The 72,089-nt window shown below is 34.8% G+C and overlaps 2 protein-coding genes and 1 long non-coding RNA gene across 14 annotated transcripts; all 3 read left to right on the forward strand.

Annotated features, from left to right (window-relative positions):
• Positions 1–3,942: 3,942 nt before the first annotated feature.
• LOC104649026 (uncharacterized) lies at positions 3,943–8,620 on the forward strand. Its single transcript, XR_742996.3, has 2 exons — positions 3,943–4,074; positions 8,381–8,620. It is a non-coding gene; the product is annotated as an uncharacterized lncRNA (long non-coding RNA).
• Positions 8,621–20,164: 11,544 nt separating this feature from the next.
• LOC101258092 (uncharacterized) lies at positions 20,165–38,515 on the forward strand. 4 transcript variants are annotated; one of them, XM_004246230.5, is made up of 16 exons: positions 20,165–20,416; positions 21,246–21,504; positions 25,879–25,923; positions 26,166–26,228; positions 26,358–26,420; positions 26,692–26,754; positions 26,895–26,957; positions 27,147–27,209; positions 27,403–27,465; positions 27,654–27,716; positions 27,916–27,978; positions 28,176–28,238; positions 34,779–34,838; positions 35,379–35,519; positions 37,415–37,510; positions 37,599–38,515. In XM_004246230.5, exons 2-16 carry the CDS (start codon positions 21,298–21,300, stop codon positions 38,133–38,135), a joined length of 1,653 nt encoding a protein of 550 aa, XP_004246278.1. In that variant the 5' UTR covers positions 20,165–20,416; positions 21,246–21,297; the 3' UTR covers positions 38,136–38,515. The 4 variants fall into 4 exon arrangements, with proteins under 4 accessions (XP_004246278.1, XP_010325757.1, XP_069144831.1 ...); XM_010327455.4 differs by having other exon boundaries at positions 20,181–20,387; positions 27,642–27,716; XM_069288730.1 differs by having other exon boundaries at positions 20,181–20,387.
• A 21,631-nt stretch (positions 38,516–60,146) lies between these two features.
• Positions 60,147–65,805, forward strand: LOC101257696 (uncharacterized). Of its 9 annotated transcripts, XR_742995.4 has the most exons (7): positions 60,168–60,318; positions 60,409–60,600; positions 62,761–62,826; positions 63,420–63,473; positions 64,489–64,599; positions 64,823–64,917; positions 65,577–65,805. XR_742995.4 is itself a non-coding variant. In XM_019215707.3 (6 exons), exons 1-5 carry the CDS (start codon positions 60,244–60,246, stop codon positions 64,833–64,835), a joined length of 324 nt encoding a protein of 107 aa, XP_019071252.1. In that variant the 5' UTR covers positions 60,147–60,243; the 3' UTR covers positions 64,836–64,917; positions 65,577–65,805. The 9 variants fall into 9 exon arrangements, 2 of the variants coding, with proteins under 2 accessions (XP_019071252.1, XP_019071253.1); XM_019215707.3 differs by lacking the exon at positions 60,409–60,600 and having other exon boundaries at positions 60,147–60,318; positions 64,484–64,599; XR_003248055.2 differs by lacking the exon at positions 60,409–60,600 and having other exon boundaries at positions 60,164–60,318.
• The last annotated feature ends 6,284 nt before the right edge of the window (positions 65,806–72,089 follow it).

Here is a 72,089-nt window from a genome sequence, read left to right on the forward strand (position 1 = left end):
ACATATGTTGTGGTTTTATATTTATGAATTGAAGAGGGAAATAACTAATTTTTGGTCATTGGTATGGAGAAGAAATTTCAAGCTCCATACCTAAATCTAGTTGACCTTGCAATTTTATATTTATTAGTGAGGAAAATAAATTTGAATCTTGAATCTAATAGCGAAAAAATAAGAAAAGATTAGAAATCCTAAAGGTTCAAGATTTGAAATTGAAGTTACCATTGAAGCGTTGAAATTGTTCCCAAGCTTCAAGCTTTTAAAATGGTAGAATAAAGGAAGAAAATGAAAGATTTGTGGGAGAAAAGGGGCTTAGAAATGCAAGTTGTAATTGGAAGACTTATTTTAGGCTGATTTGGACTTATACGTGGATTCAAAACACAGAAAATACATTTTAGATACATCTTCACGTGCCTAAAAGAGGTGTATTCACCTTCTTTGACATGTCAGCATTTAAGGGTTAAAAGATATTGAAAATAAAAAGATCGGGGGGGGGGGGGGGGGGGGGGATAATAGGACCCCCGTGAAGTATTGGTGTGTAGTTGAGAATTGACTAATATGTTAGGGGGGCATTTGACCATTTTCTCTTAATTAAACAAAAAGTAACAAAAAAAATATAACGAGTCACATTGAAGGGAAGACAAACCAACCTTAAAAAATGTCAAATAATTTTATTTTAAATTTTTTAAATGGAGTGATTGAAATGAAAAATGAAGGAGTCACATTGAAGGGCGGACAACCCAAACTTAAAAATGTCAGATAAAATCATTTATTTGTAATGAAACGTAAGATAAATAAAATCAAAGATATGCAATGAATATAAAATTAGTAAAAAAAATCATGTGAAGGTATAAGTAACTTGGAGTGATTCCCCATACATTTGGACTCTGAGTACAACCTTAGTGAAAGTTTTTAGGGCATTTCTTAAAGTTTTTCCATTGTTTTAACTTCAACAACCTTTGGTATTGATCTTGTACTAACTATCTCCTTCGTGAATTTTTGGATACCTCCTCAAAAAATTTGCTCCAATTTTCGTTTTGAAATAATAAAAAGCTTACGGAGAACATGATTGAGCCACAGTGGCGCCTACATATCCCCTTGAAGAAAGAATTAGGTCAAACGTAGTTCTAACAAATTGTGACTTAAATAATGAATATTGAACTCAACTAATAAATGTTCTATCGCTAGGTGTTAAGAGTGGGCATCATTTGAAAATGGGATGCTAAAGATATCGATCGTTGACCATCAGGTAGCTGACTACATTCGCCAGGGTGCCCTGATAAATAATTTGGATAACGAATGATTGTCGCCCACATAATCTTTATTTACGTAAGAAATAAAAAAATGTCAAATGACGAAAATTATGTCATGAATGCAATGACAATGTTCAACAAATAATGAATAAATAAATGAGTACAATATTCAAATAATCAACAAATTATACCAAACAAAAAGAATAACACAGAAAAAGAATAGTCTCCTCAATTTTTAAAAGTTAAACCATAATGCTTAGAACATCTATATCCCCAGCGAAATCGTCATTCTATTGACATTCCTTTGAGAGGGCGCAACGTCACGGTAACTCAAAAAAATAAACAATTTTTAAAAAAGAGTTTAAAAATTTTTAAAAGCAAAAAGTGGTAAAAGTGAGTCACCACCTAATTTTTAGGAAAACTAGGAAATCAATTAGCAAATTAACTTTTAAAAAAATGTCTATTAAACTAATAGAGTCGAGGTAAGTGGTTCAATTTATTTGAAGGGAATGCGTTAGGCATCCTTCGAAATTCACAATTGTGGATCCTGACTGAATTAATTTTTTCAAATTGAGTAGGAGATAAAAACAAATAAGTATAATAAATATGTAATATACACAAGTAATAAAATAAAACAATAATGTGAGAAACGACCTAGATTTTGTCTAACATCGATATATACAAGATTATGAATAATGAATATATTTCAAACTTCGTTCGAATAGCTTCAATAGGAAGCAACTCCGCACACCTATAAAGACATTTAGTAAAAATGTTAGTAATGAATAAATATGAATAAATAAACTAAATAGTTAGATAAAAATATGTCTAATTAATTTGGGAGACCTTGGAAATCGATAATAATTTCTTCATCGACCACTTTTAACAAGCAAAATATGAACATAAAATAAATTTTCGTCTTTTAAAATGGAGTTTCATCCAAAATCAACGAAGAAAATTTCTCATTGACCAATTTTAATATAACAGTTTTCGTTACGTTGAATAATATAATAAATAAACAAAAATAACAATCTAAAAAGCCAACATATATCAATATAAAATAGAAATTGTCTTAAATTATTTAATGAAATAAAAATATCAGTAGATCCATTTAAAAAACACAAAAATAGTTGCAACATTCAATAACAAACGACATAGAAAGCAAAACAATCAAATAGACAAGACATAAAAATTATTATAAAAATATAATTGAGCAACAGACAGTTAAAAATAATATTAATAATTAAATCAATAATAAAAAATAGGCTAACCAAGAAAATTAACTTAATTAAGTGACCATAAACTCAATCAAAATATAGAAAAATAATACCCAGATAAAACGAAAAACTACACCTGTATATTCATGAAAAATATTCAAAAAAAAAAGGCCATTAAAGTAATATAGCAATAAAGCATAAAAATAAACAGGAATAAATCAATTGAACAAAGCAACAAGACATAAGAAATAGCGAAACAATAATAACTAAAATAGAGGAAACCAAATAGCTTCAAATTCAAGTGTTAAATAAGAAAAAGATTTCACGGAAAATAACAATGGTGTGGGTCTGGTTCGTATGATGAACCACTGCAAATGAGGAGTTTGTCGGTGTTGGAACCACGACGGAGTCGTGTTTGGCTACTGTTGTTCGAGCCTTGTGCTCCTTCGCCGGAAATGGTGTTTTCTTATTGCTGGTTCGTCGGACATAAGGTGGTTTTGATTGGGATTCCAGGCTGGTTTTGGGTTAGTTTGTATTGTTTTTGGGCTGGTTGTTTTTTATTGAATTTTGTGGGGAGAAGGGGTCGTTAATGGTGGTTGTTTGGTCGAAACAAATGTAAAACGGAAGAGGGGTTTGTGGTGGTTATTTGGATTGTTGTGCGGTGCCGTAACCATTAATGGTGAAACTCGAGCCACGGAGGAATGAGGAAGGTTTTTGTTGGTCGTTTTGAAAGAGTTGCTGGCACCAGCAGTGAAGAAGAGAAGAGTTTAGTCTGGTGACTGCTGAAAAAAAGGAGAAAATGAATGGTGTTTTGGTGGTGGACTGGAATCTACCGGAGCTTCGATGAGTTTGTCACCGAAAAATAATGAACAATAAAAGAATTTTTTAAACATTAAGAAAATCTTAATATTACACCTAAATATTATTCACCACCCCTTAACTCAATAAGCAAGTTATTCTTTAAATAGAGAATTGAAAACCACCAATAATACATACCACTATCTTGAAAATGTGGGCCAAAATCACTAGTTAATAAAATATTTGTGTATGAAATCTTATCCATAGTAGAATAAATTTATGAATCGTGCAAAATATCAAAATGAATATTAACAAATGTTACAGATAAAAATGAATATAAAAAAAATGTAACGAACGTAACCACAGACATGTAAAAAATGTAATTTAATAGAAATAATGATTTTATAAAAAAGAACAAATATTTGAACGTATTTAACCGTCTATGACAAAATAACGTAAATAAAATTAATCGATAAAATTCTAATAATTTGAGAATAAGGATAATTATCAACAAATTTCATTGAAATGGCAAAATATGTATTTCGAACTATTTTTAAAAATAAAATACTTAAAAGTATTAACTTTAGAAATATCATATCAAAATTTTGTGTCAACATAGCACAAATATATAAGTATTTTAAACCCCAAAATTCCCCATTTTAAGTCATTCCCTCAAATCCCAAAATTAAACACCCAAAACTCCTCTAAAAATTTTCTCTAGAAGTAAAAAAAAGGAGAAAGAAGAGGAGGCTAGGTCAAGCACAAGTCTCCAATTTTCAACCTTTTATGGGCATTACGACTAAGCTAAGGTATGATTGTTTTTCGTCCATGGGATCCTTCTTCCCATGGTATCCCTTGAAATGCACAATTTGATGATGAATTTCCCCCATTCTAGTTAGGATTTTTTCTAATGTTGTGGGTTATGTTGAATGTTGATCCAATTGAGTGGATTATGATTATTTATGATTGAATTGACACGATCACATGTTTTTATTATGAAATTACATGTAGTCATGCCTGTTCCATGATTTTACCTAGAATTTATATAATTAGATTGATGCCTTGAAAGAAGACTTTATGGATTTTGATTTCTCCTTGTAAGATTGTTGAATCATGACTAGAATTGTTTAAGTTTGAAGTTTAGATGATGATCATGAGAATTAGAGATTTGAGAGTAAAGTGTACTTTATGATTGTTGGTAATTATTGTTGTAATGTGCAAGAGATACTTCCCTTAATGAATTGCAAAGCATGATTGAACCAATATGAAAGGTTTATCACATAAATGATTCCAGGTTGAAAGGATTGCTCACTAAAATGAATATAGATTAAAGTTCTAAAAGAATGATAAGGCTAGAGACAACTACCATTGACCTCTATATTGAAGGATATGTGGTGATTCTAATACTCCTTAGAATTGAAAATTGTATGTTCCCAAAATGATGAAGTCATATGGAGGCGAGTGCCTATGCTCCTTATGAAATGATGTGGAGGCGAGTATCTGTGTCATATGTGACTGTGGAGGTGAGTACCCATGATATTAAGGTAAATAAGGCAAGAGGATAATACCCATTAGCCTTTATAAGTTAAAAAATAAGGCTAATCCCCATGTCTTTAAAAGTAAGTATGAACTATATGATTATGCTATGTTATGAAGATGCTTGATGTCACATCCGAGTAGCACCCCCTAGAAGTGACCAATGTCGTCGTCCTCGAAGAGGACTAAGACTAACCTCTTAGCATTTGTCATTACATTTTATAGGTTAAATTGCAGAAAATTTAAAACTTTTCATCTATTTCTACATTAAGGTTTACATAGATCTGCCGCTTACACATAATATATAAATAGGGAGTTTATATAGACTCCTCTAATAGAAAGCACTACATAAATTTCTACTTTTATTTCACATACATAATATAGCAATATAATTTCATAAGAACTCTAGGATAAGTCTCACATATAACCATCTAAGTAGAGCATAACATTCGGGCATAACCCTTAATTCTTTACAATAAAAGCAACATATAGGCATATACAACAATTACCTTCAAATGAAAAGGAAAAGAACTAAATTGTCTTTAAGATTAAACAACATCAATAGCTAGATAGTGGCATCATCCTCGGAAGGTGAGGACCTACAAAACTTGGAGAATGAGAGTCGAAGTTATTTTTCAAATGGCCCTTCTAGAATATCAACGGCCGGAACCTATATAATTATAGAAATATAGAAATATGGTTAGTACAACACTTGTATTAAGTACGGAAACATACACATAATACATTTGAAATAATGCATGAGAAAGGGACATTTACGTTTTAGAAACCATGCTAAGTCATTTGGAAACCTTTAGTGCACATAAAAGAGAGCATGTACCACATAAGAAATCTCAATAGCATAAGTCATGTTCATAATCAATACAACTTAACATAAGAACCATGTATAACACAAGACCAACATCATTCATACATAACTAAGTCAATATGTATACTAGAATACTTGAGTACATAGTCAAACCAACTCTAACATCATGCTAGAACAACAAAACACATATAAGAGTTTACATCATTACAACATATACAAGACCCTTACTCATAACTCATCATCAAGCTTACAACTGCAATGACCAAGTAAAGACCATAACCTTAATCAACCAAGTAAAACCAACAAAGGACCATAAGCAATGTCTAAACTCACATAACATAGCATTAAGAGTAATCATCATCATGCATTGGAACATAGACCAATAGCATGCTAAAAAATAAAACTAGTATCATACAGGATCATTCAACATGTAAAGTCAACATATGCATACCATTTACTTATAAAACATAAGAACAACCTTTCAAGACTTCCCTCAAGGCCAACTAGTGCAATGCATAGGTAGAGTCTCATACCCCTACCTAGACTAAGTCAAAACCCTTAAGTCACCCTATTTATTGTTCACATTATTACTTCATTTTACTTTCAGGAACACTTGCCTTAACCGATATAGACCAGAAGAGCTAAATACAGAATCAGGTGTCATAAAACCTACACCGAGAGAAGGTGGAATACTTGTCAAGGTAGTACCAAAACATAAAAATAGCATTCTAGGTGGATCCACTAGCTAGTATTCCTATGGGGACAACATAGTTCAAGAACTAGGAGATATACTTGGACACTCTTTATGCACAATTCATTATAGTCTCCAATCTCATGAGTAAAATAGTGAACCTACCTTGCCTAATTGGGAAGGGACACTCCTCACCTAGTTCACCCGATGCTTAGCTAATGTCCCTTTTTGAAATGTCTTTAAACCTATATTAATCTTCATAACTTAGTTTAGGCGATAGGAGACTAATCCCTTGTATATTAAGAGTCATTAGCTTAGGAATTGCTTGAGAATATCATTTCAATACAACCCTCATATGTGAGATCAACACATTATCATCATCATCATGTATAATAAGGCACATAGGCAATTCATAACCAACCTTATATCATTACATCTTAAACGTAATCTCACACTTTCACATAATCAATACATTTCAATCGCATCATCATATCAACACCCACTTAGTAGAATCAGAATACATGCTTTAATTGAACTTCATCACCAAGTATAAGCCATCACAATTGAAGCAAAGGTTTAAGATCACAAGGTCTTTCCAATTCTCCTTAAAAAGCCATCATTATTGGTCTTACTCTCAATCAAAACAATTTCATCATCAATATCTGTAACAACATCATTCAATAGTAATAACACAATAACTAGTTCACTTGCATCAATACTACTGAATTTAACATGACTAGATAACCTAGGGTTAAGGAATTTGGGTCAATTCATGATCTATTCCACATACTAGATTAAATCATCAAGAACTACTATAATTGAACAATAATAGATCATAATCTAATTACAATAACCAAAAGAAACCACAAATAATACAATTTAGAAGATCAAATTCGGATTAGAAATAAACCCATATGAAATCATTTTTTTGAAAACCAATTTTTGAAGAACCCTTTGGAGAAAGAAATCCCAAAGGTGAAATTTCCCATACCTTGATATTATTTGAATATTGATGGTGAAAAGTGATCTTATTGCTTCACTAGAACTTTAAGACCTTGGTCTTCTATGGAGTCTTCTTTGAGAGAGAAACGAGAGAATAGGAAGAGCAATTTGGGTTTGGGAATTGTGGGGTGCTTAGTTGAGTTTAGGCTTAAGGTAGGTTATGTAGTTGCTAAATTAATCTAATTAACCAAACCTTCACCCTAATTAAACCCCTAACTAGCTAAATTAATTAAATGAACATTTAAAAAACTTAACAAAAAGTGCAGGCCTGACCTACGAGACCCCGACCAACGGGTCGTAGGTTAGTCGACGGCCTCACCCCTCAACCATCCTGCACAACTGTCATTTTTACTCAGAGAGTTGTATTTTTGGATAATTCCTGAAATTGTCTAAGTGCTATTCCACAGAGGAATCGATGCCTCGTCGCGTGCGACCCGTAGGTAGACACTGTTTCAAGGCAATTTCTTGACCAATCTAGAAGGGTCCTCCGCAAGGACCCTTTGGGTTGTCGTTAGGGATTTATAGCAAGATGTTTTGACCCTAAACAAATTTTAATACGTGATTAACATCTTTTCCATCAAATTTCATTAAATTTTGACTCCTAAAACCTTATGAAATAGGCTAAGGCACATTAGCACCTCTTCCACTAATCTCCGAATGTCATGAATGTTTCTTGACGTCTTGACTCTAAAACTTCCTAAATGACTTATAAACATTATTTTTGACCTTAAAACAGTGCTAAAAACTTTATACACTCATGTGAGGCTCTAGATTTAGGTCTTGGACTTTTGAAGTGTCACACCTGACTTTGAGTGTTGCTAGATATGCTTTTATGTTTTAAGCTTGACTAGGTGTGGATGACCAAAGTCTTGAATAAGGTTAAGTGAGGTTACTTAAGTAAGTATTTATCTCTCATTATTATGCTTATTATGTCTTCATTATGCTTACGCCTTATGTCATTTAAGGAATAATGATTATGTTTATGTTGTTTATGCTAGCCGTCATATTTAGTACATGATTGCACCAACGCATACTCTTATTATATTCTTATCAAATGTAGGGTTCGACAACAAGATTCTCACACTCGTGTCTAGCTTCCTTGTTGAGCAATAAAGTGAAGATTTGGTTAGTCTTCATTGTGTTTGAGGATGTGATCACCCTTTTATTTTATGCCTTTCTTTTATGTCTTGGACTATTGTATGGGCTACGTCCCAAGACTTTATCCATGACTATGCTATTAGAGTTGTGATTTATTGTAAAGGACTTTGATTATGTTGAAATATTTTTAATACTTGCACCATTTTCTATTACTTTATGTTATGATATGCTAAGTGGCTTGTTTGAGGACTCTCGGGGCCTTATACACCTTATGACATCTAGGAGTACCCCTGGAATGTGAAAAACTTGGTATCAAATCACAGTGTTTGGATGTTTCAAACCGCGTCTAGTAGAGTTTTATTCATGGATGTGAAGTGTGCCACATTTATGAACGAAAGGGTACTAAATGTTTAGGAAAATTTACTTCTTTACTTCTCTATGTCGTGTCATGGAGTTTAACTCAATAATTTTTTTCTCATAATACTTACCCAGTGGTTTTAGGGATATTACTACTAAAAGGGGTAATGTTAGAAGGATGGAGGGAAGCAATGTTGATCAAATGGTTCCTCCTCAAGTTTCTCCCAGGCTCCTCCTCAAGCTCCGATTGACCCATTGAATGAATTTGTACAAATGTGGAAATAAGGTCGACTTTCCAAGTGTTGACTCAAGTCGTAATGGCTCAATACTATAGAGAGGTTGTATCTCCATGAACATAAATGTGGGTATGACAGTGGCAAGAGTGAGAGATTTTAGAAGGATGAACCCTCCCAAATTTTATGGCTTCAAAGTTGAGGAAGTTCCTCAAGAGTCTACCGACAAGGTCTACAATATACTTGCTATTATGGAAATGACTCTGGTAGATAAGGCGGAGCAAGACTCTTTCTAACTCAAAGGGGTTTCTCAGATTGGGTTTGATCAATTGAAAGGTTCAAAAGTTTTTTTCTTGATCGATTTTTCCCTCTAGATATAAGAGAGACCAAGGTGCTTGAGTTTATTAACCTTAGGCAAAGAAATATGAGTTTAAAGGAATACGCTTTGAGGATCACTCAACTATCTAAGTATGTTCCTTCTATTGTGGAACATCATAGGACCAAGATGAGTAAGTTTGTGTTGAGGTCCGACTTGGTTGTCAAAGAAAGTTGCACTACTATGCTTGTCTATGACATGTACATTTATCGCCTTATGGTGTATGACCAAAAAATTGAGAAAGAAAATCTCAAGGAAAGATCTAGGAGGCAAAGAGAGCAAGAGTGGATGATGGTAACGATTCAGATTTTAGGTCCGGTGGATGGGATCATCCAAAGTTTTGACAAAATTTCTCCATACATGGTTCTTCAAATGCTCCTCCAAGGTTTAAAAATTAAAGGGTTTCTAACCCTAGGCTCAAGGAGATGGTGGTAAGTCCTCAATGCCTACTTGTACCAAATGTGGAAGAAATCATGAGGGTAAGTGTCTAATGAGCTCCAATACTTGATTTAGGTGTGGTTTGACGGATCACAAGATAAGAAATTCTCATTCGATTGCAAAGAATGATGGAGATACTCGTCATAGGGCTCAACCTTATCCTTTATCCGGTCCAAATGTTTCATGTTACACTGCTCCTAAGCGAAACCATTTTACACTCTCCTAACTAGAGGTGATCAAGGAAACTCCTCAGATGTGGTGACCAGTATGTTAAAAATTTTTCTTATAGATGTGTATGGTTTACTTCATCTAGGGGCTACTTTATACTTTGTGACTCATGAGGTTTGATGTGCTCCTCGGTGTGTTATTAGAACCTTTTTCTTGCTCTCCCCATGTTGGTATTTCTATGGTCGCTAAGAGGGTCTATAGAAACCTATCTCTTTATCCCATAGAGTTATTGTTGTTGATTTTGTAGAGATTTATATATTAGACTTTGATGTCATACTTAGGATGGATTGGTTGCGTTCGTGTTATGTTTCTATTGATTGTAGGACTCGAGTAGTCAAATTTCAATTCCCAAATGAGCCTATCCTGGAGTGGGAGGGGATAATTCTATGTCTAGAGGTCAATTTGTTTCTTACCTTAAAGCTAGGAAATGATTTTTAAGGGTTGATTTACCATCTAGTAAGGGTGACAGATGTAGATTCCAAAACCCCTTCTTGAGTCTGTCCCCGTTGTCAATGAGTTTTTGAAAGTGTTTCCCGATGATCTACTCGTTGTTCCTCCTGAAAGGAAGATAGACTTCGGTATTGACATTATTATGGATATAGAACCCATATTTATTCCTCCATATCAAATGGCTCTGGTGGAACTTAAGGAGTTGAAAGAGCAATTAAAGGATTTGTTAGATAAGGGTTTCATTCGACCAAGTATCTCTCCATGGGGTGCTCCAGTTTTGTTTGTTAAGAAGAAAGATGGGTCCCTTCATATATGTATTAATAATCTACAATTGAAAAGGTGAACATTTAGAATAGGTATCCTCTTCCAAGGATAGATAATTTATTTGATCAGCTTCAAGGGGCAATTTATTTCTCTAAAATTGATCTCTGTTCGGGCTATCACCAATTGAGAGTGAAAGAGGAAAACATTCCAAAAATTGCTTTTAGAACCCGATGTGGCCATTATGAGTTTGTGGTAATGTCATTTGGATTGACCATTTCTCCGACAAACTTTATGGATTTGATGAATAGGGTGTTTAGACAATACGTTGATATGTTTGTTATTGTGATCATAAATGATAATTTAATTTACTCAAGGAGTGAGAATGATCAAATTGATCATTTGAGGATCATATTGTGAATCCTTAACGACCAACAACTTTGTGCAAAGTTCAGTAAATGTGAATCTTGGTTAAGTTCTGTGGCTTTCTTAGGCCATATTATTTCAAGCAAGGGTATTGAGGTAGATTCGATCAACATAGATTCGGTCAAGAGTTGACCTAGACATATATCATCGATCGATATAAGAAGTTTCTTGAGTTTGGTTGGTTATTATATAATATTTGTAGATCGGGCCTCTCCATTGAGGGCTTTTACTCAAAAGAAGGCCAAGTCTATATGGTTGGATGCTTGTGAGAAAAGTTTCCAAGAGTTGAAAGATAGACTCACTTCCGCTTCGGTATTTACTTTACTGAAAGGTATAAATGACTTTCTGGTATATTGTGATGCCTCTAATGTTGGGTTGGAATGTGTGATTATGCAAAATAGTAAAGTGATAGCCTATGCTTCAAGACAACTAAAGGTTTATAAGAAGAACAATCCTACCCAGAACCTTGAATCAGCGATGGTGGTATTTACCTTAAAGGTTTGGAGGCATTATTTGTATTGGGTTCATGTTGATGTTTTCACAAACCATGAGAGTTTACAATAGGTTTTACCCAAAAATATCTAAATCTTCACCAAAGAAGGTGGTTGGAATTATTGAGAGACTATGATATGAGTGTTCTTATCACCCCATATGGGAAAACGTGGCAGCAGATGCTCTTAATCGACTATCAATGGGTAGTGTTGTGCATGTTGATGATGATATAAAATAGTTGACACAAGACATGCACAATTTTCTCGATTGGGTATTCATTTGGTTGATTCCGACAAGGGTGGTGTCATGGTCCATAATGGTTCCGAATCATCCTTTGTAAATGATGTTAAAGCTAAGTAATATCTTGATCCGACTTTGGTAGAATTGAAAGAAGTGGTACTCAAGGAGTTCATTGAGGCTTTATCCCAAGATGGAGATGAGGGGTACTTACAAACCAAAGTTGACTATGTGTTCCAAATATTGATGAGCTAAGGGAACAAATTTTGGTAAAAGCTAACAGTTTGTGGTATCCCATCCACCCAGGAGCCACCAAGATGTACCATGATTTATAGGAAGGATATGGTAGAATGGGATTAAGAAGGATATTGCGGTATTTGTGGCTAAATGTCTGAATTGCCAACAAGTAAAGATTGAGCATCGAAAACCGAGAGGTTTAGTTAAAGATATTAGCATTGTCACTCAGAAGTTGGAATATGTAAATATGGACTTTATAGTTGGTTTGCCTCACACCCAGCACCATTATTGATTCTATTCGGGTAGTTATTGATCAGATGATGAAATCAACACATTTCCTTCCCATCAAGGTTTCTTATTCGGCGGAAGATTATGTCAAGTTGTATTTGACAGAAATAGTAAGGATACATGGAGTGCCTTTGTCCATAATTTCTGATCGTGTACCCAATTTACTTCCTAGTTTTGGAAGTCATTTCAAAAGGGACTTGTCACTAATATTAAGCTTAGCACAACTTTTCACCCACAAACTAATCGGTAAGCAGAGCGAACGATCTAAACTTTACTGGATATGTTGAGAGCATGTTTCATCGACTTCATGGTAAGTTGGTATGATCACTTGCCACTGATAGAGTTCACTTATAATAATAGCCATCATTCTAGTATTGGTATGACCCCTTTGAAGCCTTCTATGGTAAAAGGTGTATATCTCATATAGCTACCGTTTAAAGTGGGTGAAGTTGCTTTGATATTAGTTTATGAGGCAATGGAGATCACTTGACATTGATAGAGTTCGCTTATAATTAAGTTGGGATGATCACTTGCCATTGATAGAGTTCGCTTATAATAATAGCCACCATTCTAGTATTGGTATGACCCCTTTGAAACCTTTTATGGTAAAAGGTGTACAACTCCCATAACTACCGTTTAAAGTGGGTGAAGTTGCTTTGATTGGGCCCGAATTAGTTCATGAGGCAATGGAGAAAGTTTGTCTCATTAGAAAGAGGTTGAGAATCGCCCAAAGCTGACAAAAGAACTACGCCGATGTTAGAAAAAGAGACCTAGAGTTTAAGGGTAGTGATTTGGTCTATTTGAAAATATCACCCATAAAGGGTGTGATGAGATTTGGCAAAATGGGAAGCTTAGTCCCTGATACGTGGTCTCGTATCACATTTTAAGATGTTTTAGTAAGGTTGCATATGAACTTGATTTACCAAATGAGTCAGTAGTGGTGAATCCCGTTTTCCATGTCTTCATGGTTAAGAAGTTAGCCGGATATCCAATATCTATAGTTCCCTTGAAGGGTTGGTAGTTGATGAAAATATCTCTAATGAATAAATTCTGGTTGAGATCCTAGACCGGCACGTTAAGATATTAAGGAACAAAAAAGTTGCTTCCGTAAAGGTTTTATAGAGAAACTACTTAGTTAAGGGTATTACTTCGGAGGTTGAGGCCGATATGAAGTCCCGCCATCCTCACTGTTTTCCTCCTATTCTAACTTGAGGCAATGAGTTCCTCTTGTTTGCTTAGGTTGGAAGTCATGTGTTTTATGTATTTCCATGATTTCCTTATTATTATGCACGTTCATGAATTGCTTAAGTTGTGAAAGAAATGGCTTATGTGCATTACTTTCCTCATTTTGTAGTGTATTGAGCATGAGTTGCCTATAATCTTCATGAGATGAGTTGTTGAACATGCCTAGACTTGGAGTGGAAATATCCTCTGAGAATCCGTACTTTTTAGATTGACTTGCATATGAGCTCCATGAGATTGTGTGAGCATGTTTTTAAGTTGAAGATGGTAAATCCCTCCTTAAATGTAAAAATCTGAAAATTTCATGCATATCGGGTTGGCAGATGTATCTCCCACTACCATAGAGTGCATTTAGTATGATTGGCTTGGAGTTAATATTTCCTCCTTAGTTGTATGCATTTAGATGAATTGTGTGTATGATGAGTTGCAAGTCTTAAGTCTTTTTGTTTAGAAACGTATTTAGCACCTCAATTGAGGACGAATGATCCCAAGGGGGAGATAATGTAATACCCCATACCCAAAAGAGGAAGGATTAGAAAATTTCAAGACTTTCAAGTGTCACCCATATGGAAAATCACGCCCCGTGGTTGGACCCATGCCAGTGGGTGAGCTTCATTGGTGGACACCTTGGAAAATGCCTGATGCAGTGAACCACGACCAGGACCCACGACATGTGGATGGGTCCAAAGTCCATGGGTAGGGAGTCCTGGGTCAAATTCCAAAAAAACAAACCAAACCACCAACTCATTGTTCACCAGGACTAATCGTAGGTCTATCTAAGGTCCATTGGCCGTGGTCTCATGGTTGGTGACTCGACAGTTATTGTACGAACTTAAGGGTCTTTTTTATTTTAATTAAATTGAGGTGGTGGTGTTTTACCTAAGTCTAGGACACCTATATATGTATTTTTAACCCCCCCCCCTCCCTCCAAATTCCCCAATTTAATTCATTCTCCCAAATCCCAAAATTAAAAATCCAAAACTCCTCTAAAAAAATTATCTTTATAAGGAAGAAGAGAAAACTAGGTCAAGTTCAAGTCTTCAATTCTCAATATATTGTTTGCATTGACTAAGGTATGATGTATTTTTATCCATGGGATCTGACCTCCCATGGAGTCACTAGGATTCCACGATTTGGAAGAATTCCTCCAATTCTTGTTAGGGTTTTTTCTAATGTTGTGAGTTATGTTGAATGTTGATCCAATTGAGTGGATTATGATTGTTTATGATTGAATTTATAGGATCACATCTTTTTAGTATGAAATTACATGTAGACAGGCCTATTGCATGATTTGATCTATAATTGATATAATTAGGTTGATGCCTTGAAGGGAAACTTTATGGATTTTGATATTTTCTTATAGGATTGATGAATTATGTCTAGAATTGTTTAAGATGAAGCTTAGATGATGATCATGAGAATTAGGGCTTTGAGATTTAAGTGTATTATATAAAATATTTGTAATTGATATTATGATATTTGGAAGAGATACTTCCCACCTTGAATTGCTAAGCATGATTGAATGAATGTGAAAGGTTTACTCACATAAATGATTCTAGGTTGAAATGATTGCTCACCTAAGATGAATATAGATTAAAATGCTAAAAGAATGATGAGGTTAGAGGTGAGTACCCTTGACCTCTATAATGAAGGATATGTGGTGATTCTCATACTCCTTAGAATTGAACAAGAGGTGATTCCCTATGTTCCTAATATGATGAATAGACATGGAGATGTGTACCCGTGTCATATTTTGTGATTTTGTAAGCGAGTAACCATGATCTTAAGGTAAGTAAGATAAGAGGCGAAAACTCATTAGCCTTTGTAAGTTAGGCAATGAGGTGAATCCCCATGTCTTTAAAAAGTAATTATTAACCATATGATTATGTTATGAAGATGTTTGACTTAGAGTGTTGCCAGATATGCCTTCCACGATGTAAGCTTGACTAGAAGTGGATGACCCAAGTCTTGACTAAGGTTAATTGAGGCTACTTAAGGAAATATTTATGATGTTTATTATGTCTTGATTATACTTATGCCTTATGTCATTTGATTATTAATGCTTATTTTTGTGTTGTGTACGCTAGCCATCATATTTAGTACATGATTGCACTAACACATACTATTTCCTACATTTTTATCAAATGTATGGTTTGGCTACATAAATTCTCAGACTCGTGGCTAGCTTCATTGATGAGCAAGGAAGTGAGATTTGGTTATTCCTCATTGTGTTCAAGGATGTTATCACCCTTTTCTCTTATGTATTTCTTTCATGCATTGCATTATTGTATGAGAAGTGTGCCAAAACTTTATTCATGTTGTTTTAAATGGCTTGAGACTATGGTATTCTTCAGCTCGTTTTATAAAAGACTTTGATTGTGTTGAAATGTTTTAGATTTTTGCACCATTTTCTATTACTTTAAGTTATGATATGCTACGTGGCTTCTATAAGGTCTCTTAGAGTCGTGATTGAGAGGGACGATTGACCAGTGGGGTTTGTTTTGTGGTGACTGGTCAAAGCTCTGGCGATAGATAAATGAAAAATAGAAAAATAAAGTAAAAATCTTAATATTGAACCCCTATTCTGAATTATTCATCACCCCTAAATTAATGACCAAACAATTGCTTGAATACAAAATTGAAAACCACTTAAAACCACTTTTGTACAATACCATTACCTTAAAACCGTAGGTCAAAACCACCAGTTAATAAGAATATCCATGTAAGCAATTCTTAATCGGTTTAAATGTATTTATAGACTATGTCAAAAACACAAAATGAATATAATAAAAGTAACAAATGAAATGAATTTTAACAAATGTAACGAATAAAATGAATGACTTGTAAAAAATGCAATTTAAAAAAAATAATTTAATAAAACTGAACAAATATTTGACATATTCAACTGATTATGCAAAAATATTAATAATCAAAATTAACCGATCAAAATCCTTACATTTTTTTAAAAATATATATGAATAATTATTTAAAAAATAGCATTAAAATTGCAAAACATATATGTTTGAACTAATTAATAACTAAAATACTTAAAGTATCAACTTTGAAAAATATCTTACCAAAATGTGGTGTCAACATCCTAGACTCAGCAAAGTTAGGACCAACCCACGACTAAAACGAGCCACCAAGGTCACAAGCATCATCACAAGGAGAACGACATGTAACGAACCCGCAGGACCAAACTATAACTACGAGGCGATAAAACATGACCTGAAACATCTAATATCAAACCTTGTCTAAGGCAATCACGAATCAAACCTAACAAGAATAAGTAGGATAATTTGCTCCACAACAAAGTCATAGTCTAAATTAAAGTTCCCAACACCCATAAAAAGACCAAGGCTCCTACCGAATGAAGGAATAACAAGAGGAAAGCTAAATACCCTACAAATACCATTCAAAAGTACATGAAATGTATAACAAACATTATCTAAGAAGCTCAATCTAGAACATAGATCGAATCCTATCTTAAAAACTAAAGACAAACACTCCAAATCCACCATGCTTGAGCTATCCACATCAAAAATGCCTTTGAACACCGCCAAAATATTGAATTATTAATCAAATGTCATTGCATACGTTTTGACACTAAAATCACAATTGGAAATGAACCCAAAATTCAATCAAAATGAGGATGTGGGACCCGTGTTGGTAATCCCAAAATTAACTCTATCAAAAGGTCCGAATCGACTAATGAGCTTGTGCCTCGAAAAGGGGCTCAATTCTATGTCCGGAGCATCCACCATATGTAATAAAACACAAATTGAAGAAAACTAAAATAGAGTTGGCAGTCCCTTTCGAGAGGAAAATGCATCAAATAGAGAGACTCTAACACCCTCCAAACACTCTAACGCATAACCTCGATTAATACGAACCTTTAAGAATCTGAATTACATCAATCGGATGTCCTAGGCTCAAGAAATTGCATTTGGTAGAATGAGGACTAAGTTTTATGTATAAATACTCAAAATTGATTGGTAAAACAAAAATCTAGTCTCTAAAATTCAGATATCTGGTTGCTAAAAGACTGCACTAGATATCAACACTTCATTTTTTTTGGCTCAAACTCTGAATTCTCCGACGGGTTGTATGGGATTCATTTAGAACCTTGTGCACGCAAACAAAATATGCTTCCCATTGTATTCAACATTCCAAACTCAGCTGAACCATGAAACTTCCATATGAGGTCGTTACAATGAAACGTGGGTCTCACGCCCAAGTTTCATTTTAAGCTAAATGCCACAAGAGGGCTCAAAATGAGATCGAAAGCCTAAGAAAACCGCACGAAAGGTCATTCTAGACCAAACTTCACATTCTAGAGGTAACCACACTAATGGAATCCTCATCGGAGCATGATTACCAAGTATATTGACCAAAGTCAACTCTTGGCTTAAGCTTCAAATTTAAAACGTCTAATGACATAAACTTACATCGAAAGTCTCGAGGTCTGAACCAACTACGCCCTATACTAAAATGGCCTTTCTATAGCTGATGAAACCTTTAAAATTGTGGCCATCTTCCTTAACTATTGACTGAAGTCAACTGTTAAAGTTTCAAAGCCTTAAAAATACAAAAACTTGTACAAAATCCAAATGAACGACCTAGTGACTAAATTGTCAGTCCCAACAAGTTATAAATGACTTGAGGTCGCTACAAGAAAGTGTTGGAAAGATTGGTAAACAAAGAAAATGACTTAGAAGGTCATTACATATAGTGATATTCCTACTCCACTAAGAATTGTCATAGACATTCTTATACATGAAACCAATACGATAAATGTTCTCATCTTGGAAATTGCTTTTGCTTTCTTAAATAAATTATAAAGGCAAAATGGTTTGGGAGACCCTTGTTCTTGGCTCTGTTTGTATTTTGACTCCTTAAACTTACAACTTTGTCAACTAGACCCTTGAACTCGATTAAACACAATATATTAAATGTCTATAACCATTGACTGAGCACATGTGACATTAATGTTGTTGACTTGGAACAATTCGTAATGTCACGCATTTTAAAGTAGGTATGTATAAAATTTATATGAAAAAAACATTGAAATTTTAAAAACAAATGAATGAGAACACCAAAAGAAAGGGGGGAGTCATTCTACTTCAAATCAGCCTATTACTGCTCCCCACCTCCACCCCCACCCCCACTCCCACCCCAACCAAATTTCTTAAACCCATTCCACTTCTTTCTTTGGTTTAACCCAACTTCTTCTCCTCCTCCTCCTTCTTCTCTTTCTCCTTCTCCTTCACACTATTCCACCCCTAAATATTTTTCTCAAATTCATTCTTTTTGCTGCAAGTCAATTTCCCTCTTAGTTCTTTTCATTTGCCATATTTGTTTTTTCAAACTCTCGACTTTGTGTGTATTCTTTGATGATAATGTGTATTGGAAAATGAAAAACTTCATTGATAAGTTTGTTGAAGATTCAAAAATAACCAATGAGTTTTGTGAATTTATGAAATAAATTTAAAATTGAATAGAGATTTGTTGGTTGATGTTTGTTAACAATAGTGTATATTCAAGTCAAATAGGTAAGAATTCCACCAATTTAACATGGATTGTTCTCAATTTGAGAGCAAAAATGGAGAAAATAATAAAATTTCCTGGTTATGCTTTTATTTTTATTTTATTTGTTTAATATGTAATTTCTTACGTGTCATTAAAAATAACGTGGAATCCTACGTGTAAATAAGTGTATCACACGTGCACACATAAGATGAGGAAAGAGTTTAAAATATTGTGTTTCAGCGAGTTTAAGGGTTTAGTTTACAAAATTGCAAGTATAAGGGTCCAACAAGTACAAACAGAGCCAAGTATAAGGACCTATCGGGTCATCCCCCCAATTATAAATAAGTTTTGATGAAAATATTATATAAGATATTTAACATCATTTATAAAAAGAATATATTATGCATGTATAATAATACAATATATGTATATAATTTATCAATTGTGTTTGGTTATTTCTTCAATTTTTAAAATAAAGCTAAAATCAAACCAAACACTATCAATTTTTAAAAAATCTAAAACCAATCCAAACCCAAGTAACATTGGTTTGGGTTTGATTTGGATCGATTTTATTTAAATTGTAAATACCCCTATATGACTCGGTTACATGGAATCATAATTAGGTGTAATTTATCTAGATAAATTGTAACAGTATAACATCTCTCCTATTTCATCACTCATATACTATCTCTCTATCGCTATTTATTTGTATATATCTAATGTGATTCACATGTATCTAGTATAAACAAACTCTTAGGTTGACCACACTCTTCTCTTTCCTTATTTATCTATATTTCACAATGTATTTTATAGGAAAAGTTTATTATCTAACTCAAACTTTAAGTATAAAATTATAAACTAGTGAGACAATATAAAATTATTGGAAACTATAGATAGAAGTAATAAGTCTGAGTGAAATATTTATAGAAGTTTTTCTTATATTTGTACAAATGTTGTTGAGGCCTTTTGACTTTCTTTCATATGACTTGTGAGAACCTGAGTTAAACAGTGCAACGTGTAGGCAGATGATTGGAAGGACAACGCAATAAAAAATTGGAACATAAACTAAATTTTTTTTAGCAACAAGACCATTTACCTGGCCGTTACGCTCTTGACCTCTCCCATACCCCATACCCCAAATTCAGTCGCTTCAACTTTACGGTGTCTTCTCAAAGGTTGAATCTCTTGTCGATCTCTTCTTTCGGTAAATGTTCATCTGATTTTGTTTTTGCATTAAACATTTTATTTAGCTCTGCTAATCTGACCTACTCCTTTTTTGTGTAATTTATTTTCTATGTTCATATAGAGGAAATTTATGTTTTCTGTAACTAAAAAAGAAATTAGTGTCCTACATTGAAGTTTAACATTCGTTTGCTGATCGATTTTGAAATTGATCTGCATTTAAGGTTCCGAAAATGCCTCCTTTCTAATTTCTAGTTTACTAATTGATTCTGGAATATCCAAGTTTTACATTATTAGCTCTCATGTTTCAGTGTTCATCTTATTTTTTGGTGTAATTAAAGGTTAATACATTCTTGATCTAACTCTAATTTTTGACGTTTCACATTGTTTGGTGGTTAATCTGAAACTTGAAATGGATTTTGATTTGATTCTATAGTCTATTGGTTTATTCCGAATATTCAGGTTCATGCTGGACGGTGCTTCACAAGTTTAACAAGGAAGAGACTTATATGCTCTCTTGTTTTTTGTATAGCATGTTGAAATTTGAATTCAAGTTGATTCTTATTCTCAAGTGTTGCAATTAGCATTTCCAGCTGTGTTCATGCAAAGTTCTTTCTTTTATTTATGTGTTTATTGGTGAATTTTACATCTTGAATTGAAAAATGACTTGATTTGAATTTAAGGTTCCAAAGTGCCTTAGCAGATGGAGAGTTTATTGATAGATTCTAAAGTCAGATTGATTTTTCGCGGTGCTCTACAAGTTCTAATGAGAAAGAGATGTTAAATGCATGTCAATTTTGTGTCTAATTTGAAATGCCATGCTTGATTATAATATTTTATGGTTTCTGTAGGCTGTGCTGTTCCATTGCTACTTACTGAGTTTTGATTGTTGGCCCTGTGCCAATGGAAGAAGAGAAGAAGAAGAGGAAGAACAAGAAAAAGAAGAATAAACAAACCAAAGTAATAGAAAATAATGCCGTCGGTGTAGAAGAATCCGCTTCCTCCAATCAGAACCATCCTGCTGAAATACGTGGTTCTGAAGCACATACTGATGATACTTCGGGGATAGATGACGATTCTAATAGACATGACACTGAGGGTGCCAAAGTCGTAAGTTAACTTATATAACCAAATCATTCTGGTACTAAAGGTTTATTTGTTTTCAAATCTAAGAGGAGTCATGTTTCTAGAACCATATATGGATTTTGCATTCCACTTTTTGCTGTATTTCTTTTTTTGATGTAAGAACATATTCATACTTTCAATATTACTGGGTGATCTAAAAGTACAACAAATAGATGTTATTTAATTGATAAGTTGCCTTTTTCCAAATGACCCAAACCTTGTATCCATGAATTAATCATCATGGATAACTTTGGTGGGTTTTAGGAGAGATAGATGTAGGCCGGAGAAGTATTAAAGAGAAGTGACTAGACAAGACATGATGCAACTTCATCTCACCGAGGTCATGACCTTAGAAAAGGAGGTTATTGAGGGAACACATTAAGGCGAGGGTTAGTCGGCAGTTGTGCGTGACCTAGCTAAGTAGTAATTCTTGTCCTTCTATTTTGCTGTTATCTGTTGTTTCTTGTACTTCAATTTATTTGTTGTGGTTATTGTCAATTTTAATTATTCCAGCATCTTTTATCTATTATTTTTCCTTTGCCATCTTTTCATTGTGCTGAGGATCTATTGTAAACAACCTCACTACCTCCCAAGGTAGGGTAAGGTCTAGTACACTCTACCTCCCTAGATTCCACTGGTTACATTGTTGTAATCAAATGCTATTATGAGCTTCGTGCTCCTAACTAAACTGAATTCAGAAATTGAGTTGTTAGAGAATAAAGGTTGCGTTGGTCGAGAAGAAAGGAACTAGAAAACATATTTGAAGGAGAGAGAGAGAGAGAGAGAGAGTGTTTTGAGTCCAATTCTTAAAGAATATCTTTTTCACATCATGATCGTCTATATGTTTGAGATTAAATAAGGGCAGAATTTTTTTTGATTTAAAGCCCAAAATGTCGCCTCACTTTGTCACAGTTCAACATAGCTTATTCTCTTCTCTGAACCCACATTTGTGGTATCTGTATATTCAAGATTTATGCTATAAGTAATCTTCTTAATTTGAATATGTACTTTTTAAAAGTTTTGCTGCATCATTAATGTGAAAGTGTAATAAGAAACCATAGTTTCAACATTTAATTTTCCTTATGCTCGATCAGTAAGTGAATTGGTACAGAAAACTTGAAAGCCCTGTCATACAGCAGTTTTTTCCTTTTTTTTTCATGTATGAACAGATGCAGATGCAATATTCAATGCCTACTGGTAAAGTGTTCTCTTTTAAACTGTGAATTTAAGCGGATTTCTCATGAATTTATAACCACAGTTGAAAGTCTTTACTTGTCAAATTTTTATTGCAAGCTGGAATCAGATCTTCATTTTCTTTGGAAATAGAGAGGGTCCTTTCTCCACTAAGTGTGAAGTTAATAGGAGAAACTCATGATAGGAAGGGTGCATGGAAGAGGAGAATACGGAAAGAGAAAATGGAAGGAAATATATTGGAATGTCTTGAGAGAAAAGAATTAAAAAGAGAAGGATTAGAGCTGGGGCTGCCTCAACATTACCAGTTTCAAAAAAAAAAAAATGGGGCTTCCTGGTGGAGAGAAGAAATAATTAAAGTATGTAACATGCCTTCTCACCTTTAAATTTAAAACCATGATAATCGGCAACTTAATAGCAAATGAGCAAGGGATTCCACCCCATTATCTCTTGGCAGTGAGGGAGTATAAGCAAGGTTCTCGCATCATGAATGAGTGCAGGTAAAGAAGTTAGTACCGCCACATCAAAAACCGATTGTGGTACAAAATATAGAAGGGTTCCCACATCATGGATGGGTGCGTGTAAAGGACCTATTTCCGCCAAATCACAAACTCGGATATGGTGCAAAATAAGAAAGGGATCTGACATATGAAAAAAGTTAGTACAAGAGAGTCGGATTCGGGTAGATACCTAGAATATAAGCATTTTGGCAAGGAAAACGATGGAATTAGTGGATACTCTAAAAAGGTGAGTAAGGCTAGAGAGATAGGTAACACGAGTTATGAGTTATGGTATCGTGGGATAGATAAAAATAGGATCGGAGTGAGAATTATTGTAGAACTAAGTCTTAAAGATAAGGTTGTAGAGGTAAAACGAGTTGGGGATGGCATTATAGTTGTAAGGCTTGTATGGGGGAAGGAGACAATCAATGTTAATAGTACCTATGTGCTGCAAATAAGATTAGATGTAGAAGCTAAACCCAAGTTTTGTGAGGATATGGCTAACTTGGTTCAAGGAATTCCAGGAGGCAAGAGGCTGACAAATCCTTATAGGTAACTAAATGGCCATGTAGGTAAACAAATCGATGACTTTGAACAAGTACATGGTGGTTATAGTTATTGTGAGAAATATATGGAAAAAATATTATTGAATTATGGTTTTAATTATTACATAGAGAACCCTATTTATAGACACTATAAAAATACAATGTCTTAACAAATAGGAGACTATAAACTATTCCGATTTTGTGTAGGATTGTGTTTTCTTATTCTATTTTAAACTCCCCTCAAGCTGGTACATACAAATTATACGTATCTAGCTTGTTACAAATGTAATTAATACGAGGACCCGTAAGGGACTTGGTGAAGATATCTGCAAGTTGATCATTTTACTTCACAAATTTGGTAACAATATCTTCTGAGAGTATCTTTTCTCTTACAAGGTGAATCAATCTCAATGTGCTTAGTCCTCTCATGAAACACTGGATTTGATGCGATATGAAGGGCCGCTTGATTATCACACACAAGTTCCATATGACTGGTTTCTCCAAACTTCATTTCTCCAAGAAACTATTTGATCCAAACTACCTCACAAGTTGCTACAGCCACTACTCGATATTCTGCTTCTTCACTGGATCGAGCAACCACACTTTGTTTCTTACTCTTCCATGACACCAAATTACCTCCAACTAAAACACAATATCCGGATGTAGAACGTCTATCAAAGGGTGATCCTGCCAATCAACATGACCTTGATCCTCGAAGAGTAGTCCTTTACATCGCAGAATACGAACAACTACATCCCAATGACTATTAGAAGGAGAAGTCATAAACTGACTTACAACACTCAAAGGAAATATCTGATGGTATACATAGTCAGCCATTTATAGTATTTAGGATTTTAATAGTTTCCTGTATTCTAGGTCTTCTTGTGGTTTGTGCCTTATCAGATTAGTATTTTCAAAAGAGCATATTGTACGTGAATAAAATCATCTTTCTCTTCTATGTCTTAAACCCTTATACACCCAACACTAGTTAGTAGTCTTAGATGAAAGGTTAACAGTAGAGTGAGAAAGGTGCAACTCTCAAACAACTGTGAATTAGGTGTTAGGCTTGAGACTTAGAGGGAGACTCAGATATCTTGTGGAAAGAAATGTCAGTTTGCATTAAAACCATAGCAACTAAAGTTTTAAGTATGTCTTAAGGTCTAGGTTCTCAACCAAGAAATGATGGTGGTGGAATGAGGAGGTAAACAAAGTTATTTAAGATAGTATAATGTTATGAGAAGTTGCCAAAGGCAAAGGACGGAGAATCCTTATACTATGACTAGATAAGATTAAAAATGAACCCATTTGCTAGAAGGTCCAAGTCACATGCATTGAGGATATAATGCGAGAAGGTCGCTTGAGATGGTTTGGACATGTTTCGCATCAACTTTCATATGTATTAGTCCATAGGAGTGAAACTATTGTAAGTGAATGATAAAAGGGACAGGGTAAACCTAAAATCACAGAGGGAAGTTGTCTTGAAATGCTTGTGTCAACACAAACTTTGCTAAAGATAGGACAAAATAGAAGAAAAAGATCTATATAGGTGGTAACAACTATCCCCCTTTATCCCAATTTATGTGATATATGTCCCGAAGAATGACACATTTACTTATTTGGCAAATATTGACGTTACCAACATTAAACCCATGTTGGGTCTCACTTATTTGGCAAAAAGTCCACAAAAGGTGCACTCTTCTATGTAAAGATCCATTTTTAAGGGGTAATTTTTGGAACATTGCAATGTCTTCTCATATTTCTTTAAACTCCATGCCCTATGAAACTACATCACATAAATTGGGACAGAAGGAGTAGTTCAAAATTAGTCTTATTGTTATTAATATTATAATATTATTCCTTCTCAAAAAAAATATATTATAATATTATTATAATTAATATTTATTTATTTATTTTTTATTATTATTATTATTATTATTATTATAGTTGTAGAAATATTTAATTTATTTTTATTTTATTTAGTATGATGATGCTACAAATTTAGATGAAGAAATAAGATCCGTATAACCAAACCCAACAATTTTTGGGACTGTGGCCTTGTTGTAAACATCTAAGGTTCTTGATACTTTCTGATATGTTGTCTTTTGACATTCTTGTTTTTACAGTCATCTTTAGCGGAGAACGAGAAACACTGTAGGATGGATTCAGAGGTGAGTTAAGGCCTCCTCTTTTAGCAACTGCTGAGCCATTTTCAGTTATGGGCTCATAATTTTATGATAATTGTATTCTCTTCCCCTCTCTCTTATCTGACTATTGTATAACTCATGACAAGTCATTGCTTTCTCTATTTTATGGACAGGCCTTTAAATGAGCTTACATCTGCATGGAATCCCATATATAATTTCTATCTACATTTAAATTAAAACATTTAAAAGTTACTGCTGTTTTACAGGCTATCTTCGAGGAGAAACTTAAACAGTTCTCATGGGAAAAAGATGCCAGTTTACTGAAGGAGGTAATAGAAAGTACACACAATTTGCATTGTAAAAACCTGCAACTTGCTAACTCATAGGCCAGTGGCTGGTGCCTAATCAGTTTTTTAAGATTTTCACTCCTAATCTTGCGGATTTACCTTGATGTGCAGTCTAACTTGAACGAGAGGATTAAACAACTTCAGAATGAAAATAACAGTCATCTGCATAAAGAGGTATTTTAGTTCTGCCTCTGTCTGAAAGCAGGCACAGTGAAAAAACAAAGTGATTCTGACCAAATATTAAGAGTTCCCTCTCATGATTCAAATGTGGGGAAAACTGTGTTGTACTTCTCGTGTGTTGTTCGAGTTATGTAGTTTCATTTTCAAAAATATATTGTTCAAGTACGAATAAATTTCGAAGTCTGATGGTATGCCATGCTGCTACGTGCGTCTTGTCCTATTTATCCTATCTATCTCGAGTTTTACGCTCTTCTTTGGTCCACAGGCTAGTTTTGAGATGAAAATCATGCAATTGCAAGATCAAATTAGTAGTCTCAGGAGGCAAGAGGTAATGGGAAAACATGGATAGATGCATACTACTATCACAATAGCTGTGCTTTCTGGAACGTATTATCCTCCTAAAATATTCTTTCCTTGTTTAGTCAATGGTCCTTCTACAGAAATCAGTGACCTTTTAAACTTTTTCAGGCTAACCAAGAAGAAAAGATAAGACAATTGCATATGGAGAAGGATCTTTACTTGCAGAAAGAGGTACTAAAACTTTTAACCGTTCTCATTTCTACTTCTGTGGAAGTTTTCAAAGATATATTGCATTTTAGGACACCAAATTGACATTTCTTAGTTTCCATTGCCGGTTTCTTTTTATTGTACTTTCACTTCCACAACGACTCTTTAAATTTAGGTCTACATGACAAGAAGTATGCTCTCTGTAATTTTCAGGCTGAGTTTGAGATGAATAATTCTCAGTTACAAAGTGAAAAGAGTTCCTGGCTTCTAAAGGAGGTGATAATCCCATATTGGCAAATAAATTTTCTTGTATATCAGAACCAAGTTTTTTTCCTAAGATCATCATTTTGTTTTACCATCACTGGTTATAAGCAATTCAGTGTCATATCCTTAATCACATTTTCTGCAATTTTAAGATTTTCTTTTGAGTCCTGCAGTAAGTTCCAGAGTAATACCTTGTTCCTTACAGGGTGGCTTAGAGAAAAGAAATAATGAGTTGGTGGAGGAAGTGGAGAAGTTGAATTCAAAGAGGGTAATAAATCCTGAAGTTTAATTTTTATGTGCTTCTGTTGTTTCCCTTGATCATGGGGGTTTATCATGCCATTGAGTTTTGTTGCATACCTTTTATCTTCCTGTATTGTGGCAATATAGTGGTACTTCTCCTAGAGAATTTGCTTGGCTCAAAAATATTCACTAGAATAACTTTAGCATGAATATCAGGTCAATTTGGAAAAAAAAGTAAAAGAGATGGAGAAGGAAACAGAAAACAGGGTCCAGAAGGAGGTAATCTCTCTCCTACTTTAATACTGGTAACTTTGACAGGGAACTGTTCCTAATAACTGTACTGATACTTTTTGTTTTCGTTTCGTCCTTTGTTTCTCCTTATTTTGGTTTTTGGTTCCATCTGGGGAAAAGAAATGACTAGAAGCTAGCATGCTTTGTTGAGCAGATTTCATGAGATGGAATACCTTCATCCTTGCAGGTTAGCTTGGAGGAAAGAATCAGTGTGTTGTTGGATGAAGTGGAAAATTCAAATACAATGAGGGTAAAAAATTTAATATCACTTCAGTAAATTTTTGATCACCTTTATTCTTTCACTTGATAGTGGAGTTTTTTCTTGCTTTTGACTTCAGTCTCATACCTGTTTACATTCATGCTGATAAGCAATTTATTTGTGTTTCTCTTTGATAATTGTCCTGGTCAAAATAAAGGCTTTGAGAATAACTTTGGCATGAATATCAGGTGAGCTTGGAGGAGGAAGTAAAAGAGACGGAGAAGGAAAGAGAGAACTGGGTCCAAAAGGAGGTACTTTCTTATATCTTAATGCATGTAGTTTTGAGTGGGCTTTGTTGCTAATATCCTCTATTTTGAGACCATGTGTATTGTTTCAGTTGCGGTCAAGTAATAACAAGAATTTAGCAAGCTAGGTATTCTGGGTTGCATGCCCTTCCCCAGACCCATGCATAGCAGGGGCTTAGTGCTTTAGGCTGCCCTATTGATTCGAATCATGTTATGCATCTGTCAAGTTGCTATGGAAATTTCACGAATAGCGATATGATGTGCTTAATAGATAGGTGAAAGAGCAATATGACCTGCTATGCATATGATTTAAGATGCTTGGCTATTTAGAGGAAACATATTCATAAAATATATCTGGCTTCAATTAAATGCTCATGGATATAAATGTTTAGTAAAACAGAACAGATACCGAAGAAATTGTTAAAAAAACAGTGAACAAAATTCAAGTCAGATGGTTTTGAATACTTGATGACATATAAAGTATGGCTTCTATTAAGAGGAATTGTATTTTTTCTTGATAATGAAGCCGTCAGGTCTGTAAAGGGAGTAAAAGACAAAATAACATGCAAGAAGAAGAATCATGACTAGACAACTGATGACCTTAAAAGTAACAAAAAACCTTTGGAAGTGCAATTTTTATGATGTTCATTCATGTGGGTGGCATTCAAAATTACAACAACTAAAGGGGTATTTGCCACTAACCCACACTCAGGGAATTCGGGAGAAGGTGGTGAAGATGAGGCTGAGGATGTCGTGTCTATTACCGAGAACCAATTCGGATCCCTGCCGCCAAGGTCAACTACAGAAGCCATTCATCCCGTAAGTAGATTGATGGAGCAATATAGTGAGAGGAAGAGGGACTTACATACGATGTTCATCGACCTAGAAAAAGCATACAACAAAGTTCGTGAGGCTTTTTTTTTCAAAATGACCGTGGTGTCCGTTTTGAGCACCTCGACTAATTTCCATGGTATACCTAATACCTACCACCTCCCACCAACAACGGATACTAGGTAACACTAACTCTGTCCGCCAAAGCTAAGACGTATGTAGTTTTTTTTTTGTCTCCGTTGAGTTTTGAACCTAAGACCTTAGGGTTCTCAACCACTTCATTGACCATGTTTGGAGGCTAGAAGTGTGCCTGTAACTTACATTAGAGTGATTAAGGACATGTGCGAGGAGCCAAGATATGAGTGAGGATAATTGGAGGAGACTCGAGCACTTTCCAGGCAATGATGGGGTTGCACTAGGGATCAACTCTTAGCCGATATGTTTTTTCCTTGGTAATGGATGAACTGATGTGACATCTCCAAAGGTAGATGCCATGGTGTATATTTAATGCCCAAGCTTGGACGGGGCGGAAAAACACAGTATGAACACCTGCTATACATGAGGCAAATAATGAGGAACCGTACCTATGCAACACTGACCAACTGGCCATACTGATGTGATGGACAAATGAAACTATAATCATAGGTGACAATTTTACAAAGTCTATGAAGCCTCTAATGGAATTCTTAACCGTACCTTATTAAATGGTCGGGACAGGGCCTTAACATACCCAACTATAATTATAAAAACATCTAAGTAGTACTAGGCACCTATTACCTCCAGGTGATAATGGAGCTGCCAATATTTTGCTACTTTGCTGCGTATGCAACAAGAGACTACTGCGGGAGTCTACTAATCTGTATACCTGATCCTGCATTCATAGAAATGCAGTGTCCCAAGCCACTGAACATCTATACATATACAACATGTACTATTATGTAAAACAAACTCAATAACAAGTATATACATGAGGATGCTCGACCAATCAAATAATAAGATGAGCAACTACAAACAACTGAACATCAGAACCCTTTTTGTCTAAAACTTTATCTTATGGATAACCTTATAAACTTATTTAAAATGTATTTCGATTGTTGCTTAAAATGTTAACAAGTGTTAGATTTACACATGATATATGCTATGTGTTTCATCCCTGTAAGTGATCAAATGATAGGCCTTTAAAGGCTACTTGTAGCAATGAACGGATAAGCCTCTTGGGGAAATCTTGAGCACATGAACGATATGAATATTGAAAGTATAATATGAAGCTGTAACTTATAACTATCAGTAGAAATTCTCACATGACGTTGCTTGAGTTATTTTTTTAATAGATAATATGTAGTAGTTTGCCTAGGTGATGTTCTACCTCTATCTTTAGTACAAGTAAATAAGTAATCACATGATGGCCTCCAAAGGTGATCTATGACACATGTAAAAGATATATTGTCAAATTACATAAGTTGCATGATGTTGATAAGTGTACATCGCAATCTGCTGTAAGGTACGCCTTCCCCAGGCTCCTATAAAGGGTCTGCCCGTAAGCTTGTAGGCCGTCTTAGTCAGGGGAACCAGGGGAACTAGTGCATGACATTTCAGTTGTCTACTATCTATCACATATGCCATAAAGGGCGGTCTGTCTCAATAATGTGCACAAAATTCGCGTCACTTTGTCTGTGAAGTGGACCTATGAATACCCATCCATCGCTTTAGAGTAGGTTTTAATCATATATTTACAAAGCCTATAACAAATTAACAACTGAGTTACCATCTTTATCTTTCACATAAGCAAGTGAGGAGCTTTATGTTACGCACAAGTAACATAATATATATTCTAGTCTATCAAGTACTTGTTTTTGCTTAACAGTCATATGACTATGTGATCTATGCAAGTGCAGGCCATATGGTAGCCAATTGTTTTCCTTTTAAACACGTGACAGATATACTAGAACCTTACGTCAAATTTGCTGGAACTTACAATCTCTTAACTTGACATTTTCAACCCAAACAATTTTCTTCAAAACAAAACCCTAGGACAAGAAGAGATCACTTGAAAACAACATCTCACCAATATGGGCGGCCTAGGGAACTCTTTCTCTAAAGGCTGCCTCAAGCTCTCAACATGTGACCACAAGTTCTCCCACTCCCTTACAAGTTAAAACTATGTGAAATACATACAAAATTTTTACCTTAGGGGTTGTGAAAGAAGAAGAAAATTCAGGAGCCCTCTCTGTAGAGAAAGTCACAATCGAGATAGAAAGACTTGTGAAATTTTCTTTGGATTGATATGATATTTGGTCTAAGTAAATAGATATATGTCACCTCTTGGAAGACAGGTCTTGGGCTTGACCCAATGACCCGCCCCATCTCGCGCTGGCCCAATTAATTTGGGTCTTCCATTGTTCAAGTAGGTGATTACTAAACTATGTCAAGTGGGACCCTCACCATATGTTGTCACATGGGTTTGCGTAATCAAACAAGTGGCACATTAGTTATCTTTAAGCACGTGCATCTCGCAAGCAAGTAGGATGTTTAAGAAAGTAGCTCGAACAAGTAGGATGTCTAAATAAGTAGGTTACTTTGTCCTACATTTATTTTGCTTTCCATATCTTAATCCCTTCAACTAGTACTTTCACATTTTGTACACTACAACACTTAGACTTTAGGCTCAATTATTAATCACCTTTTTCCAAGCTCAAATAATCTTGTTGACGTTGACTTAGTCATGAACATGAGAGTCAAACATAAATGGAAATCTTGCAAACAATGTCTTCTTCAAACTTGGATAGTTCTTGACATTGAACTTGGATGGACGAGCGATTTGTTTTTTAAGAAACTAGACTCAAAGACCTTTGATTTGATCGGTTAGCTCTTCATCTGGGAGATCTGCTCGTTTAAAGCGGACAATATGCTGGATCACTTGAAGTAGTGACCCTCCACAGGGCATTCTTTGACTTGAACTTTTGTTTGAAGGCTTCCTTTGGGCTAAAACCTTGGGTTAACACTTCAACAACCTTTATATATATGTGTTACTTAGCATTATTATCAATTTGTATTTTTAGTCTCTCGGTTTCACACCAATCCTTTGCTATTTGAGTAGTTGCATGTTAACATAGATGTACAAGGTATTACAATATGCTTTTTTCAGTTGACATAGTATTGATTGATGAGACATGCAACAAAGTTAATTATATGCTAGAGGTTCGAAGACAGACCTTTGAAGCCTAAAGGGTTCAAGTTGAGGATTAAGACAAAGTACTTAGAGTGCAAGTATACTGATGAACTCATGTGGCAGATGTGGAGGTGAGGATTGATACACAAGTTATCTCCAAGTAAGGAAGTTTCAAGTATCTTGAGTTCGTAATTCAAGGATTTTAAGGAGATTGATGATGATGTTGCATATCGTGTTAGAGCTAATGAAATGGAGGCTCGTATTAAGAGTGTGCCACCAAGGACCTAAAAGTGTGTTTTATAAAGTGGTCCTCGGACTATCTATGTTTGGGATGGATTGTTGGTCGGTCAAGAACTCGCACATCTAGAATATGAAAGTAGCGGAAATGAGGATGTTGCTATGAAAAAATATGTAATATGAAGTGATTGTTAGACCAATTATGTTTGGGACAGAGTGTTGGTTGATCAAGAACTCGCACGTCTAGAAGATGAAAGTAGTGGAAATGAGGATGTTGCAGTGAATGTGTCGAAATACTAGGAGCGAAGATATTTTGGATTAGGTGGGAGTGATCTCCGCGGTAGACAGGACGAGGGAGGGAGGTGAGATTGGGATGGTTCGGGCATGTGAGAGGAAATTTGTAGGTGCCAGTGAGGAGGTGTTAGAGGTTGGCTTGGTAGGTATTTAGAGAGGTAGGCCAAAGTAGGATGGAAATTTAGTAAGTAATCGAGCGTTTTCAAGTTTCCTCTGTCGGTATTGTTATTACTACACTCCTATTTTATTACATGTTGTATCCTTTGCTTCAGTTACCGTATTGTTTGCTGTTGCTACTGTTCTCTTCTCCTTTCTTTTTAGCATGACTTCTTCACTACTGTAATTCCACACCATACTTGGTTTTGATATGCCTTACTTGAGCCGAGGATCTATTGGAAACTACATCTACCTTCACAAGGTAGGATAAAAGCTGCATACAACCACCCTCCCAGACCCACTTGTGGGATTGCTCTGGGTATGTTGTTGTTAATGTTCATGCATGTGGATATATGACAGGAAACTTCTGTGTTTCCATCATAACAGATATGAGAAAGTCATTTTTGCCTTTCAACTTGTACTTCTCTTGATTTCGATCAAGTGACATTTTCTGTTTAACTGTACCAAGTCAACAACAACGTACCTAGTGAAATCCCACAAGTGGAGTCTGGAAAGGGTATAGTGTACACAGACCCTACCACTACCCTGTGGATGTAGGGAGGGTTGTTTCCGAAAGATTCTTGGCTCAAGTGCAACACATCTAAGTACTAAGAAGAAGAAAACAGTGTAGAGCGTTAACAAGAACAACAAACAAGTCATGTTCTGTATATTTGAACCGAAATGTCATTGGGATGTGCTGTTAAGATTAGAAGCTGAGTTCTTGATGCCATTTTATGAAATTCATTTATCTAATCAAAAAAGGATGAAGAACTGAGATATTAAAAAGTGAAAGGCAGTATAATTGAACCAAAATGTCACTGGGATTTGCTATTTAGATGAGAAGCCGAGTTCTTGATGCCATTTAATGGAATTCTCTTACTTCATTATGAAAATCTAAGATAATTAAAAGCCGAATGGCAGTAAAATGTTCCTTGTTGAAAACCTGTTGTAGTGATCGATCTAGAATCTAGATACAGAGTTTCTTCAATACGGCTGTAATAATAAGGTGGTACCTGAGAGTAAACGTGCCTTGAAGTATATTGTATATCAGTTACTTCAAACACAACCACTTTGTAATTTTGAAGTAAATTGCACAGCCACTTGGACTTTTCTGGGCATGCACATGGAGCTTAGTACGCTCTTAGCACTTCTAGTCGAGTAGAAAGAAAGAGAATAGTTTACTGTTTTGAGCTGCATAGATAAATCTGCTTGATTTTCCTTTGCAAAATTATTTATAAGTCAATTGTTGGAGGAGATCAATTCATTGCTCTTTTTTATACTATGCCTCAATCCCAAACAAGTTGGGGTCGTGTGTCGACTATATGACTCCCCTCTTTCATTTAAGCTCAAAATTATATCATCATCATCCTCAATTAAAAATGTGAAAAATAAGTTGAATTTACATATCAATTTGATAGAAAAGAAAATAACAAGAATAATAGCAACCACAATCTCTATCCAAGTCAAAAGTCTATCCTCAAGTAGTAGCTATCACCTATATATGGATCTTTTTTTCCCCACTGTGCCCTATCTTAATCTAGGTCTGCATTGTTACCAGTTCCCCAATATAAAAAGAAATTAATAACAGGGAACATATATCATTGCTTCGATACGGTCCCGAATCCGTTTCACTTCATTCTTCCCCGAGCGGGAATACGTCGCTTACAATATTATTAAAGAAAGGGCGCTTATTGCCCCTTATGGTAAACACCTTATTGCCCCTTTACACCTATATCTTGATCAGGGAGACAGATGGTCGAGTTATTCTCCAACCTAATTGTTAGTTTTATCTATTAAGTGACTAGTTATTATCAAATGCTTCAGAAAGTTCAAACCGTAGTCTCTTCTTTTTTTTGCAGAAATCATTCAGAGAAATAATTTCCAGCCTAAGTGGTGACAATGCACTTTTAGAGACGCAGGTATGCAGTCCCAGCGACAAAAATGTATCATGTTTTTCTTGACTGAACTTTTCTCGTCAAACTGTTATGAACCTATATATGGCTTTTAGTGTCTATCATATAATGTGTTCTTTGTTTGCTAACGTAGCCAATTGCAGGTGTTTCATAAAAGAACATGAGAAATCATGGCTTCCTTTAAGAATTCAAGTATACCGAGAGGAGTGTTCTTCTTTGTGCACGTTGGAATTTTGATTTGAAAAGTTCGGCATTCATATCAGGGTGTAACTCTCTTAATGGATACAAATTGTGATGTTAGTTTTCAAAGAATTATCGACATGTTTTGTTCTAATCAACCAAATGTGTATCCTTACACATAGAAGGCATTGGGAGTTGTAGTTGGACATCTACATTTTTTCTTCTAAGCTTTGCTTTCCTGATGTTGTATCCTGATTTTTGACATCTTGTCCTTATTATGGCTGTTGATGTCAAAACCCGTAGAAAAATTGACAATCATTGCTTCTGTTAATTCCTAACATGGAAATTAAAATCAAAGCCTCGCAGGTGAAGGAGTTCGAAGAGTTGAGGACCAATATATTACAAGAAAATCAGTTACTGAAAGCAAATATACAAGTACTGCAGACACAAGTCTATAATCTCGAGAAGAGTGCCGGACCTCCTTGTTTACCAACTGGACATGAAATGGTCAGTTGTTAATTCTGTCTTGCAGATTAACCGGTTCTATATTCTGTTTTCATTCATTTCTATTTCCATGAGTGATAGAAAGTAGCACACTGTTGGTTGGCTGACAACCTCATACCACATCATGACTTGTAAGAAGATTGAGACAATAGTTAAACATGATATGCTTTGAATATTTTTATTAAAAAAATATCATTATTGATAGCATAAGACTGTAGTTCACTTGATATGTCATAAATGACTATGTTGTGCTGAGAGGGGGCAGGGGGTGGGTAGGAGTTAAAAAATAAAAATTTGAAGTTGAAAATATTTTTAAAAAGCAAAATTATTTTTTTGGGGAGGGGGTGGGGACGTGGGGTTTGGGGGGGGGGGGGGGGGCTGGTCGGTCGTGGGTGGGTGGGGATCGGGTAAAAAATAAATTTTAAAATTGATTTTTTTTAAATTGTTGTTTTTTCCAAAAAAATTGTAATTTAAAATTGGAGGAGAGTTTTGGAAAGTGTTTTCCTTAATTTTTGAAGGGAAGTCATTTTCCTTAATTTTGAGGAAAATGAGTTGATTTGGAAAACATTTTCCAAAACTTTTGTCCCAACCAAACATGAGAAAATTGCTAAACACACTCGTAGTGTGTATATAAATAGGGCTCATAGTAAAAATGTAGATGTACAATTCAATAATAATTTTCCTCTTATATTTCTCACAACATATAAATCAATACCATTTAAAATGGCACTTAATGTATTAGGTGGTCTTTTCCGTCATGAAACACATTAAGGGGTTGTTTGGTAGGCTGCATTAGAAGAATAGTCCATGGATTATGTAAGGTATTATTTAGTACTATATTTGGTAGGAATTTGAGCCTGTGTAAGTTATAACTAATCCATGGGATAAGCTATGTAAAGACAAAAATATCCTCAACCATTTCAATTATTTTGTGTATTTTCTTGATTTTATTATTTATATTTGTATTAGTAAGTTTATTTAAACAAATTGGCTTACAAATTATTTAGAGAGAGTTGTTTGTTACTAATATATCCAATATAAATCAATACAAATTTGAAATGTGAGTTGTATATTTGTATATGAAGTTTGTGATCTAAATTGAATATGTGTGTGTGTGTGTATATATACATACATACATACATATATATATATATACATATATGTATGTATGTATGTATGTATGTATGTATGTACGTATGCTTGGTTTTCTAATTATTTATATTTTAAACAATTTAAAAAATTTACATACATATTAAAACTAAAACTTGCAATTTTTTGTGTCCGTGTAGATGGTTTATTCAATTTTACCGTCGTTGACCACTTTCTCGATTTTGAAAGTAGATGGTTTATCTTTTTATAATTGAAAAATGACCTTTTGTGAGTGATCAATTTATTAAGATGACAACTATTTATCCTCAAATAATTCAAGTGAAAAATAACAATTAAGACAACTAAATTGTTCTTCCCATAGCTAGTTAGAAGGTTATGAAAATAATATTGTCCAACAATTATCTACCTTGATCGAATTACATAATAATTCAAGGGTATAATTGGAAAGAAGCTTTTTATAGAGCTATAATCCAAACACAAGATGAGGTGGGAAAAAAAGAACCAAACACTTGATAAAAATAAACCCTGCATTACTAATCCCTGCATTACTAATCCATGCGTTATGAATCTTTGTACCAAACGACCTCTTAATGTGTTGACTGTAGTCACTCACAACATGTATTTAAAAGTGCTGAAAGCATTCTAGTCACACAAGTTCACTGTCAATTAACCAAAATAAATTTAAATGTATGGACAATATATATTGACGATTGATATATCTGTACTTACATCACATTGTTGCAAATTGACATGTTACCATAACCTATTTTTGCTTTGTCTTGATAAAGAATACTCCTGAAAATGGGGATCTGAATTCTGAAGTAGTTGCTACCCAAGCATTGGTGGACAAACTGATTGATGAAAATGCGGAGCTTGTTGAGAAGGTTTCAGCTTATTATTCTCTTATTGCTAGAATCTTAGATATTATGATATACTTTTCGGGGTTAGTAATCATTATTTTAAATATATTAGGTGAAAAATTTATATGTGGAGCTGGAACGAAGAGATCCACCAATGGAGATATCTTCATATTTAGGTTCTGATGTAATTACCACAAGCTCTGAGGCAGCTCGCACTGCCAATGAATCAGCCCTTGGGTCACACAAGATGCCTGGAGCAGTTCACAAGCATGAAGTTGATCATACTACAGAGCCAAAATCTCAACCCAGTGAAGCACTATTGCAGTCAAGTGAAAGGCTGCAATCTCTGAAAGACACCATTGACAAAACTGTGAGTGATGATGAGCATGGGTGTAAGATAGATAGCAGAATTGTTGTAAATTCATCAGAAATCGAGTCTGATGAAATCGTGCAGATTCCTTTAGATGAAAATGAAGTTCAGTCAGCAGATTTAGAAGTCACAAGTGTGAATCAGGATCAGTATGAGGAGGAGGTTCCCCTCACCAATGCACCATTAATTGGTGCTCCATTCCGTTTGATATCCTTTTTTGCTAGATACGTGAGTGGTGCTGATTTGGTTAATAAGAACTCGGCAACCTCAAACCAATAACCTACTAACAGCCTGCAGCTGTGCGAAGTTAGATTTTATACAGCAAAAAGGAGTATGACACCAAAGATTAAACATAGTCACTTCTCAAGTTGAAGGATATACTTATTATAGTACAAGGCTGGATGCTGCCCCTTTTTTTGTACCAATTTTATTTTTATAGGGGTATTAGTTGTAAAAGATACAAATATTGATTTGGGCCATTCTTACACGCCTGAAAATTTGGTGACGTAAGAACAAATGTTATGCTAGAGATGAGAGTTGGATATTGTGTTTCTTTGAACTTCATTTGGATATTTTGGACTACTCTTACGCTTGTGGTTTGTGGCGTACTCGTAATTTCCAACACAGGTAGCAGGTGTTAGTTATAGTTCACCCATAAATATTCGTGCTGTCTGTTTTGATGTGGTTATAGTTCACCCATAAATATGCGTGTTGTCGGTTTTAATGTGGTTATAGTTCAATCATAAATATGCGTGCCTGTTTTGATGTGTATTTTTAGAGTGTCCTTTAGTACTCAAAAAGTGTCCATTTTAAAAAGGCTAAAAACTTAAATAGAAGAATATGACCTACAAAGATTGTGTTAAATACTAATGATCTCCATGTCTTGACCTAAAGATCTCCTGTGAAATGGGTGATACAATTTGTAATGGGGCATATGACTGACCTCACCAGTATTTATATGCATGAACTCATAAATTTGAAAGTTAAAATATTATAATAATTATGAACTCTCTAATTTGAAGTTAAATTATAATAATATCCTCAACTTAAAACATCCAATTTAGTATATCTTCAATATCAAAGATTATATAATACTACTTATTTATACATTCAATTTAGTATATCTTCAATATCTAAAATTATATAATACTACTTATTTATACATCCAATTTAGTGTATCTTCAATATCTAAAATTATATAATATTACTTACTTATACATCTAATTTAGTATATCTTCAATATCTAAAATTATATAATACTTATTTATACATCCAGTTTAGTATATCTTCTATATCTAAAATTAAATGATACTTATACATATACTAGATACTTGAGTCTGAGCCAGCATGAGCTCAACATCTATTATTTATTTTCTCATAATTTATGTGGCACATATGAAATTTGGAGAGCTACACAATTTTTTTAATATATATTTTAGAAAAAAATAAAAATTAAGTGGTTAATTATTGTGACTTATAAAATTGACATAAATTTTGAATAATGCTATTCAATATTCCTCAATTTATGTGGCACGAATAAAATTTGAAGAGTCTTATTTGTAACACTTTAATTTTTTGAATTCAATGACATATGTTCTTTTCTACTAATAATATCAATGATGTAGCATTAACACTAGATATAAAAAATTATTTACACATAAAAAGATGGAGAAATAAAATAAATAAACGGATTACTTACTAAGTAGTACCTATTTGGTATGTTTTTTGTAGTAAAGATTTGCTTCTGCAAATAATGTTTTCTTAAATAATAATAATAATAATAATAATAATAATAATAATAATAATAATAATAATAAACAATATAAAACAAAATATTTTTAATGACATTTAAAAATTAAATTTTCTTTATATTAAATAGAAGATGAAATAACTAAAATATAAAATTTATGTAATACGAAATATTCCTTTTTAATTAACATTATATTAGATAAATGATAAAACATACGTTTTAATAAATGAAAACACATTTAAAAAGGAGAGGATTAAATTGGACCCCGCCAAAAAGCTATAAATAAGTAAATTGGCTGAACTAAAACTTCAGGAATAAAAAGCGTTACAACTCCAATCAGTTCAACAACTTAATGTTGCAACAATCTGGAAGAGTCATCGAGACAATTTCTTGTTAAAATATTTGTACATTGCACAATCAAGATACTTTAAAAATTAGTTGATGAAAAATAAATACAACGGAGAGCAACTACACTAAGCTATGAACAAATATTTATATGTGATCTTCTAATTTTAGAAGTGGAAGAAGAACTTTATACTTACACAGATTTTTGCAGGTAAAATGAGTGAATTATCTCAGACAACTACTTTGTCCCGTGTTCAGCTGTCTTAATTCAACATAATTTTGGGTAAGATTTGTGTACATTTTACCCTCCGCAAATCCCATCTATCACCTATGCATTGTTATTGTTATAGTGAGCAGAAATATGTTCAATTTATTTATGAGGGTAATCAAGGATCTATACATATATGTATGCATATACTGATATGTACATATGTGTGTATAGTGTTATATACATATGTATGTATAGTGTTATATGTGTGTGTGCGCGCGCGCGCGCTTGTGTGTGTGTGCGTGTGTGTGTGTGTGTGCGCGCGTGTGCGTGTGTGCGCGTGCGTGCGTGCGTGTGTGTGTGTGTCTGTCTGTCTGTGTGTGTGTGCGCGCGCGCGTGTGTGTACGTATGTCTGTATGTAGTTATGTATGTATGTATGCATATATACATATAAATATTTATATGTATGTATACATATATACATCGTAGAACACATAAGCGGCCCCTTGAACTTGCACGCTTTTTCCGTTTAGGCACCTTAACTAGAGCTCCTACCTATTGAAAACTTAAATCACTCAAAGAGTGTACCTACCAAACACACGTGGCTGACTTGTCTTCTGTCGTTTGAAGCACGCCTTTTGAGCCCGAGAAGTGAGAAAAAAACTGATTTGTCTGATTTGACATACTTAACGTAATAAGCATTCTAAAATGAGTAAAAATTTAAAACTTTCTTCGCTACGAAGAACTCTTTCATAAACGTTACACAAGCGGAAGACTTTCATTTAAAATATTAAATTTTTACAACATCTACTTAAACTATCTAAACTTTAGAGTATAAAATACTTGGGACTAATCCCATACAAGACAGTAAAATAAAGACTATATTATAAGGGACATGTGGATATTGTCCTTGAATTGATGAGGACTCACCAATACTTCATCTTCAAGCCTTAGAAATCTATGCATCCTTCATGGAACATCAATACTTCGAATTCCCTACACGTAGTCAAAAAGAGAAAAGAAGGGGTTAACACATTAGATGTACTAAGTATGGAAATCATGCAAAAACCATGAAAAATGGGACATTTAGTAAATAACATGCTTTTCACGAATTTCGATTAAAAGATCATACTATAATCATAAGAACAACATTTAACATCTTAGAAACACATAAGAAATCATTTAAGCAAATAGTCACAGTTTAGGAAATGTTACAGTGAATTCATTTCACTGTACAGTGAACTCAATTCACTGTTACAGTGAAGTTCCTTCACTTCACTTGGCACACCTTATTAGCATAGAATTCCCTCACTAAAAGTCATCCTAAGACTCACTTAAGTAAAAGATAGACCACCCATACATCCTCTCTAAGCACTCCTAAATGATCCTTAAGACCACCCATAAAGAGATCTACAAATCTACTATCTGTGCTAACTAGAGTCATTCTTAAGACTTATCTAGGTAAGAGATGAAGTGACCATTCCTATGCCCCCTTCAAACCTTAAGTAGACAACCCTTAACTATTCTAGATAAGTACTTATTCATTTAACATTCTTTTTTAACTTAAGTCATTACATTCATTAGTTCATTTAAGACTACATCCATCACATGAAGTTTAGGTGGTGGTATGGGACACTATCTAGACATTGCGCAATAAGCTTTGAAGGTATTAGTGAGAGTCCATCGGTCTTGTCCAAGACCATTACTTGAATGTCCTTTATGTATTGAATGCCCCTATATGAACTAATGAATGTAACTACTTAGTTAAGAAAGTATGTTAAATGAATAAGTACTTATCTAGAGTAGTTATTGTGTATTAAGGTGTGAAGGGGGCATAGGAATGGTCAGTTCGTATCTTAGCTAGATGAGTCTTAAGAATGACTCTAGTTATGGAAAATGGTTGATTATGACGACATGTTCTAAACTTAGGTAGTCTTAAGGATTATTTAGGTAGTCCTTGAAGAGGTCAATCATGGACATTATCTTCTTGATTTACTTAAATAAGTCTTTTGATAGCCTTGGTAAGGTAAATGTCATATTATAAATGCTATGCATTTAAGGTGTCTTGTATGTGTGTAGGTATCTCATTATGAGTAGTCTTGAGGGTCGTTTAGACATTCGAAGAGAGGGTGAATGGGAGGTATCTCTTTGTGTTGCTCAAGTGAGTCTTAGGATAACTTTTAGTGTGAATACTACATGCTAGAAAATGTTAAAAGGAATAAGAAAGTACTTCACTGTAAGGTTGTTCCAAAAATGTGTTAAATTGCCTAAATGTTATCTTATGTATTTCTAAGTTGATAAATGTTATTCTTATGATTATGATATGATTTTAAAATGAAAATATGCATATTTTTAATACATGTCCATTTTAATGATTTTATGCATAATGTCATACTTAGTACATATGGTTGTACTAATTCCATGCTTTTATCTATTTATATAGTTGTTGGAAGGTGAGGAGCATTTGGGAATATAGACTTGGATCGTAGAATCATTCAAGTGACATATGTCTTCATTTGACTCAAGGGCATAAATATCTTTTGTGCTTCTTATTGAAGAATTATAATAGACGAAGTATGTGTACATTTTTGAAGTATGGGCCGTGTCACAAAAGTATTCTCGTGGCTTAAGTTTGATGAGATTGAGACTTACTATTTCCTATGATTTTATACGAGAGAGTTTTTAAAGAATATGAAATATTTTGTGAAAAGTTTTAAGTCCACACTACTTTTCATTAAATATATGCGATGAATGATATGTATGAAGTTGTACAAGACCTTCGAGAGGTCAAGTACCCTATTTTCAATACGAGATTGACCCTAACTTCTAGGGGATGGTCTCGGGATGTGAAAAGCTTGGTATCCTAGCATAGGTTATGAAAGTAGTATTAGGAATCAAAAAGTCTCATCAGGTCGCATCTAGTAGAGTCTTGACCATCAGTGTGAGTCAAGACAGATCTATAGGCGAGAGGATATTGGATGATAGAGTTTCCATTCTTTTCTACTCATATGTAATGCCGTAGAGTACAATTTATTACTCTTTTCTTATGATTTTCCTTGTCTTTCGAGGAAGATGAATACGAGGAGGACACTTGCTAGGAGAGTTGAGGAGAATGATTGTTCAAGAGGAGATTCCTCCTCAAGTTGAGGAAGTTGAGCAAGTTCCTCAAGGTGACCAAGTCCCTTTTTTGGGTGGAGGTAATGATGTTCCGGTGGTTGCCCCAGAGTTGAGTAATAGTAATAATAGAGAGGCTTTCCTTGATTTAGCCCGAGCAGTGACAACTCAAGTAAATATGAGTATTTTTCCTAGGGTTAATGTTGTGGAGAGTACTATGACGTCTAGGTTGAGAGACTTTGTGAGGATAAATCCTCCTATATTTCTTGGCTCTAAGGCGGGAGAGGATCCTCAAGAGTTCCTAGATGGAGTGTACACGTTGTTGAGTGCTATGGGAGTTACATATAGTGAGAAGGTGGAGTTAGCTTCGTATCAATTGAGGGAGGTTTCTCAAGTGTGTTACACACAATGGAAGGACAATAGGCCGGTGGAGTCAGAACCTATTGAGTGGAAAGAATTTAAGGAAGCTTTTCTTGGAAAATACTTTCCCCGTGAGAGGAGGGAAGTTAAGGTAGAGGAGTTTATCAAACTCAAGCAAGGCAATATGAGCGTTAAGGAATAATGTTTGAAGTTCTCTAAGTTATCTAGATATGCCCCATTGTCACATCCCGAAACCACACCCTAGAACATAGGGTACAATCTTGGATTGTAACCGTTATACTCGACTTCTTGGAGGTCTTATACAAGCCCTTTCATATCATTCATTGCATAAACATAGTGAAAAGTCGTGAATTAAAACTTTTCACAAGCATAATATAGTCTTTAAAATCTCTTTCATAAAAAAATTAATAGGAAATACTAAGTCTCAATCACAACATCTTAAGACACTAGAAAACTTAGGACACGGACCATACTTCAAAATACGAATATAGAAATACTTATTCTATTACAATACTTTGAATGAAAACATAAAAGATATATATGCCCTCGAGTCAAGTGAGGACATACTTCAACTTCTCCTGAACGATCTTCTATGTCCAAGTCTTCACTTGTTAAAGCTCCTCACCTACCAAGAACTATATAGATAGATAAAAGCATGGAGTAAGTACAATTACATGTACTAAGTATGACATTATGTATAAAAATCATGAAAATAAACTTTTATTGGAAATATGCATCTTTTCATTGAAAAATCATGTTATAATCATAAGAACAACATTTAAAAACTTTGAAACACATAGGATAACATTTAAACCAAAAATCATATTTTAGAGATCACCTTACAGTGAACTCATTCACTGTTACAGTGAATTATTTTCACTGTACAGTGAAGATGTTTATTCTTCACTTACGACACCCTTTAGTATGTAATCTTCTCACTTAAAGTTATCCTAAGATTCACTTAAGTCACACAAAGAGAGACTGCCCATACACCTCCCTAGATGTGCCTAAACGACCCTTAGGATTACTTATAATAAGTAACATACACACTTCAAGACATCAAACATAGCAACATATAGACACTATGACAATTTCTCATCAAAGGTTATCCAAAGACTTACTTAAGTAGATCAAGAAGATAACATCCATGATTGACCTATTCAAGACTACCTAAATAATCCTTAAGACTTCCAAAGTTCGGATCATGTCCACATAATCAACATCTCCCCTAATTAGAGTCATTCTTAAGACTCATTTATGTAAGATATGAAGTGACTATTTCTGTGCCCCCTTCACACCTTAACTAGACAACCCTTAACTACTCTAGATAGGTACTTATTCCTTTTACATACTTCAGAACAAAAGTCATTAGTTGATTAGTTCATCAAGACTCATACATCACATAAAGGACATTCAAGAAATGGTTTTGGACAAGACCTAGGGACTCTAACTAACACCTTCAAAGCCTATTGTGCAATGTCTAGGCAACGTCCCATACCACCACCTGAACTTCATAGAACTTCTCTAGTACTAGTAAGTATCCCACATGATGATAATAGGTAATAACCGACGTAGACCATGATAGCTAGACATGGAATCCGGAGTTTTAACCTACTTCGATGAGGTTGTTCTACTGGCCAAGGGTAGAACTAGGACACACTCCATGTAGGCACATGGTTAAGGAGTATGAAGGGATTTTGTGTACTCTAGTGTCATTCTCAAGTAGAGGTACATTGTACTCTAGTCTCATAAGTAGAGCTACTTCCCATTATATAATCACTTGGTGCTAGCCTTGGTTATCATAGAGTAATTGACATTAAAGGATCACATGAAGAGGGTTTCTTATCTAGTTCATAACCCAATCACATTCACTCTATCAAGGAGGTTCACTAGGGCTACCTTCCAATGGCGACTAAGATAGCTCATTATGACTTTCCTAAGGATTAATAGGATGCCGTTCAAGCCAATTAACCTTAAGTACACCATTTATTTACATGAAGGATACCATTACGGCTCTCGACTTCAACATTCATAACATAACCTTTACCACCTACATTACCTTCTTAATATCCTCTAAGATCTCACATATATTTCATCCATACATGACAAGGGTGCACTAATCCTACCTAGTCAAGACATATCCTAATCTTATAACATTCATTGATATAGAAAGTAAGGGACAAAAATCTACGAAACAAGATACTACATTCTTTTACTTTATCACATATATCATATCATTCTTTAAGGAACTTAGGAATAACCCTTATCTTCTTACTGTTATCCTATACGTTACTATATAATTATAAATATAACCATCATAAATCATATAGTCAAGTAGGAACAATCATGTATTTAAACATCTACACATATGAGCACATGTTCATAGTCTAATATGATCACCTACATAACACCCATAGATCACATATAATTTCACATTGCTTAACAAGTAGATATATATCATCATACTTCACATAATCAATTACACAAAAAGCCACATTACTTCAAGTAGTGCCGACAAGGCCATGATCATCATATTGCATAAAGTAACACCGACAAGGCCATGTCAATTCACATAACACCGCAACTGTAAGTGGACCATAGAAATCAAAACATAATTGAAGTATAAATAACAATAAAAATAAGAGAAATAGAGCATCATACCCCCTAAATATCCTCAATACCTCAACTTGATGGTAATTCATCCAATTCAATAGCATAAGGCCCTTACCAATGGCCATGAACACAATGGAATGTACCGGATTTTTAGCACGTACAACCATCAAACCAGAAACCAAACCAGGGCTAGACAAAACGGAAAGTATCATAGTACGTCGTCCTTCCCTGAAATAGAACTCCCTCCCATCCCAGGAATAATTGAAGAGAGTTATCTCCAATCACCAACGCTAGTCACTACTCCCACTGGGGCTAGGAAGTAAGCCCCACAACCCAAAGCGGCGAAGAACAAATAGAATTTGCAATTCAATGTAGGAACTATGTTAATCAGTGAAAATAGGTAAATTTAGTAAAGATTCAACAATATAAAATAACCTATATATCAATTGAAAACAATCATTACATCATTAGAAATCCCATAGAAATCTACACTAGAATTCAACAACATTAGGTTAATATCAAGTAACCCATAACTTAGTCAAAATCTAGGGTTCATCCAATTCATGGGTTCATAGGTAATTTAGATTAAAATCATCAATAAAATATCAATTAAAACATTATTCAATGTTTAGAAATCATTAATGCAAGAATCCATGGTAGAATCATGAAATTGGACAATTCAACTTGAAAACTTTAGAAAACATCTAGAGAATTGGGGATCCTTGATGAAGAGAGTTTCAAGGATCAATATCCATACCTCAATGATGATAATTATTCACTTTGATGAAGAATTTACTCTCAAAACGTCACCTCCAAGTTGTTCCTTGATTTGGACTTCAATGGAGTCTTTGAGATTTCTTAAGGTATTTTGGGAATTTAATTTTGAAGAATGAAGTCTTCAATGTGTTTAACACATATATACATATTTAATATACCCAATATACACCTTAGGAACCTCAAAAGTCTATTTTTGGAAGCGGGGTGAATTTACAAGTTCACCACTAGCTTGGTAGTGAAACTGCACGCAGGGACATGACCATCGACGGTGGACAGTCGACGGACTGTTTTTCCACAAATCGACCATCCTGTCCTTCCGTTTGTTGGGTCAAAGACTTGTCAAGGTCCTTCTTCCTCCCAATACACTGTCTCCATTGACGCCACCCATCGACGGAGCGTTGATTGTCCCTCGAGCCGTCAATGCCTCTGTTGTGTAGGGCTGACACAGACAGTATTTACATTGAGTTTGGGTAGTTCCTCAACGACACTTGGATGGTCCTTGGGGATAATTTCTCGGATGTCTCCAACCCAAATGCGATTGTCTATGAGCTTAGCACCCCTCACATAAATTTCATCAAAAACGAACACGTAAAACTCAAAAAAATATGCCTAGACACACAAGATCACTTCAAGGCATATCTTTCAAACATCATGGACGTTCTTGGACGTTTTACCTCCAAACTCCACGAAAATTGACACACTGCCTATACATTCTATAATTGACTTTATATGAAAGATAATTTTTTCTAGACTATGTTATGTTTTGTGAAATATTTTATTCCACACTACTTTTCACTATGTTTATGCGATGAATTATATGTAAGGGCTTGTACAAGACTTCGGAGAGGTCAAGTACGCAGGTTGCAAATCCGAGATTGACCCTAACTTCTTGGGTGTCGTTTTGGGATGTAACAAGCTTATTATCTGAGCATAGGTTGTGAAAGTAGTTTTAGGAATCAAAAAGTCTCATCAAATCACGTCTAGTAGAGTCTTGACCATCGGTGTGAATATCGACACATCTATGGGAGAGAGTCTATATGACAATAGATTTTTCCTTTTTTTCTACTCCTATGTCGTTCCATAGGGTAAAATTTATAATTACTTTTTTCTTATGGTTTTCCTTGTGTTTTAGGAAGATGAATATGAGGAGGACACCGACTAAGAGAGTTGAGGAGAATGATGTGCATGAGGAGATTCCTTCTAAAGTTGAGGAAGTTGAGAAATTTCCTCAAGGTTCTCAAGGTGACCAAGTCCCTAATGTGAAAGGAGGTAATAAGGTTCTGGAGGTTCATCCGGAGTTGAGTAATAGGGAGATTAGAGAGGCTTTGGTTGCTTTAGCCCAAGCCGTGACTACTCAAATAAATTTGAGCATTATGCTTAGGGTGAAAGTTGTGGAGAGCACTATAACATCTAGATTAAGAGACTTGGTGAGGATGAATCCTCCTATACTTCTTTGTTCTAAGGTGGGAGAGGATACCCAAGAGTTCCTAGATGGGGTGTACAAGGTGTTGAGTGCTATAGGGGTTAGATCTAGGGAGAAGGAGGGGTTTACTTCGTATGAATTGAGGGATGTTTCTCAAATATCATACACTCAATTGAACGATAATAGGCCGGAGGAGTCAGGTCCTATTGAGTGGGAAGAATTTAAGAAAGCTTTTCTTAGTAAGCACTTTCCCCGTGAGAGGAGGAAAATTAAGGTAGAGGAATTTATCAATCTCAAGCAAGGTAAGATAAGTGTTGAGGAATACTCTTTGAAGTTCTCAATGCTATATAGATATGCTCGGACCAAGAGGTAGATAATAAGAAAAGAATTATCAACATAGATTTAGTGTATACTATCTAATAGGCTAGTATTTATTGGTACGAAGTAATAACTTAGTCAAATATCGAATACAATGCTTAATAATATGAGGTAAAGGTAAGGGTTAGTATAGCAACACACGTAACTGGACCAAGGTACGGACTGAAACTTTCTAGATGCCGGACCAAGGATTTAGAAATACATAACTTATCAATTTGCATGCAAGATACTAAGAAAGAATTGTTATAGTTAGAATTATCAAGTTAGAAACCTATGGGGAACACGTATTCCCTAGTTACTTTTATTAATTGATTAAACTCCAAAATTTGAAGATGTTAGTTGTCTCCTTTAATGTAGATAGTTATTTTCATTCATTTAGAAGTAAAACCCCCTTTTTATTGTCTTTGCTTTCCAAGGAAATAATTGACTAAATAGTAGTAATAATAGATTGAAGTTAAGTCTGAACTATTTTCCTTGTGGGAACGATCCCAACCTCATTAGTTGGGTTCTTTACTTGATACGGACGCTTTACTTCTTATTTGAGAAGTAAGTTTGAGCGTATCAACTAATGAGGTTGGGATAGTTCCCACGAGGAAAATAGTTCAGACTTAACTTCAATCTATTATTACTACTATTTAGTCAATTATTTCCTTAGAAAGCAAAGAGAATAAAAAGGGTTTTTTTACTTCTAAATGAATGAAAATAACTAGCTAAATTAAAGGAGACACTAACAGCTTCAAATGTTGGAGTTTAATCAATTAATAAAAGTAACAAGGGTTTACGTGTTCCCCACTGGTTTCTAACTTGATAATTCTAACTATAACAATTCTTTCCTAGTATCTTGCATGCAAAGTAATAAGTTATGTATTTCTAAATCCTTGGTCCGGCATCTAGAAAATTTTACTCCGCACCTTGGTCCGGCTACGTGTGTTGCTATACTAACCCTTACCATTACCTCATATTAAGCATCATATTCAATATTTGACTAAGTGGTTACCTCGTACCAATCAATACTAACCTATTAGATAGTAAACACTAAATCTAACTTGATAATTCTTTTCCTATTATCTACCCCCTTGGTCCGGAAAGTAGCATTAAGGCGAGTTCTAACATTGGTCATTCGTTAAAAAGACTTCTAAACGAAAGAATTATCAATACATGAAAGACACTATTCTAGAATTGTTGTTTTAGTTAAGTTTTACCTCATTATTTACCTATGGTTCCCACAACCCTAGTTATGGAGTTTAGTTACCAATAGTCATAATAACAATATTCAAATATGCAATATAAGAATTCATGCACTTACTTGAATGAGAAAGAATAAAATCCAGAAGTTCACTTGATTAATCAACAAAAATCACCAACAATCAATTACTGAAATTAATTGAAGACTAAAGATTCTCCAAAAGTGTAATAATAATGACAAAGTCTAATCCACAAAAGAAGCTCAAATAACCAAGAGTCTAACTATATGAAAATCTAACTACCAAAGAGTCTAAAATTAATCAAGAGACTAACCCAAAAACGAGGTTTTTCAAATTATTTATAAAAAAAACTAATTAAATAAGGACTCTATTTGCTGGAAATCTGTCAAAACACGATTGGGTCAATAGACCTCGCGAGGGATCGTGGTCACGACGGGCCGTCATGGACTGGGTCGTCCCATACTTATGCAATTTCTTCTACTGCTCTCTTCATTATCCTCGACGGCAGGTATAAAGGATCGTCACAGGCACAACGGTCCGTCGGGGGTCTCCGTCCCATAACACTTGAACTCTTGGAATTTAGGTACTGGACTACTTCTCTGATCTTCATGACGAACCAGCAGGACGGACCGTCATGCTACGACGGTCCGTCACACACTCCAAACCCCACACTTGGTCAGAATTCCCAATCTTACTTCAGCAGCTGCACTACCATGCCACTTGCGGACTGTCATGGGCACGACAGATCGTCACAAGCTCCGTAGGTGGTACTTTTCTGCATTTCTTGCTCAAAAACCTCCGCATTCATCTTTTAGACAGATTTCCTGCAAATAAATAGAAACTTACATAAAAATTAATACAAAAAGGCTTTTGGACACACTAAACTTAAGGAAAAGCATTAAAAATACCGTGAAACCACGGTATATCAACACCCTCAACTTAAATTTGTTGTTTTTCCTCAAGCGACGCACTTTGACTCAATACAAAATTTTTGTATCTATCACAATCATTTGGCTATCAATCCCGATCAGTATCATAATATTTATGCATGCTATCACTATTAGGCTTGAATTATGTGGAATCAGACCATGACACAGACTCACCATGCACTAACACCTATCCTCTTCAATTTCTCACCGAGGTGCTAATATTTCCGGTAGTGCAACTAGTGTCCTCACTTCAAAATAATATCCTCATTTTTCACACAATGATTTCAGTTTTAGTATAAGGATTACTTTTCAACACTCACTCTCAGAACAAATTCACACTCATTCATACATATTGCCATTAGCTTTCCCTTATTTTCACTGCTTTAAGTTTGCTATACAACTCTTAGGATTACGATAGGACTTTCTTAGCTGGTATCATAGGCTCAGGGTCAGGTAGGGTATATTTAGGTATACTTTAATGACTTTTTGCCCTCCTTGACATATCAGCTAAACATACCATTTTTTATCATTTTATTTCGCCCAGTTTCTCATATTCTTTCACCTTGCTATTTTCCCTTCTTTCTTCATTTGTGTAAGTGACTCTCTTCTTTTCTTGCTTGAATTTTTTGTATATTATATTTTTTTTTCACTTTTCTTTCAACTGATTCTTGAGTCACTTTACTTTTGTTCTTTCTCTCTCTTTGTTCTTTCAACCCCACTTTCCAGAGCATTCCTCATAATAGCCACCCTCAACTCATGGCTTTGCCATGAGTCGAAGTACACAATGCTCAAAGTTGGGTTAGGGCCATAAAAGGGGTTGTTTACTGCATTAGCCACCCTAGTCAAAGTACACAATGCCCAAAGTTGGGTCAGGGCCATAAAAGGGGTTGTGTTACTGCATTAGCCACCCTAGTCAAAGTACACAATGCCCAAAGTTGGGTCAGGGCCATAAAAGAGGTTGTTTACTGCATTAGCCACCCTCAACTTATGCTTTTAGAATAAGCTGAGGTGCACATGTCCAAGGAGGGACCAGAGCCAACACATTATTCTCAGAAAAGATCAGTTGGGGTGAAAAGGAAAGGTCTAGTTTAAGCTCAAATCATTTGGATCAAAGAAGGATTAATTTCATTTGGTTTTCTATTATTTAGGCTAAAAATGGACTATATTGAACAAGGGCATATGATCCTTTTCTAATTGTCTATTACAACTTACTTTTAGCAGGACTAACCAGGCAAGTTCTAGCTCATTACAAATAGTGGACTATTCAAATCTTCCTCACACTCACTTGACATCTCATTACTCTACCAGATTATCAGACACCTAATTCGAATTTTAGATTTAGGGTCATGCACTAGTGTACCTCTATGTCAATTACTATGCCTAGTCATGCATCATTTTCATTTCATCAGGATATCATTTAAGCCATCATGTTTCAGAATTAAACTATGTACACAAGATATAGATATGCCGGTTCAACAGTAAAAATAATCAGTCTCTTGGGGAAAAAGAACACACGCAAGAAAACCCCAAAAGAGGATAGTGAATTGGGCTACTCAGACTTCACCCTAGCACTCACTTTCCATTTACCCCACCCCCAACAAAAATACATGTAATTGTCCCCAATGCATAAAAAATTGAAATACAAGAGTGGTAGGTGAAGCAAACCTGGGGCGCAAAGCGCCAACGATCAGCACGCTAGTGGGTCCGGTTCCCCGGATTCCACTACCTCTTTAATCTGGACACCCTCATTAGTGTCCTCAGCATCAACAACATTATCAACAGTGCCTCCCTCTATCTCCATCTTTCTGGAGCTAGATGCCCCTGCAGCTGACTCTACGACCCTCATCCGACGTGCTTCTTCATCAGCAAGCGAGGCTCTCTTCGCGGCCTCCATATCACGGTGCTCCTTCTTCCGTGCTCGGGCCTCATCCTTCTCTCGACCTCTATGCCTCTTGGCATGCTCTCGAGTGGGAGGTGGTGGAATCTTAGAAGTGGCGAATAAGGCCGCCATCACTGTGTCTTCAATAGGCTCTGCAGAAGTGGCCTAGCCTCTAATATCATATCGATGTCTTCGCAAAGAATGTCGATTGCAAACTGAAGGGTTGACATATCAACTTCAGGGGCTGTCCGGGCTAGCACTCGCAACTCAAAAGCGTCCAAGTGCTGATGAACTTCAACGATCTTTCGCTCTGTGTGCTAGACCATTATTTGATACGCTTAAACTTACTTCTCAAATAAGAAGTAAAGCGGTCGTATCAAGTAAAGAACCCAACTAATGAGGTTGGGATCATTCCCACAAGGAAAATAGTTTAGACTTAACTTCAATCTATTATTACTACTATTTAGTCAATTATTTCCTTGGAAAGCAAAGACAATAAAAAGGGGGGTTTTACTTCTAAATGAATGAAAATAACTATCTAAATTAAAGGAGACAACTAACATCTTCAAATGTTGGAGTTTAATCAATTAATTAAAGTAACTAGGGTTTACGTGTTCCCCATAGGTTTCTAACTTGATAATTCTAACTATAGCAATTCTTTCTTAGTATCTTGTATGCAAATTGATAAGTTATGTATTTCTAAATCCTTGGTCCGGCATCTAGAAAGTTTCACTCCGCACCTTGGTCCAGTTACGTGTGTTGCTATACTAACCCTTACCTTTACCTCATATTAAGCATTGCATTCGATATTTGACTAAGTTATTACTTCGTACCAATCAATACTAGCCTATTAGATAGTATACATTAAATCTATGTTGATAATTCTTTTCCTATTATCTACCTCCTTGGTCCGAGCATATCTATATAGCATTGAGAACTTCAAAGAGTATGCCTCAACACTCATCTTACCTTGCTTGAGATTGATAAACTCATCTACCTTAACTTTCCTCCTCTTACGGGGAAAGTACTTACCAAGAAAAGCTTTCTTAAATTCTTCCCACTCAATAGTTAGACTCTTGGTTATTTGAGCTTCTTTTGTGGATTAGACTTTGTGATTATTATTACACTTTTGGAGAATCTTTAGTTTTCAATTAATTTCAGTAATTGATTGTTGGTGATTTTCATTGATTAATCAAGTGAACTTCTGGATTTTATTCTTTCTCATTAAAGTAAGTGCATGAATTCTTATATTACATATTTGAATATTGTTATTATGAGTATTGGTAACTAAACTCCATAACTAGGGTTGTGGGAACCATAGGTAAATAATGAGGTAAAACTTAACTAAAATAACGATTCTAGAATAGTGTCTTGCGTGTATTGATAATTCTTTCGTTTAGAAGTCTTTTTAACGAATGACCAATGTTAGAACTCGCCTTAATGCTACTTGCCGGACCAAGGAGGTAGATAATAGGAAAAGAATTATCAAGTTAGATTTAGTGTATACTATCTAATAGGCTAGTATTGATTGGTACGAGGCAATAATTTAGTCAAATATTGAATACAATGCTTAATATGAGGTAAAGGTAAGGGTTAGTATAGCAACACACGTAACTGGACCAAGGTGCGGAGTGAAACTTTCTAGATTCCGGACCAAGGATTTAGAAATACATAACTTATCAATTTGCATGCAAGATACTAAGAAAGAATTGTTATAGTTAGAATTATCAAGTTAGAAACCTATGAGGAACACGTAAACCCTAGTTACTTTTATTAATTGATTAAACTCCAACATTTGAAGCTGTTAGTGTCTCTTTTAATTTAGCTAGTTATTTTCATTCATTTAGAAGTAAAAAAACCCTTTTTATTGTCTTTGCTTTCTAAAGAAATAATTGACTAAATAGTAGTAATAATAGATTGAAGTTAAGTCTGAACAATTTTCCTCGTGGGAACGATCCCAACCTCATTAGTTGATACGCTCAAACTTACTTCTCAAATAAGAAGTAAAGCGGTCGTATCAATTAAGAACCCAACTAATGAGGTTGGGATCGTTCCCACAAGGAAAATAGTTCAAACTTAACTTCAATCTATTATTACTACTATTTAGTCAATTATTTCCTTGGAAAGCAAAGACAATAAAAAGGGGGGTTTTACTTCTAAATGAATGAAAATAACTATCTAAATTAAAGGAGACAACTAACATCTTCAAATGTTGGAGTTTAATCAATTAATAAAAGTAACTGGGGTTTACGTGTTCCCATAGGTTTCTAACTTGATAATTCTAACTATAACAATTCTTTCTTAGTATCTTGCATGCAAATTGATAAGTTATGTATTTCTAAATCCTTGGTCCGGCATCTAGAAAGTTTCACTCCGCACCTTGATCCAGTTACGTGTGTTGCTATACTAACCCTTACCTTTACCTCATATTAAACATTGTATTTGATATTTGACTAAATTATTACCTCGTACCAATCAATACTAGCCTATTAGATAGTATACACTAAATCTAACTTGATAATTCTTTTCCTATTATCTACCTCCTTGGTCCGGCAAGTAGCATTAAGGCGAGTTCTAGCATTGGCCATCCGTTAAAAAGACTTCTAAATGAAAGAATTATAAATACATGCAAGACACTATTCTAGAATTGTTATTTTAGTTAAGTTTTACCTCATTATTCACCTATGGCTTCCACAACCCTAGTTATGGAGTTTAGTTACCCATAATCATAATCACAGTATTCAAATATGTAATATAAGAATTCATGCACTTCCTTCAATGAGAAAGAATAAAATCCAGAAGTTCACTTGATTAATCAACAAAAATCACCAACAATCAATTACTAAAATTAATTGAAGACTAAAGATTCTCTAAAAGTGTAATAATAATCACAGAGTCTAATCCACAAAAAAAGCTCAAATAACCAAGAGTCTAACTATATGAAAATCTAACTACCAAAGAGTCTAAAAATAATCAAGAGTCTAACAAAGAGTCTAAAAATAATCAAGAGTCTAACCCCAAAAACGAGTTTTTTAAACTATTTATAAAAAATAAAAACCTAATTAAATAAGGACTCTATTTGCTCGAAATCTGTCAAAACGCGGCTCGATCGACGGACCTCGATACGGATCGTCATGGTCACGATAGGCCGTCATGGATTTCGTCGTCCCATACTTATGCAATTTCTTCTACTGCTCTCTTCATTTCCCTTGACGGCAGGTATGACGGATCGTCATAGGCACAACGGTCCGTCGGGGGTCTCCGTTCCATATCACTTGAACTCTTGGAATTTGGGTACTAGATTACTTCTCTGATCTTTATGACGAACCAGCAGGACGGACCGTCATGGCTACAACGGTCCGTCACGCACTTCGTAACCCCAAACTTAGTCAGACTTCCCCATCTTCCTTCACAAGCTGCACTACTATGCCACCTACGGACCATCATGGGCACGACGAACCGTCACAACCTCCGTTAACATTATTTAAGGTCTCATGTCATTCATACATTCAAGACTAAGAAAATTTAACATCCTAAGTCAAGACATCACATATTCATATTCATACATACATCAAGCAAGGAACACAAGTCAACCAAGACAAGACACCACATACTTCACTTTAACTCATAATACATGACATTTTAGAAACACATAAACATAAGCATATCATCTTCAAGTCATCCTATCCACTATCATACCATCATCAATGTTACCAATATAGACTCATTTAGTCAATTTGGAATAACCAAGACTAAACCCTAAGACTATACACATAAGGTCAAAGTCATTGTCTAACATGATCACATAAGATAACATGAATAGAAGAACACATATACGACTTCACATTTAGATAGATATTTTCATGATTCACATAATCAACTACACAAATAGCCACATTACTCCAAGTAGTTGTCGACAAGGCCATGATCATCATAATGCATAAAGTAACACCGACAAGGCCACATCAATTGCAAGTAAAACACATAACACTGCCACCATAAGTGAACCATACCAATCACAACATAATTGAAGTATAAACAATAACAAAATAAAGGAAATAGGGCAGCCTACCCCCGCTCCATCATCAACATCTCAATTCAATGCTAAATCATAAAATTCAACAGCATAAGACCCTTACCAATGGCCATGAAAATCAATTCAACATAAAAAACTACAATAATCAATGAACTAGGTCAATTCAATGTAAGTTAATAAATCTAACACAACGTAGATATCAATTTACTTCAATTATTACATCAATGAATAGCTCACATAAAACTACATAAGAATTAATCTATATTCGATCAATATCAAATAACCCAAAACATTGTCAAAAACTAGGGTTCATCCAAATTCATGGGTTGATAGGTAATTTAGTCTAAAATCATCTATACAATAACAATTTAATCCATAAAAAAACGTTTAAAAACAATTGATGCAAGAACCCATGGTAGAATCATGAAATAGGACAATTAAACTTTACAAACTTTAGAAAATATCTTGAAGGTTGGGCTCCTTGATGAAGAGAGTTTCAAGGATCAAAATCCATACCTTGATGAAGCTAGTTCTTCACTTTGGTGAAGAATATCCACTCAATTTGTCACACCAAGCAATTGTTTGACTTTGAACTTAAATGGGGTCTTGGGGAACTTCTGAGCTATTTTGGGGTTTTGATTTGGAAGAATGAAATCTTCTAAGTGTTAAACACTTATATTCATGTTTAAAATACCCAAAAGACACCTATGGAACCACCAGTTCTCTTATTTTGAAGTGGGATGAAATTCCCATTTCACCCCTCACTTTAGAGTGAAGCAGCGTGTAGGACACAGTGGCATCGGCGGAAACCAACCAACGGGCCATCCCTTGGCCTACGGACCGTCTTGGTTGTATGTGGTCTTGAAATGGGGCTTTCCCTTGGTCTTTATCCTCCCCAGGATAAGTCTCAATCAACGAAAACCAGCCAACGGTGCGTCGATTGACCCACTAGGCGTCAACTGCCTCCGTGGTTCGGGCTGTTTTGGGCAGCGTTGACATTAAGTTTGGGTCCTTCCTCAAGGACCCTTGGTTGGTCCTTGGGGATGTTTTCCTGGACGTTTCTAAGACAAACATGACCCTTTATGAGTTTAACACCTCTCACATGAATTTCATTCAAAACAAACACGTAAAACTAGACGAAACATGCTTAAACACACAAGGTCGTTTCAAAGCACATCTTTCAAACATCATAGACGTTCTTGGACGTTTGACCTCCAAACTTCACAAAACTCGACACACTAGCTATATGTGCTATAAAAACTCATTGAAAGACCTTAAAACCTCATGAATCATACAAAAACACATAGAAACACTTATAAGGCATATAGGTGACTTAGTCGTCAAACGTCTTAGTCATCCCTTGACGTTTCACTTCCAATACACCATAACTCTTAAGACACTGACTCAATACCATATAATAGACCTATTTAGGACCTTAGATTATCATGAACAACATTTTAACGTCATGGACATTTGGCCTCTAAACTCCACGAAACCTGACACACTTCGTATTTACACAATAATAACTCATTTAAGGACCTTACAACCTTATTAATCACACATAAAACACATAGAACCACATATGAGGCACATAGGTGACTTAGTCATCGAACGTCTTAGTCGTCCCTTGATGTTTTGACTTCCGATGCCCCTAAACTCTTAGACACTACCTCAATATCATATAATAGACCTATTTAGGACCTTACACCACCATGAACAAATATGTTAGACTCTATTTCACCTAAGTCATTTGTGAGGTCTTACATAACCTTACTCAATCTCTAACTTCACATAGCATATCATATAAGAGCACATATCATCATACTTTTGAATTAGAGACCAACACATACTTATAAGTGGAACTAATCATCATATAGTATCATCAGTGTGCAAGATCATCATATACATAACCAGTGCAATTAAAAGCATATTCATATATAATAACATCCTCCTAAGACTTCCCTCAAGGCTAACTAGTGTAATATTTAGGTAGAGTCCCATATCCCTACCTAGACTAAGCTAAACCCCTTAGGCAATCTTAGTTAGAGTTCATTCTTTTAGTTCATTTTACATTTTGGGAATATCTTGCCTTGACCAACATAGACCAAATGAGCTAATGTGGAATCTGGTGTCATGAAACGTTACACCGAAAGAAGGCGAACTACTTGTCAAGGTAGTACCAAAATATGAACATAGCAATTACGTGGATCCACTAGCTAGTATTCCTATGGGGGAAACATAGTTCAAGATCTAGGAGATATAGTTGGGACCATTCGTATGGTACATGCATTGGAGTCTCCAATGTCAAGATTACATTAGTGATCCTACCTTCCCTATGTGGGAAAGGACACTCCTCAATATAGCTCACTCGGTGCTAAGCTAGAGTCCTTTTTGAAATGTATTTAATTTCTTCGTTGATCATCACTGCTTAGTGTAGGTCATAGGATTTATCCCTTATATAAGCATCATCGTCATAGCTCAATAAAAATTGCATGAGTATAGTCCTTTCATTACAATTTATATAAGTGAGGTTAGAACATTTACATATCACTTCAAAATAAGGCACATTGGTAAGTTATCACCATCCTTATAACATTTACATCTTAGCCAACACCTCACAAACCATAGCCAAGACATTTCAATTCAACATCATACGATACCCTATCAATCTTAATACAAGATATACTACAATGCAATACCATCAATTAATCACAATTTACCACAATTGAAATAAGGAACAATGATTTCAAGACTTACAAAGTCTCCTTCATCATCAATCATCAAGGTCTTACCATCAACCTTACTCAACCCCATAAGGGTATAATATCATCATAAATCAATAACCAACATGACAACAATACCAATTGAATCACTCCATCACAATCCATTACTAGTTCATAAACTACACTATTTTTGGCCTAAGGCAACATCAATTCTAGACAACACTTGAAAAATGTTTCCAAAAGTATATGTGGAAAGGCCTTATAGGTGTGGCCTTTGAACAGGGCTTTTAGCCACAAAAACATTGGCAACACTTATATACTCTTTAATAGTATAGACTACACTTTATAAGTGTTGCTGAATATTAATATAATTGGCAACACCTCATTATACATATGATTACACTTTTAAAATGTGTCATTTTTATAATTTTAAATACAACATCTTATAAGTGTGCCCTACTAATTTAATAAAATTCACCAAGATAATAGTACTTCCCTCGTATCTAATTTCCCCCAATTTATAAAAGGCAAAACTAAAAAGATACAATTTCTCAAACGAAAATATAAGTAGTCAAACGCTTATTTTTTCCCCCAAATTAGTGAGCGCTGATATTAGGGTTTCCCAAATGCCTTATAAGAATTCCTCTGAAGTAATTGCGGCAATGTTTTCACTCGCTTTTTACTTCCTTCCATGTTTAAAGGTACACATTTTTTCACTTCCTTGCAATGTTTGATCTCTAAAACAGTTGTAGATATATATAATCTGAAATCTGCACCGGCCAAATGCCTAGGTATATAACTCTTCTACCACATATATACGGGTCCCAGTAGAAGACAGTACCGGTTGATGTCAGATCAGGAGTTGATGAGGCGGCAATGCTTTAGGTCATGTTGAACAGCACTGCCTTATGAGTGCATTATCCTCCCTGTGTTTGAAGCATAACCCAACAGGGATTATTCATTAGGTCTGGTTTGATGCTTAGGTAGATTTCTAAGAACCTTTTATCCAAATGAATTTTTTTGTTTTGGTATGTTTTTAGCTTGTCCACGCTAGACACAAAACATCAATATAAAGTGTCTTAGTTATGTTGTTTTTGAATTTCACTGGCTCTAGTATTCTGTTACTTTAATATTTTTTTCCAAAACCACTGCCTTCATTATGAAAAGTAGATTAATATCTTAAATGTTTTTGTAATTTCCATGACAAAAGAGTGTTATATGAAGAATAAGAGAAAATAGGGGAAGAGTGTCATAAACTCTTATTACCTCGTAAATAAGTATTGTACAACTTATTACTTCTCTTAGTGTTAGTGTCTAATTACTGGTCGGTCAAACACTTGTATGAACTAAGAAGTAGTAGTCGGGGAGTTGATCAATCATAACGACAAAAATTTGTGGAAACAAAGTTTGGGACTTTGATCCAAATGGAATTTTGTTTGCTTTTACTACTTAAACTATGAGACAAAAAATAAATACAGACAAAAAGTATATATATTTATCTTGTCTCCTTAATTAGTAATATGTGAATTTGTTGTGCATTTATATTATATTGAATATAAAATAATGACGAAGAACAAGAATGACATGCATCTGTTAATTCATATGTAATAGACCATAGCACTACATCATCACTAAATCGTAGTTCATGCAGAAGATGATTTTGGTTGCTCTGAATTAAGATTATGGTCAGACAATTTTTTATTATATTTATTTTTAAAAAGTTTTAATGGCTGTAAACGAGATGAAGCAGTCACTGTTGATTGTCCATATATGAATATTTGGTGTGTGTGTCAAAAGTCCCCACTAGTTTTGGGTGGCATTACTCTTATTGATTCATATTATGCAGTTTGATGAACAAAAGGATCGAGTCACACTTTACTGTTCTCAAAAGGTGGTATTGTTAGACCTTGAACGACCTTCTCTGATAAGATTAAGGCATGTTATATTTTTATTTGTTCATCGTGCTAGTATCAATCTCCAACTGAAGAAATTTGAATGACTAAACACACTTGTCAATAAAAATTATCAACTAGACAAAGTTGAGGCTACAACAGAAGCTAACAAGAAATCTTTAAGCAACACAGGTTCAAAATTTATGAGGAAATGTTTAAAAGTAGATGAATGTGTATGTGTATCTTCGATTTGTGTAAAGACGTGGATCAATTTTAGTCTTCCTACATCAGTTGTCTATGAATGTATATCTAATTTATATCTTGCTCACTATTCTTCATGGGAGCGAATGTGTGATAGCTTCTTCGACAACAGGTTGAGGGAGTGGATTCAGTAAAAAAGTAGAGGCATTTTTGTAAGTGCGTCTTTTGCTAGAATAGAAAGAATTAATAGAAAATTAATGCAAGGCATTTATGTAAATGCATTGCATGTGTGTGCATGTGCACTTGCAATATTGTGCATTATAATTAAGTCATTGCCATATGAATATGGAAGAAACTTAATTTCATGTGATTCACTTGAAGAGAATACTGCATTGTGTATTTGTGTTAATAAAGTATTGATGGTGGTTACAAAGCAAAAGAAACGTTTTCCAGATCATTTAAATCACTAGAATTTTCTGTTGATTGTCTATAGACAATAGTTGCATAGGAAGTGTAGATTCTATTTCGTGTGAAGGTTGTTGATGGAGGCAGTTCAGGTTAACATGCATGGACGCAAGAGAGTCCCATCTATTTAATTTTGTTCCGATGTCATTACTGTATTTAAATGGGAATTCTGAAGTTACTATCTTGATTATAAGTGGTGACATAATTAAATTGCTTCATTTATATGCTGGAACTATAAATCTTACATGAAAGCACTGATTACTTATAAGGTTTGTTCATTTATGTATGTAAAATGGAGAATTTTAGCTCATTGAGTGTAAAGGTATTGTTCCAGTCTAAGTACATTACCATGAAATGTAGCTAGTTTGAGCTTATATTATCTCCTGTATATACATTTCTTTCTTTACATGTTGACTGAGAACTCCCTTCTAATTAAAGTGATGAATATGCGGCTTCTTGTGATGGAATAAACAATGTTCAGGCTAAAATGAAAATTTCCTCAGCTTTTATATTTGGTTCTGTTATCTGGAGGATGGTAAGATCACATACTTCATACAATAAAGATTATGGTATATTTTGTATCAGGTCCTATTAATAAAGATTAGTGTAGCATCAACATGTACTTTTGATTGCACGAGAAACGGAAGAAGAGTAATTTTTCTTTTCCTCAAACTTCTTTTTACTAAATAGCAATATGTTCTTATACTTTAATGTTAAACCAATTGCAAAGCCTTTAGTCTGTGGACAAGTAACAAAATTTGGGTGAAGATGCCATACTTCCTGCCAGTAAAAATATCAACCATCAAAGTACAAAGTGCCGGATAGATGAGGACATAAGATTCCTAATGAATTTCCTTTCAATTTTCTTATGTTCTTGCTTAGGTTGTAGGAAAAACAGTGCTATGCATGCTCTCTAAAAACTATTTGTTTCATCCCCAAGGAACGGTAAATTTTTGATTAAGAGTATGTAAAAAGGTCTTGTGTTGTGGGATCATATTTGATGTCCAAGTTGATCGTTTATATTTCTATAGATAAGTATTAAGAATTACTTTTCTCTCTGATTTATGTGCCTGAATTATGTTGTTTCATCATATGTACTCTTCTTCTGATTTATGTGCTTGAGTTATGTTGTTTCATCATGTGCTTAGGCATGATTTTTTTAGAGTTGCGGTTATTTTTGAAAATTATGGGTGTTTCTTACTTTCGCGTTTTTGTTGTTAATATTGAATTATGATGAGATTTAGGTGTTCCAGTTGCATTGTTTGTCAAAAAGAGTGGTGGGTTGGCGTTCTTCAAAGGTTAGTTAAAGCTATATGTTTGTGGTTTATTGCATTTCCATACAGTAGGGAAGTGTTTTGATTACCCTTCCTTTTTCTTTTTTTATTTTTGCTATCTACATAGTTTGAAGTTAATTGAGTCTGAAATCTCTGCCTCGATCATATCCACTATCCTACAGACATTAAGAAAGAAGAAAATTATTTGTTAGAAACCCTTGACAAAAAACAACTCAAATTATATATGGTATGTGCACCATTGTTCGTGCTCTAGACAACACCTCTTGCACTGATATTTCTACAACTTTACTAGGCAAAGAAAAGGATATAATTGGTTTCTTATCCATTCATGAAGTACGTATGTCATATGTACATGCTCTACTGATCTTCACTTTTCGGGAGAAATGAATTTATTGTGCTGATTAAATGTCGAGGAGCAAAGATGGAATACAAAAAATGTGTAAGAATAAATGATCTCATTTCCAAAACAGGGTGCATTCACTGCCGTCTTTCTTTGTGTCTTTTTGTTTGTCTATCTGTTTAGATGATAGCTGATTATGCCACAGCATCTTTTAAACTCACCTCTACGAAAAAAATCAGTTGGCTTTCTGGAGAGCAACTGTTACATTCTTCAAAAAGTGCTACCGATTCAATAATAAGCTAACAAACAATTTACAAGTAACGCGTACAATCTACAACCTGAACAAACAACAGATTCTTTGAACTTTAGCTTTTCCTCTAATGAGTTGATTTTGCAATATGAATTCTGTCGCACTAACTTATTTGTTAGTTTTATCTATTTATTCTGTTCTTTGTATTCGGATGGAGAAGCGAGATTCATTGCTAAAATATATCCGAAATGTGAGGTGAACTTCTTGTGCTCTTTATATGCAGTTTGAAGGGCTACTAATATAAGTGAAGAATCATATAATTTCTGACAATATGTACCTGCATACAGTTGTTATCTTTTTCCAAATAGTACATTTGTGTTGTTGCTTGACATTATGACCTTTAATTTTCCTTCTCTTTTTTAGTGTAGTTCTTATGGAGAAGGGAATTGTTATTATCAGGGTGGTCCTTCTCCAGTGATACCTCCCCCCACATATGTTGCTCCCCTGCCTCGCAAAAACAGAGGATTTCTTAAGGGATTGTACGTAATCTTTCATTCATTAATATCTTTCTTACTCTAATTTTCATTTATTTCATAATTCTCCCTAATACACACCTATATTTATCGAGAAAAGTTCAAAATACTTTCAAACTATAAAAAATAGATCATATCCCTTACGGATCAACATTCACATTGACGGAGTTATTCATGTGTTAAGGTTACGGCATTCTGGTGTGTCTTGATTTTCGGCTTTTATTTGTAGTATTCCTGGGTGATGCAGTGCTGAAAACTTCAGGAAGATTAGTTGTATCAATCACGAAGGGTCAGTGCATCCCAAGCCTCTCGATGATATGACCTGTAAGCATATTGTTGTTGTATTTCTTCCATACTTTTAAACATTACTTCAATTTGTCCATATTTGAACAATTGTATTGATCACTTGCTGGAAATTATATCATAATCATGATTTTTTCTTGAGTCCAGAATTTTGTTTAGCTTTGATGACTTCTACACTACTACTATGTTGTCTTTTGGACTATCCTCTTATAAGTTCATCTTGAATTAGTGGGGCATGACTATTTATATCACTGATTGATGTATGAACATGTTGATTCCTTGGAATGTTTGTTGTTATTTTTTACTTATTTTATTTTCTCAACTATGATGACTACTGCAGTGGTGCTTATTTAGTTATTTTGGGTAAAACTACTTATTAGTTCTGTTGAGATAATTTTCTCAATCATGAAATGCGCAAACTGGATATATATCATGAAAGCTCTTCTTGTAAACTAGGAATTGAACCCTTCATTTGTTGCACTGTCTTGATAGAAGTGGCTAATATGTTGTTACGAGCAACAAGGAGCATCTGATTTATCCGTTCGTTTTAGTGCAGTCGATTTATGCGATCTTTGTTGTTTGTTCCTCATTTTCCAAAGCTCTCGTAGGATGATTAACCATGACTAGTGTTGAGTGTTAATTTTTTTTTTCTAACATTTAATTTTCTTTTGAGTGTGCAGGAATATGCAGGTGATGAAATTTGAATAATGTTCCCAGGTCAACTCAATATATTCAGGCGAACAATATTAGTGTATTTGAATTATTATTATATATGTTTGGATACATTGTGAAATTTAGCACAATTGCTAGTACAAGACTTCAATATATGTAGTACAAGACTTCATTTTTTAAGTTTATTGTAAATCTATATATTGAATTATAAATTAGTTAATTTGATGTTTGAGATTATTTATATTATACAATTATGTGATTAGTGAATCTATCCAAACCAAAACTTTTATTTATCAATTAGAAATTGTGGATATCTAAATTCTAGACAACGTTGCCACACCTTAAAAGTGTTGCTACAGGGATGCAAATTGTGTGGCTTATTGATTATAAAATGTAGTATGTACATAGAGAAAGCTACACTTTATAAGTGTTGCTGTAGAAGAGTTGTGAAAAGCTATACTTTTAAAGTGTGGTCAATGATAAAGCAAAGGCCACGTTCAAAAGTGTAGTGTTATCAAATAAAATTGTTGCCAATGAGATGTTACAAAGCGTGGTCTTTTTACCTCATTGGGCACCCTTTTTAAGTGTAGCTGCTATAACAACACTTTAAAAGTGTAGGCTAAGGTCAAAGGTTACGCCTTTTTAGGCACCCCTTAAAAAACGTTGCCTAAAGTCAAAAAGTGTTGGCTTTTATCCAAGGCCACAATTTTTTCTAGTTTAGGCCGCACTTTAGAAGGGTGGTTGAAAGCCTAAAAAGGTGTAGTGGTAGCTTAAGATAAGATAATTGGGTCAGATTCATAACATATTCATAACCTAGATCAACTTCTCAAGAACTAGCATTATAGGACTATAATTCATCCTAATCTATTCAAGATTGATACAACACATAATAGGATAGTACTTCAACCAAAAACCAATTCAATTGAATTGACATCGACATTATACAATTCATATTAAGATCACAACCTAGGGTCAAGGGGGTTAAGGTCATCTTCTACAAACTAGACCAATCCATCAATATACATCATAATTAAGATACAACACATGTAAATCTATTCATAATATCAAAAAGAAATCATAAACAAAGTAATTCACAAGATCAATTTCTAGATTGGAAAAGACCCACATAAAAACTCAACTTTTGAAATTCAATTTGATCGAACTCTTTGAGGAAAGAGGTCTCAAAGGTGAATGGAATCCTATACATTACTAATTGATGAAGATTGATAAAGGAATTTGACCCTTTGCTGCCCTTGAACACACCTCTAGCTTGGTCTTCAATGGAGTTTTTCACTAGAGAGAGAAAGAAGAGAGTTTTGGGTTTGAGAATTATGGAGCTTAGGCTAGTCTAATTTGCTTAGGGGCTTTATATAGGTGGTTAACTAACTTAATTTGACCTTCCTTGAGCCCTAATTAACCTCCTAAATAGGCCAACTAATTAAATGACTTAATGAAAACATGTAGCAAAATAAACCCCTCACAGATGACACCATGATTGACGGATCGTGTGTCCATGGAGGGTCACTATGCACCTCCGTGCTGCAAATATGTTGATGAGTTCAAAGACTATGCGAGATGACCTTTTGGCAGAGTTGACTAAGTGTTCATCGATGTTGGTCATAGACGCTCCGTCAATTGGACCACGCCTCGTCAGTGGCCTCCGTCTGTGGACACTGTTTCTTGACAATATATTTCCACCTTTTGCAAGGTGTCACATCCGAGTTTACCCCATAGATATAACCGGCGTCGTCGTTCTTTTCAAGGACTAAGACAAGCCTCTTAGTCTCATGTCTTTACATTCATAGGTTAAACAAAATGCAGAAAAATTTAAAACTTACATTACCAGAGGTTTACATAGACCTCTACATACACATAATATATATTCATATCGAGTATACATAGACCCTTCGTATAGGAAGGTTACATAGCCTTCTACTTTTACTGCACATACATATACGTAAAATACATAATAGTCTCAACGATTGTCTCATCTCATACCATTTAAACAATTACCACAATATGCATAGCCCTTACATCAATTCAACAAGACCATGTATAGGTCATACGAAAGTAAAATACTCCATTAGAAAGGAAAGGAATGAAAGAGTCAATAAGCTCATAGCAAAATCCGTAAACTAGATGATGGCATTGCCCTCAATAGTTGAGGACCTACCCCACTTTGATGAAAGAAAGAATCCAAGCCTTAAACAATGTCGCCTTCCAACCTCTTCAACGACCGGAACCTAAAATGATTGAGAAAAAAGGAAGAAAATTGGGTTAGTACTTCACATGTACTAAGTATGAGATCTTATGCACATACACAAGCAAAACATGCTAAAAAGGACTTTTTAGTCAAAACATGTCATTTTACCCCTTTAAGGACTTAATGCAAAGTCAAGTAAGTCATATCAATCAACCAAACATGCTTACTATCTCAACAAGTAATACTTATCCCAACATACTTGAAACCATGACTTACTACAACCCTAAAATCAAGGATATTATCACAAGAATGAATAAGAGTCAAACATATCATAATAAACAAAACAACTACTCACATTTCCTTATCAAGTCGACGAGTGCAATGACAAAGCAAAGCCCCATAACCTTACTCAATCAAGTATCCCCAACAAGAAATCATGACCAATGTCCAACTTTACATATCATGACATTTTGGTCTACATTTCATCAAATATTAATATTACAACCCAAGGCATATTCATAAATGAGCTAATTAACATATATTATCAATAATGTGCAATGGTCATCATATATACATCATATATTATCGTAACATAAACATATATAAGAACCTCCTTCTAAGACTCCCATCAAGGCTAACTAGTGCAATGTGTAGGTAGAGTCCCATACCCCTACATAGACTAAGCTAGACCCCTTAGGTTACCCAAGTTAGAGTTCAAGTCCTTTAATTCGTTTTAACTTTTGGGAACATCTTGCCCTAACCAACACATACCACATGAGCTAGTGTGGAATCCGGTGTCATAAAACCCCACACCGAAAGAAGGCGGACTACTTGCCAAGGTAGTACCAAAACATGAACATAGCAACTACGTGGATCCACTAGCTAGTATTCCTTGAGGAAAATATAGTTGAAGAACTAGGAGATATAGTTGGGACTATCCGTATGGTACATGCATTGGAGTCTCCAATATCAAGAGTAGATTAGTGATCCTACCTTCCCTATGTGGGAAGGGACACTCCTCAATATATTTCACTTTATGTTAAGCTTGAGTCCCTTTTTGAAATGTCTTTAATCCTTTAATTATCAATCATAGCTTAATTTAGGCCATAGGGTCTACCCTTGTATAATCATCATCATCAATAGCTCAATAAGAATTGTATGAGTATAAGTCCTTCCATCAAATTCATATAGGTGATGTTAACACATTAGCATTTCATAGCATATCAAACCACATTGATAGTTTTCACCATCCTTATATCACATAAACCTTAATCAACCTCACAACATAGTCAAGTCATTTCAATTTCAACATCACACATCCCTATAATCCTAGTATAAGTCATACTCCAATGTAATATCATGACTTAACAACAATTAATCACAATTGGAAGTAAAGATAGAGATTCTAAGACTTACCAAGTCTTCCTCATAATCTATCATCAAGGTCTTATCGTCAAACCATAACTCAAACCAACTTGGGTAGTAACATCATAACATAATGTTAATCAATAGAATAAAATGGTCAATTTCATCTCTATAACACAATTCATCTTTAGATCACAAATTGAGACAAGATACATAGGCTAATTTCACATTATAATTCATAACCTAAATAACATCTCAAGAACTAGCATGATAGTCCTATAATTCATCTTAATTTAATCATAATAACACCATATAGTAGTAATCTAATAAACATTCAACTCAATTGAATGATCACAATACAATATAGGTCAAAAGCACTACCTAGGGTTAGGGATGAAGGATCATATTCTTCAATGTAGACCAAACCATCAACAATTACCATAAACAAGTTGAATTACATGTTAGCCTACTTAATATAACCTAGAGAAATCATCAACAACTCAATTCATAACTTTAATTTCGTAATTGAATTAAACCCATAAGAAAACTCAACTTTATGAAATCTATTTTCAAGAAACCCTTTGAGAAAAAGTCTTAAAGGTGAATAGAGCCCATACCTTAATGTTGGTTCAGAATTTGATGGTGAATTCGTCCCTTTCCAGCCCCCAAACCCTAGCCTTGCTAGTCTTCAATGGTGAGTTCATGTAGAGAGAAAAATAAGAGAGAAGGAAGAGAGTTTATTTGAGAGTTGTCTTTAGGTTAATGAAGGTTGAGGGTATTTATAGTGGGACTTAATCAACTTAATTAGTCTCCCTTTAATCCCCATCTAACCCTAAACCAATTAATTAAATAAATAAGACCAACTTAAATTACGCAGAAAACTCGACCCTCACAGATGAAACCTTGATTAACGGGCCGTCAGTGAGTCGACGGACAGCCCCCTCCGTCCTGCAGTCCATCGTCTTTGTTAGAGATTGTGCAGGCGAGGGATTCCTCCAAATTTTCTATGTGTGGGACAACCGTGGCATCGACGCCCCGTTGATCCACACACCGACCGTAGCTTGCACCTCTGCACTGCGTCGATGAGTTCAGAGGCTGTGCATGTGAAGGGGACTTTTCCACAAGTCTAAGTGTGGTATGATGGGGGTATTGACGCCCCGTCAATCGACACACGGGCCGTCTTCTGTCCGGTCGATTCACACTGCCAGGTAGTGTTGCATCAAACTACATGGTTCCTCCTCAAGGGCTTTGGTTGGTCCTTGGGGAGTTGTACCCCAGACATTTCAACCATGAAACAACTCAAACACCTATTAGCTACCTTTCCACTATTTTTCGTACATTTCTGACTCCTAAAAGTTAGGCAAATTGTCTAAGGTACACTAACATCCATTTGAACCAACTTCCCGGCCGTCATGGACGTTTTGGTTCTTAAACCTCCTAAATGTCCTATATTCATTTGAAATGGACTTAGAAATAGTACTTAGACCTTATGACACCTATGTTAGGCTTTACAATGTGACTTTGATTTTCAAGGTGTTACATTATCCCCCCTTAGGAACATTCGTCCCCGAATGAAACTAAAATTCTTTTGAAGGAAGGAATTGACTCAAGACTAGCAACCCAACCAATCAACATTATCAAATCAACATAAATCATGTCATTTAAACAAGGAAAGTATCAAAACTCATATTGCCATACATAAGACTCAAAACACTTCATCATGAGGCATTTCCTTCTCACAACACTTATGAGCTCAACACACATTACATGAGGCAATTAGCATAGGGTTCAACTTAACAACATGAAACCTATCATTTCATAAAGACCCACCATATAAAAATGAACAATATAACTCAAACAAGCAAAAAGCAAAATTTCAAGTTTTTAAGAGAAATACTACTGTAACTTCACTGTAAGTTTTTTTTCAAAAATGCATAATGAGCAAAACTTCACCCAAAAATCAGGAAACGTTAATTTCTAGTCATATTTATATTATTAAAAAGAAAGACTAACCTTAATTCTAAAAAAGATGAGGGTAACGGGACTTTATGTCGGCCTCGACCTCCCATATTGCACCCTCAACTATGTGATTTTTCCATAACACCTTTACGGAAACCACCTCTTTATTTCTCAACCTCTTGACTTGGCTTTCAAGAATTTCAATCGGAAATTCCTCATAAGAGAGGTTATCCTTGACACCAAGACCCTAAATAGGAAGAATGTGCTCGGGATCACCGATACACTTTTTTAACATAGAAATATGGAAAACCAGATGAACCGGAGCCAATTCACTAGGAAGTTTCAATTCACAGGAAACCTTACCAACCTTTTGCAAGATTTCATAGGGAACCACATAACGAGGACTCAATTTCCCCTTCTTGCCCAATCTAACTACCCCTTTCATTGGTGAAATTTTAAAATACACCTTATCACCTTCTTCAAACTCCAAATCCCTTCTCCTATGATCGGCATAAGACTTTTGCAGACTATAGGACATTTGAACCGGTTTCTTGTGATATGAACCGTTTCCAAAGTATTATAAATCAACTCCGGACCAAGAAGTGATGGCTCACCCACTTCAAACCATCCAATAGGAGACCTACACCTCCTACCATACAAAGATTCACAGGGAGCCATGAAAATGGATGAATGAAAACTATTGTTGTAGGCAAACTCCACCAAAGGTAATGCCTATCCCAACTCCCTTTAAAATAAATGATCCACGCCCTAAGCATATCTTTAATGGTTTGTATCGTGCAATCCACTTTACCATCCTTTTGGGGATAAAAAGTGGTGCTCAACTTTAGTACCTAACCCTTTTTGGAACGACCTCCAAATTTTAGATTTGAATTGTGTGCCCGATTCAATATGATGGATAACAGAATGCCATGGCGGCACAAAATCTCATCTAGGAAGATTGTTGCATAATCCTCTGCCAAATATGAAGACTTGA

Source organism: Solanum lycopersicum, chromosome 9 (assembly GCF_036512215.1).
Source record: "Solanum lycopersicum chromosome 9, SLM_r2.1".
In the NCBI taxonomy this organism is placed as follows: domain Eukaryota; kingdom Viridiplantae; phylum Streptophyta; class Magnoliopsida; order Solanales; family Solanaceae; genus Solanum; species Solanum lycopersicum.

Bases quoted from the DNA above. Each gene is read 5' to 3' on its own strand.
- LOC101257696 (XM_019215707.3), top strand. From the start codon at position 60,244: ATGCCTTATAAGAATTCCTCTGAAGTAATTGCGGCAATGTTTTCACTC. The intron at 60,319-62,760 runs GTACACATTTTT...ATTTTGTATCAG, and splicing joins ACTTCCTTCCATGTTTAAAG to GTCCTATTAATAAAGATTAG. The intron at 63,474-64,483 runs GTTAGTTAAAGC...TCTCTTTTTTAG, and splicing joins TGGGTTGGCGTTCTTCAAAG to TGTAGTTCTTATGGAGAAGG.
- LOC101258092 (XM_010327455.4), top strand. From the start codon at position 21,298: ATGGAAGAAGAGAAGAAGAAGAGGAAGAACAAGAAAAAGAAGAATAAA. The intron at 26,421-26,691 runs GTATTTTAGTTC...TTTGGTCCACAG, and splicing joins ACAGTCATCTGCATAAAGAG to GCTAGTTTTGAGATGAAAAT. The intron at 28,239-34,778 runs GTACTTTCTTAT...TTTTTTTTGCAG, and splicing joins AGAACTGGGTCCAAAAGGAG to AAATCATTCAGAGAAATAAT.